The sequence below is a fragment of the Lactuca serriola genome, chromosome 1 (genome assembly GCF_051521515.1).
Source record: "Lactuca serriola cultivar US96UC23 chromosome 1, Lser_US96UC23_V15, whole genome shotgun sequence".
NCBI classification, from domain to species: domain Eukaryota; kingdom Viridiplantae; phylum Streptophyta; class Magnoliopsida; order Asterales; family Asteraceae; genus Lactuca; species Lactuca serriola.
The window spans coordinates 47,804,133-47,876,221 of NC_136408.1; the positions used below are offsets into that span (position 1 = coordinate 47,804,133).

Sequence of the window (72,089 nt, forward strand, 5' to 3'; positions counted from 1 at the left end):
TCCTTTATTTCTTAAGGATTTACCCTAAGAATCAACTATCCTTTGGAAGACATAAAAGTAGAAGAAAGAAAAAAGGGGTGAAGAAAGAAAACCAACAACAAAATCGGCAGCCCTTGCATCTTATTTACAAGGTGCTGATCATCGGGTTACGCTGGGCGTAATCAAAGGTTACGCGGGACCTAATGCCTCTTTCATGCGTACACTAGGCGTACGAAGATCTACGTGGGGCGTAGTTCGGATGGGGCTGCCAGGTGGCGAAGTCTCGGTGGGGCTACATGGCCGTCTCTCGGACCACACCAGACTGGAGTATGTTGGGCGTAATCCTGGTATGCTGGGTGTACCGGGTGGATAGGATCAGAGTCGTCATCTCTTTCGATATTATCCGAATAAATAATAAAAATTTATATTATTTAAAAACTTCCAAAATTCATATCTTTCTCATACGAGCTCCGTTTTCGAAGTTCTTTATATCCACCCGTAGGTGAGACTATGCTCTACAACTTTTGTTTAGTCTTCGTCGGCTAATTTTGAATTTATTTTTATTTTATTATTTTTAGTAGGACGGGACATGAAAACTCCGTTAGAAATTCATAACTTCTTAATCTAACGTTCGTTTTCGTCTGTCTTTTCACCATTGGACTACTATCGATGAGATCTTCGATTCTCGTTTAGATTGTTTCGACAAAATATCACTCGATCTCAATTTCGAGATTTGGGTTGTATACCACTAAGTTGAAACTTAGAAAAATCATAACTTCCTCATACGAAGTCAGATTTGAACCTTCTTTTTATGCATGCTCTTGGTTTAACGTATTCTACGACTTTTATTTAGAAAGCTAAGGCTAAATATCGCTCTAACGTAAATTCACGTTTTACGTCGCGCTGTGTCGTATCGGTTTTGTCGCGAAACTTCGACAGGTCATAACTTCTTCGTTATAACTTAGATTTTGGCATTCTTTATATATATGGAATCCTTTTCACGACCACTACAATTTAGTTAAGATTATTCATGCTAAATAATCTTTTATCAAAAAGTCACTTTGATGCTTATCTTCTCTAAATTGACTAGCTCTGATCTACGGGCGTTACAACTACGAGGGATGGTTTCAGATGCCTTGGGAAAGTTTTTGTATTCTCGGGTTTGTGGCGGTGATGCTCAGGTTTTCTGGTATGACGAGGGTGGTGATGCATGATTTCGAGGACGAAATCTAATTTAAGTGGGGGAGAGTTGTAACGCTCTATTCTGAATTGACTCCTAGTCTGAGGCTGTGACTCGAAGTTTGGTCATTATTAGGATTATGGCTCTTGGGAAGGTAAGGTCTAGGCCTATTTAGGTGTGGGTGATGCATTAGAAGTGATACGGGTGTTCGGTTCGTATTTTGGGAGCCTATTGGTATTTCGGTAAAGTGTCAGTTCGGGCTTTTAGCGAAAATAGATTTTTTTTGGAGGTCTTAAGAAAGGTTTGATTTGTTAGAAGTGTAGGGCTTCTCATCACCTTTCCGTGGATAAAAAGATCATCGGACTCGGGTTTATAACGAAGAAGTTATGGCCTTCGGAAGTTTCATGGTTTTCAGGCTTAGCCGAGTACGCTGGGCGTACACAAAGCGAATGCGGGGCGTACTAATGAAGAAGGTAGTACGTTGGGCGTACCTTGGACTACGTTGGGCGTACTGATCAGGATAGTCACGAAGGTTCCGAGGAGTATGTTGGGCGTACTCCAATTAGATCAGAACCCTATTTTAGGGTCTTGGTACCTATTTAAACTCCTTATCTCATAACCTAACCCTAATATCTTCAGCTTCCATCCATCTAAACCCTAGAAATCGACCCTTAGCCTCCATTTGAGTGATTCTTGAGCTTTTTGGTGATTTAGTGGGTTTTTGGTGCTTATTGTGGAAGAAGGAGTTCCTTGAGGAAGCATTGCTTAACTTGAAGCTTGTAGAACCAAGCCCTAATCATATTGATCTAACTCCAGAAAGTATAAAATTTGGATCTTGGTGGCTTTCCCATGTGGATTAAGTTGGGTTATGACTTGTTATGTTTGCACCTTGAAGAATAAGGAACTTGGTGATCAAGCTATGGTTGGAGTTAAGCTTCTAGATCTAGAACCTTCATCAACTTTGCAAGCTTTCTAGGTATAAAGTCTCAACCTTGACAACTCTTTCATGTAGATCTAGCTAGGTGGTTTTTGGTTATGGTTTTGGTCCCTTTATGGTGGTTCTTGTGAGTAGAAGTTACTCCAGAACCTTTGGAACTCTATATTTGGTCCTTATTGAGGTTATGGAGTCAAAAAGTTTTGATCTTGATGGGTATAAACCTTCCATGCATGATTTGGTGGTCATTTGATGAAGTTAGGGACTTAGGGTTTTGGTTTTGACCCCATTGAGTTACGCTAAGTCATAAAGTTGGAAACTTTATGACTTAAGAGGTCCCTTGAAATCAGATCTGGGAGTTTGGACTGAGGTCTTAAGGTATTAAGAAGTTTTGAGACATTTTGGGAGTGATTTTGACCTTTAGGAATTCATCTTTGGTGTTTGGGATTCATTAAGCCATGCAAAGGCTTAAAGCATTCGACTTTATGGATTAAGATGACGAAGAGGACTTGGATCTGTAATTGTAGCTGCTGGAATGGAGTATTAAGCACTTAATGAAAAGTAGCTTAACAGAGGAGTACGATGGGCGTAGTAGGCCATAGCAGACCATTAGAAGTCAGATGTTTTGGGCCATGAATATGTTTGGGCTCAAGGTAAGCCCAATAGAGGGATTGGGTCCAATATAGAATATTTGGGCAATTAGTGGGCCACCAGTGGGCTTGCAAAGCCTACTTAGTGTTGGGCTTTTGTTTTGGGTTGGGCCTTAGTTTTGGATTATACTAGGCCAGGGGTAGAATGGTCATTTTACCCCATGCATGGATTAAGGATTATGGTATGGGACCCAATTGCTACTTGGGTATATTGATTGGTAGTGACAGCTCGGGAAGCCGGCGGGGCAGCAGCTAAGGAATTCATGCAGGAAGCTTTTGTAGTGTGAGGTGATTCTCCTCACCATACCAATGGGTCTAAGGCACCAAGGCCGGCCCATTTTATGATATGTGGTACATTAGCTGAAGTTGCATTATGTGTCAAGTTAGTTGGTTATGTGCTAGGAAGTATGCTAGTGGTATATGTGGTATGTTTGTATGGAAGACCATGGGAGAGCCCATGGCACCTGGATGTAAGACCATGTGGAGAGCCCATGGCTTTCCTACTGTGTTGTAGTGTTAGTGTAGATTTACTATTGATATGTTTGGTATGCATGTATAGTTGGTATGCTAGCGATTATGTGGTATGCTAGTTGTCTTTATGATACTTGCATGGAAGACCATGGGAGAGCCCATGGCATATGGATGTAAGACCATGTGGAGAGCCCATGGCTTTCCTATAGAAGACCATGGGAGAGCCCATGACATTTAGGTGTAAGACCATGTGGAGAGCCCAAGTCATCCTAGAGTAAGACCCTGGGGACGAACCCACGACATCCGTACATGTTGATATGCATGGATATGTGATTGATATGGTTTGTGTAGCTTCTATAGCTAATATGGATTATGCGATATTGTGGACTATGTGGGGTATGCTCTAGGGAATTCACTAAGCTTCGTGCTTATAGTTTTTTTATTGGCTTCAGGTATCATATATTTGGAAAAGAAGGCTCGGATTGATCGCAATGCGCACACCCATGTTTTCTGCTATAAATGATTTTGGGATAAACTCTAATAAATGTTTTAACTAACGATGTTTTGGAATGTTTGGAATAAAGGATATCTAAGTTTTGGCTATATTAAAAATGAAATTTTTACCCTTGATTTTTGGGTTGTTGTACCCTTGGGTTTGCTTTCTCACTGATTGCCTTAAGGAATGTCGATTTGAAGATTAGAACTGTTTTGTCACCGATGATAGTGATCTCGAGCGCACCATCTTTGAGTTTGATACTGGTAAATGCATGATGAAGATGGTGAAGTGGTAGTGGAGGTTCAGGGATTTTTGTAAGGGGAATGGAGATAGGGTGATTTGCGATAAACTCGATCATGACCCTGATGGATTCATCATAATCCATGGGATTTAGAGAAAACAGTTGAGTGGTATCTCTAAGAAAAAGTTCTTGATCGGCATGAGATGATGAACCCTTGGAACCTTTGGTTGATTTCTTTCTTGCAATGGATTTCTTTGGGGTTGAGGCAGTTTGAGTGGGTTTTTGTGGAGACGCCATTTTTGTAGAAGATGAATGCTCGAAGAACACAAAGAACACAGAGAGAAATCAAGGGTTTGATAGTATTAGGCACGTAAAGAGATCAAAGGGGGTTTTGATTGGTATATATAGGTAAGGAAAGTGGGTCGGGTCGGTAAGGTAATGATGAGGATCCAAAAGAGAAACAGGTCACATTAAATGATAAAGAGGTTTCAAGGGGCTGAGATGACATGGGAGGTGAAAGGTAAGGTTGTTTGTGGCTAAGAATGGAAAACTCAACCGGCGATTCGATGGCTACTTTTCTAGGGGCCTGCAATCATGTCACGAGAATCGAGGAAGATAGGATAAGGATCTTCCTAGAAAGTAACCGTTGAAAGAAAAAAGTTTCACCTTATTATCCTTTGGACTTTTTGGATGAGCTGTTCCGGACAGAGTGTGATCTGGAGGGTAAAGATTTGTGTTCCGGAACATGCTTGTTTTGAAAAGAGGTCCGGAATGAGAAATAATATGTATAGAGTTTTGATTCCAGAGTCAACAAATTTAGTGTGCTTCCGGTAAAGGTTTGTGATTTCGGAACAAAAATTCAGTTTGGTTCGAAAAGGTTGGTGATTCCGGAGTAGAAATTCCGGAATAGTGATTTTCAAGAAATTCCGGATTGAATTTGAAAAAGCTTCCGGAATGTGGTTTAGAAAGCATTCCGGAGTGAGATTTTAGAAAACTTCCGGAGTGAATTTTGAAATTCCGAAGAAAAGAATGCAATACCTTTCCGGAGTGGAATTCCGGGATGCCATTATGAAGTATATTCCGAGATGACAATCGAATACAATGACAATGTGGACTTAGAATAACAATCAATCAGGATGAACTGTACAACTTAAAAACTCAAGTGATGGTCAGAAATAAAGACAAGTAAAATGATCCTATGTATTCCGAGAGAAAGTAGTTCCGAGATGAAAGGATTTTGAGATCGGAACTAGATTTCTTTCAAATACGTCTATCAAAGAGAACAAGTCTCTTGAAAGAACTGAGGATCTGGTATCATCATACTCATCTTCTTCAGAAAACCATTGAATATGGTTTCGTCTAACGCCTTGGTAAAGACATCAGCAATCTCATCGTCAGATGGAACAAAAATGAGTTCAATGTTACCATTAAGTACGTGATATTTTATGAAATGGTACCTTATATTAATGTGCTTAGTCATTGAGTGTTGAATTGGATTGTGGGAAATCACAATGTCACTTTCAGAATCACAATAGATAGGAATACATTGAAAGCAGTAACCATAATCCAAGAGTTGAGATTTCATCCACAGAACCTAAGATGTACAGCTGGCAGCAGCAATGTATTCAACTTCAACTGTAGAGAGTGCAATGCATATCTGTTTCTTGGATGACCAGCTGACCAAATGACCACCTAAGAATTGACAGCCACTTGAAGTGCTTTTTCTATCAATTTGAAGACCACCGTAGTTCGAATCTGAATATGCTTGAAGAAGGAAGCTTTCATTTGTCGGGTACCAGATTCTAAGACTTTTTGTGCCTTTAAGGTGTAGGAAGATTTGTTTCACAGCCAACAAATGAGACATCTTTGGGTTGACTTGAAATCTGGCACATAAACATGCTGAGAACATGATATCCAGACAACTTGTTGTGAGATAGAGTAGGGATCCAATCATTTCGCGATATATCTTTACGTCAACTGAAACACTTGAAGGGTCGGCAAAGATCTTGTGTCCGAAGCCCATTGGTACCTTGGCTGAGGCACAGGTGTCCATTGAGTATTTCTTGAGGAGTTTCAAAATGTACTTCTCTTGGTGAATGAAGATTCCTATGTTAGTCTGTTTGACTTGAAAGCCAAGAAAGAAGGTTAACTCCCGATTCATGCTCATTTGGAATCGATTGATCATCAATTTAGCAAAGTCAACAACCATAGATGAATCCGTAGATGCTTTCCATTTGATCTTCGGGATAGATTGGGATCTAGAATTCCTCTTTGAAAACCGGAGCGTTTGAGAAAATCAATGAGTGTTTCGTACCATGCCCGAGGAGCCTGCTTGAGTCCGTAGATAGCCTTCTGGAATTTGTAACAATAGTTCGGAAATGAGAGATTAACAAAACCGGGGGGCTGTTGAAGATACACTTTAGTGTCAAGTTCACCATTAAGAAAAGCACTCTTAACATCCATTTGGTAAACTTTGAAGCCTTTATGAACATCATAAGCAAGAAAGATTATGATGGCTATAAGACGTGCAGCAGTAGCAAAGGTCTCATCGTAGTCGAGCCCTTCGATCTATGTAAATCATTTTGCCACCAACCTTGCTTTATTTCGAATAATAACTCCTGCATCATCTAACTTGATGTTAAATACCCATCTCGTACCGACAATAGGATGATTCGGAGGAGGAGGCACAAGAGTCCAACCTTCATTTTGGTCAAATTCTGCCAGTTCTTCTTGTATGGCTGTAATCCAGTCAGCATGCTCCAACGCTTCCTTGATGGATTTGGGTTCAACCATGGATATTAATGCTGACATATGACATTCATTTTGGATACTAGTAGCAGAACGAGTCTGTACACCGGCATTGGGGTTACCGATTACTTGGTTCGGAGGATGATCCTTTGTCCAAACATGTAATCATGGGAGTTCTTGTGTAGCCGTCAATCCTATATCAACAGTGGAATTAATTTTCTCCCCCTGAATGATTTGAATGTGAGGATGATGCTCCCCATGAACTTCTGAACCAGAGATATTGACATCATCATCAGATGGGAACTAAAAGAAGTTTTCATTTTCATCATTGTTGAGAGGATTAGAGTCATCGAAATCAGCAGCTGCATCTTGGAAGTCGTCCACATTTGATTCAAGAGAGGGATGAGCATTCTCCCCCTCAACCTGAGAAGTTTGAAATGGTTCGGAATCAAATAGAGGGATGCTTGGGATCGGACTGGTGACATTATGCGAGATGGGTGCTTCCGAAGTAGGGATTGGAATGAGATTTGGTCTTGATCGGGATTCCGAGAGCTGTTTCAGAAGGACCAAAGAGAGTTTCAAAGTCAACTTCAAGAATTGTTTGAGGGTTCGGACATCTTGGTGGAGGAGCATTGGACTCCATAATGTAAGTTGTAATGTGAGTTGGGCCAGAATTCCGAACGAAGCTGTCATCGAAAGTAACGTCAAAGCTTTCTTCCAGAACACGAGTTCTCCGGTTAAGAACTCTGTAAGCTTTCGATTTTGAGGAGTACCCATGGAAGATGGCTTCATCAGCTTTAGGTTGGAACTTGGTAAGCTGATCATGGTTGTTCTTGATGAAGCACCTGCATCCGAAAACATGCAAAAATGAGTTTGTTGGCTTCCTACCATTCATTGCTTCATACGGTGTCATGATGAGGTGTCGATTGATGATACTTCGATTTTGAGTGAAACAGGCAGTAGACACAGCTTTAGCCCAAAGGTAGAGTGGTAGATTTGTGAAGTTCAGCATGGATCAAGCAGCTTCAACGAGAGTTCTATTACGTCTTTCGACAACACCATTTTGTTCTGGGGTATAAGGAGCTGAGAAGTTGTGGTCAATTCCTTTTTCTATGAGAAATTTCTCAATGGTGGAATTAGTGAATTCCGATCCATTATCACTTCGGATTCTCCTAACCGGAGGTTGATAAGAACTTTCATTCCTTTGATAAAATTAATGAGCTCAAAGGTTGTTTCGGATTTCATCCTTAGGAAGAAGACCCAAGTGAACCGAGTAAAATCATCAACAATCAAAAGAATGTACTTCTTATGATGAAGACTTTCTACCTTGGATGGTCCACAAAGATTAATGTGTAGAAGCTCCAATGGTTCCGAAATGGATTTTTCGATGATAACAGGATGACCCTTCTTCGATTGCTTACCACACTCACAAGAAGCACATAAGTGATCATTTTCGAATTTGAGAAGAGGTAAACCTCTCAGCATTTTTCCTGATACGAGATCATTCATGTACCAAAAATTTAGATGAGCGAGCCTTCGGTGCCATAACCAACTGACGTCAGGAACAACTTTGGTAAGAAGGCAGAGTTGCGTTTTGCCAATAATCATGTTGATGTCGAGCGGGTACATGTTCTTGTTGCGAACCCACTTGATTGAACACTCTTTTCGGTCGTCAGTCATAACGTAGCTGTACTTCTTGTAAAATTCCACACGTCAATTTGAATCAATGAGTTGAGCAAAACTTATCAAATTATGTTTCAGATCAGCTACATAAGCCACATTTGAGATAGAGAAGTTTCCATTGGTGAGGATCCCATAACCACGTATTTGAGATTTGGAATTGTTGCCATATGTCACGTAACCAGCATTTGGAGAAAGCTTTAGATCTCATAGAAAATCTTTCTACCCCGTCATGTGCATGGAGCAAGCACTATCAATATACCATATTGTTTCTTGCTCCGAAGCACAAAGTGCCTGCAAAATTAGTGAGTAATGGAGTTTTTAGGCTCCGAATTAGGCTTTGGGACATAGGAACGGGCTTTGGACTTTGATTGTGACTTAGGAACAACTTTGTGTTTCTGGGTGGTATTCTTAGAATTCTTTGGAAACAAACAGAAGGCCAATGTCTTTTCATCTATCAAGTAGTCATATTCAATGACTTGAGGGATCTGAACTGTCTTCTTCGGACCTTTGACTTCCGGAGTGTTGGTAACATTTGTAACCTCCGAAGTTGGTTTTTCATCAATGGGAGTTTTGACTTTCCACACAAAAAAATTCTTTGAAGATTTTGAAAAAGATGTTTTCTCTAGATTTGTGGATTTGCTTGATGACACATTGGTTTTTGAAAGATTTGGTTTAAAAAATGTGCCATCATATTTTGCAATAAAAACAGATGAAACAGTCCGAGGAGAGGTGTTTTGGACTGTTGTGACATTCACATGAGATTTAGACCGAGTAGAATTGTCTACTTTCTTGGGTTCTACACGGATCTCAGTGGGAGAAAAGGAGTTTTGACTATGAGTTGAGGCATGAGAGTTCCGGGATACACTTGGTTTGGAGTTTTCAATGAACCTGGAATTATGTCTAGTATTAAGTTCCTTCTTATGTGCATTTCGAGCTTCTACTTTGGGATCTACAATATCCTTCCTATTCAGCATTGGTTTTCTCTTAGTGCGAGACAAGGATTTTGAGGTTTGTCCTGCGGATGGATTACTAAACTCAAGAGTAATGGGAACCAACTTAGTTTTTGAGACAACTAAGGAATCCGATTCGCAAGAATTAAAGGAGACACATCTTGATTTTTCAACTTTATCATCCAAGGATGCCCATACAAACTCAGAGGTATCAGTTTCAATTGTCAGGGAAGGAATTTCTTCAACTACACAGTTGTTTGTATGATTACTTCTAGGAACATAGTCTATGCAATTTGGAAGACTATAATGAAATTCAGTGGTCCAATTCAGGTCCAGGTTTGTCATAGGCGGAATTTGCGTGGAATCAGGACTCTTGACAACAATTGGTTTGAACTCAGGAATTAGGGACTCAAAATGGTTTGTAGTCTCCGGAAGTGGTGACAAGGGAGAGACAGGGGTATCATAATGTTTAATGTTCGGAACCTCTCCCATGAATGTCATATTTTGCATTTCCTTCAGGGGACTAGCAATTGGTTTCGAAAACTCGCTTACGAGACCAGGTGCTTTAGACCATGGATAATGAAAATTATGAGTCATCCGAATGTCCATTTCAAGCATGTCTACAGAATTATGCAACACATCTATCTTAGCATTAAGACGTTTGTTATCAAAAATCAAAACATTTCATTCGGAATATGTGATTTCACATTTATCTTTCAAAATGATACATTCATCATTTGACATTACAAGTTCATGCTCTAAAGACTCGATTTTCAATTTTTTATCCTCGAAACGTAACCTAAGACGATTTAACTCACACTCCTTCTTCTCACTCGCGTCTATTGCAGATTCATAGGCTTTATAGATGGTGTTCATATCTGTTTGAATTTGGGTCAGATAAGGTTCACAAAGAGACAAATTAAAATTATTATTAGAGATCATGGATTTTACCTGCTGAACGATGCTTCGACCTGGTGGATCGTTGGTAGCCATGTAGCAATAGTGAGGTTCAGCAATATCATCTTCATCTTCTGACCCAGAAGACCAATACCCTTCATCACATCCAACAGTTTGTCTTGCCATCAGACACATATTCCTAACAGTTACCATGTCATCATCATCATCCCCAGATGACCAATATCCTTCAACATCTCTTGAAACCGTTGTAACAAAGGCTTTTTTGCTTTCAGCCATCTCTTGAGCTTTTTGGACGTAGTATGCAGAATCCTTGATTTTTGGTTTCTGTGGAGCATCAGCCAGGCAATCTTTAGCAAAATGGTTTGTATGTCCACACTTATGACAATCAATTTTTGGTTTGTCGGATTTGGAAATCTGAGAAGGTTCCGAAGTAGAGTTTGGCTTAAATAGGTTCGGTTTGTATGCAGGAGGATTTTCTGAAGATGATTTAGGTTCCGGAGCTGAGTATGGTTGAGGATTGTTTTGGTGAGGAGTATGGAATCGGTTTTGGTATGGTTTGTAAGAAGGACTGAAAGGATGTTTGTACTTCATTTAGAGTAGAGAGAACTCCTTTTGGAAACGGAGTTCAGAGTCCATGGCTTCATAATCATCAATAGGATAGACTTGTGTAGCTAAGATGGGTGCGGATGTTTGAACAAATGGAACAATGGGTTTGAAGGGATCCGAGGTAGATGAGTTCGGAATGGTTGATTCGAAAGAACTGACAAGGGAAAGAGGACCTCTGGAGATTTCCCTTATGGTTTGAGCAACATTGGACTCATGTCCTTGAAGTTCATCAAAGAGTTAATAGAGCTTCAACTTTTTCAAGGAACCATTGCTTTGAAGACAAGATTTTACATTTCCCCATCCTTTGCCGAGACTGTTTATGAATTTGAGGTTATAATCTAAAGGAGTTCGTACAATCCCATGAGCAGTCATTTTGTTTACCACTATGCAATAACGGTTGGAGGCTGAGCCCACTGATTCACTAGGAGTGGTAGTGAAGGTGTCAAAGTCGTTGACAACTGAGGTGAGGCGCTGGTCTTTCATATTTTCCGAACCTTCAATCAGATCCTAAAGAGTATCCCAAATCTATTTGGCTGATTTGCACAGCTTGATGTGCTCGAAGAGTGAAGGAGGAACACCAAACACCATTTCTTAGAAAGCAACTTGGTCAGCATGCAGCTTCTCGATATCATCTGCAGTTAGAGGAGCTGGGCGATTTTCATCTTCACGCATGAGTGGGCAGCTGCATCTCTTACAACTTTTCTTACAGGAACATGTGGACCTTCTTTGACGGATCTCCAGATTTCTTCACCTTTATCTTTGGAAAGTAAAAACCTTTCCAGTCTAAATTTCCAATGATCATATTCTTCTATAACTAGTAATAGGGAACGTGTAGGGACACCCACACTATTTGCGATTTGCATTAAAATTATTTGCTGAGGATTAGAAGCAACCATTGAAGTTAAGATATCTTCAAGCTAAAGTGATATATAGAAGAACTTTTATCCTTATCACAGAAATGGTTGAAATACCAAGGTGATTTCAAACCAACTATAATCTGATCTTATGGATTCAAAGGATAACCACTCAAGCTCTGATACCAATTGTGAGAATAAGATTGATGCGCAGGGACAAGGTTTGAAAACTCAAACCTTGAGTGAATGCTTAAGATCAAAGTATGCTTGCTAATAAATGTTCAAGTCAAGCCTGGAAAGACCAGTCAAATCTTAGATAATATATTCAACAAATGATCAAGTCATTAAATGAAGAATGAAAGAAGAATTATCAAGTTAAAGTTAATAAATGAAGAACAAGAAGAATGTTTGAAAGAAGTTTGAGAAAACGTAGCAAAGTGCCAAAAGTTGAATGAAGTATCCGTAGTTGAATTGTATTGAATGCTCCTATAAATAGGAGTGAAGGTTACAACGAATTAACTAGAGTGCTTACATAGGACTGGACAATAGAGATGTTTCTGACATTCTGATTGTCTAAATACAACAAAAGACTAAGTCCTATGAAACGTTACATCAATACAAAGACAAATATAATAAATGCACTGAGACAAAATAGAGTTGCTCCGGATCAGCATCCATTCCGGACATGAGAGTCATTCCGGAATGTCTTCAGTCTTCATATCTTCTTCTTACCTGGTCCGGACAGATTCCGAACCACTCTTCATCATCGACTCCGGAACATCTACTCCGGAATGTAAATACTTCGGAGATTGGACTTAGGATTGCTAGAGGTTCACTTTCAGGTTCCAATAACAATATCATAAATAAACAGTATGCATATAGAGTCTTCAGGATGACTGGACCGCCTCACCGGGCCTTCAGTCTATCTGGCCTACTCTCAGAACCTTCAGCATGTCTGGACCGCCTCACCGAGCCTTTAGCCTATCTGGACCGTTCTCCGAACCTTCGTCCTGGTACGCCTCGATGTGCATTCAGTCTATCCGGGCCGCCCTGGGTTTGTTGGCCTAGAGCACAAAGCAGGAACACCTCAACCCACCGTAATCACACAATAATCACATAGATATCAAACGCTAGCTAGCACATACAATAATCATACATGCCTAACAGATCATCAATCAGAGCATCATCCTATACACTAGGATACGGATCTAACAGATCACTACACATAGCATCATACGATAACTAAGATAACAATCCAAAAGGGTCGGCCTTGGTGCCTTTGAACCTGTAAGTATAGTGAGGAAAACTAACCTCACAAGTAGCATTGACTGACAAGATCCAACTCTCGAATCACAGCCCCGAACTCAACCGCCTACAACCACCATGTGACTAACTCCATCAAAATACCGAATTCCTAAAAATACTCTTAAAGTCAAACTTGGTCGACCATGGTCAAAGTCAAAGTCAACAGTCAAGGTAAACAGTCCATGTAAACCCAACTCGTCGAGTACATCTACTGACTTATCGAGTTCCTTCAGAATTCAGAAAACCGCGAAAACCCGAGTCAACTCGTCGAGTCGTCAAGACAACTCGTCGAGTTCGTATAGTGTCCAGAAGATCGAGGAAACCCCGGGCCAACTCACCGAGTTGGCAGAGCAACTCGTCAAGTTTTCCTTGTCTTAACTCATTCAGCCATCTCCTAAGCGGGTCTAATGCTCCAAACTATAGATCTATTCCCCTGGGACTGAGATACCACATAAAGTTGCTAACTTTACATCCATGCATGGCATCAAAGGGCTAAAACACTCATACATAGCATAATAAGGGGGTTTAGGGCATGGAAGAAGACCAAGACTTGATAAAGATGACAACGTTATGTCAAAAGAGGCCATGAAACATCCAGATCTGAAGTCATGGCTACTTGACATGCTCAAAATGCTTGCCACAAGAGAGTATACACCGGATCTACAACCTCTCCCTTCAGCTAACTTCTTCAAGCTTCTTGTTCCTTCCAAAAGAGCACCAAAAATCACTCTCCAAGATCACACACACACATACAATGAGGGCAAAAGCATGAACTAGGGTTTTCTCTGGACAAGGAGGCGACGAGGGAGGCCAACAATGAGAGTTAAGACCTTTAAATAGGGTGCAAACCCTAAAAATTAGGGTTTTCATGTTCAGCCTTCAACTCGTTGATTTGGGGTCTTCCAACTCGTCGAGTAGACAATGAAAGATAAGCGGGCATTAAATACTCTACATGACGAGTTGGAGCCTTCCAACTCGTCGTTTTGCCCTGAAAATATAAATATAAAGTTTTAAATTCATACCTGAAGATTAGGATGTTACAATTAGCGTAATCAAAAAGGGAAATAATCCCTAGCTAATCAGTGACAAATTTGCAAGGGATTAGCAACATAAAACATCAAGATATCTATTCCAAAAATTTTAGCAATTTACCAAGGGATTAGAGAGGATTAGCGATGTGAACAGCAACAGAAAAAATCCCTCACAAATCTCTTGCTGAATTCGGTCGCTAGTTTCGGTTCCCTCTCATTTGTTTCACTAATTTTCAATTCCCTCTCATTCTTTCACTGATTTTCACTTTCCTCCTATTTTTTTCTTTCCCCCCGATGCCTCCCTCCTAAATCCATATTCTTAACCTAATTTCATTTGGTATCCCCACCCCAATATCGACTCTGGCTTCCCCCAACTCCATTATCGTTGATTCCAACCGCCCCTGCCCCCATTATTGTTGATTCTGGCTGCCTCTATCCCCATCATCGCCGATTCACGACATCAGGTCAACGACGTTAACACTTCAATTTCTCTCGATCTCCACAATTAACGTCTTTGTTGGCAATCGCATCACCCCATCATCAAGACACTCAAGTGTGTGGTATCTATGTCTGATACTTTTACTTGAATGTTGTTAAAAATATTACATTTTTTCAATTATTTTTTTGTTTGTTTTGGCCATACTCGAAAGAGGTGAAATAAGTAGAGTTTGTATGTGTCTTTGAAGTTATCTAGTTTTGGTTTTGACTATGCTCAGTGTTACAGGAATCCAAAGTAAAGGTGTGTCGGTTGGAGTCTATCACCAGTGATGGAGACAGAAGGCGGAAAAGTGTAAAAGATTTATGAACAAGAATGATGAACTATGAGTTGAAACTGTTGGGTTTTATACAAACAATCCTATGTGTACATGCAACCCTAGCATTGGATCTATGTTTTCACTATTAGATACACAACATTATGAACACATAATAAAACCCTAATCATGATTGCTATTTTCGAAATTAACCAAGAAGGTTAGATTACATACCTCTTGTTGTTATATTGTAATAACAACTTAAATCTTCAAACCCAAAGTCTTGAAAGCAAGCACCACAAGTGTAGTGCCTCTAATGGCTCACAAACACCAAGAGCAAATGGAGAAGCAAGAGAGAGAGGAGAGGTATAAGAATTCGTCCCTAAGAAGCCTTGGGAAGGTATGGACGAATTCATGAGCCAAAGGGGTGTTTATATAGGTCTAGAGATAGGGTTTCAGTCCTTATCCTTATCTAGTTGCTTGCCCACCAAGCAACCTATAAGATAAGCCTTGAATCCTTATCATGGACGAATTCTAAGGTCTTATCACCTTAAATTCGTTCAACCTATCCTTAGGATAATCCTTACCCTATTTTGTAACTATCACATAATTACAATTCAGCCCCTCTAGTTTAATTAATTACATTTGATCACAAAATTAATTCTTAATTAATTATTGACCAATACTAATTAAACAAATATGATTTCTCCTTTAATATATTATTCTTATAACATATTAATAAATCATAATAACCTATTTCTCTATTATTTCTCCAGTCAAGTTGCTTTGGTGAAGGCAACCCAAAAGGACCATGCACCATCGGGTCAAGTACATACCAAAATAGTTATGGACTTAGACACTAATCCAACATAAACTTCAGTAATCCATGAGAAGAGAATGAAATAAGTATTTCAAGGTAAGTTCATATATGTTATCGTATACAACAACCCCAAATATTACGTAATTCTTTTGTTACTAATCCCTATCTAGAAAAATATTTACATTTTTATCCTTAAATTTATAACCTAACAGATTGATATACCAAACATTCAGCTATATATTTAAATGAAAAGCTGGAAGCATTTTTTAGGATGTGCGTGAAACTGTAGTTATGTTTCCCCTGCCTACAAGTTTGAAAGACATCAAAGTAGTTTATTAGGTATATACGTAGTGCTGCTATTCATATTTGCTCCGTTTTGGATTATAACTTTTCATCCTTTATAATTTTGTTCCCTAAATTAAGTTGTCATATATTCGCGAAGTAGCTATTGCTTTAATTATGATGTTTAGGGTATATGATTCCAGCAAGAAAGTATGGACAGGGGCGGACGCAGGATTTTACAGTAGGGGTTGCATGGAGGAGTTAGAGGTTTCACGGTAGTAGAAAAAATTAAAATTTCGAAAATTTTTGAAAAATTTTCCATTGCGGCCGGAAAAGTTAGTGGTTGTCGGTGCCACTGTGGACCACCCCTAGGTCCGCCCTTGAGTATGGAAGCCAACAACAAGTCTTGTTGAAGCCTAAGAAGGCCAATATAGTTGCCGAAGAACTCAAGTGGATGTTTAGGGTAGTGCATGCTGCTTTTTTCCCACTATGATAGGTGTAAGTTATCATGAATATTGGTGATCACATTTCAACCCATAAAAAGAAGGTATGAACTTTCATCAATTCTTTTAGTAGTAGCAAATATTATGAACATGGTAATATTGTATTATGTTGTGAATCGAAATATACTCGACTTATGCCGAATGTCATCTATATCACCACTAGATTACAAAAATTAAGATTGATTTTAAATCATGCTTTTTTTGCAGATTATGAAGATCTTGTAACATAAAAGTGTAGGAGGTCCTATGTTATTGCCTTTGAAATGAAAATGTTTGGTTATACAATTGCATATTCATCAAACACTATATCTTTAAAGCTCTTAATGTGAAAAAGAAACATAAATATATCCTTATATAGACCTATTTATTAGGGTTGTGCATGAGTCGGTTTGGGTCGGTTTTGACCTAAAACCGAACCCAACCCGAAAATGATCGGTTTCTAAAAATTTCAACCCAAACCGAAACCAATGGGTTCGGTTTATCGGTTTTAAACTTCAGTTTCATAGTTTGGTTTCGGTTTTATAATGGAAACCAAATCTCAAACTTATTTCTTAATTTCCCTCAACTCATCAACTATATAACGGTGAGGGTAACTGATATTTACATATCACTAGTGATGTGGGACTCACGAGATAGTAGAAAGAAAGTGGATGCCCATTTTACATAGAAGCGAATGTTGACTTAAGTTTTAGTAATGGGCGATGTGGGATAGAGTTAAGTCGCTGGCAAAATAAATTGAGAAAAATGAGGTTAGTAGGTTTCGAACTTGCGCCATCTCCTACAATTGCCTAAGGCGTTAACCACTAGAGCATCCTTCGTTTTGTGTTTATAGCCCCAGGACTACCTATATATACATATATAACTCACATAACACATATAATATATCAACATTCGGTTCGGTTTCTTTCGGTTTTACCAAACCCAAAAACCGAACCCAAACAGAAAATTACGGTTTTTGAAAATTCTAAACCCAAACCGTCGGTTTATGCTTCTGTTTCCGTTTTTCAGTTTCCGTTTTGACGGTTTTTCGGTTTTCGGGTTCGGTTTTGCTCAACCTACTCGTTATGATGTTCATTGCTTTTAGCCTATGATTTTACTATATAAAACATTTACGTTTTTTTGTCCTTTTACAACCACTAGCATATGATCGTCTGGCTTGTCACTTATGTCAAAAGTGGATGGAAAAGCATGTTTATGGTATTGAAATTTCCCAAATGTATTTTTATGTTTTTTGGTATAGAGTTTTTATACTATCTCTAATTTTGGGAATATTTACTAGGTCTTTGCAACTGCAACTTCTGATCACAATAAAACATTTTATTACTCCCTTTTGAAATAATCAAAATGACAGTGCATAATTATTTCTCATATATTACAAGGATAGAAACAAAAACATTTACCAATTGTGTAAATTGTACATTGCTATTAATTATTGATAGTTTCATTATTCAATTTGAAAGTATGTTGCTAGTTTTTTATTCAAGTTGAAAGTATATTGCTATTAATAGAATGATATGGCTTGATGTTTAATTTGGTATAAACATGGTTAGTATTTCTTTGTAAATTTTGAATTTCATTGTGATATTTGGCCATTTGGGTATGGAATTGTGATAGGTTCGACATCTAACACACCATTGCTAATTACATTAGAGACTATTATTAAATATATAGAAAAATTGCTTAATTATTGGTAATAGCGACAAATTAGTGACGATAATTAACGACGGACCCACGACAGAATCTACTTGATCTCAACTTTTTTTGTGACTGCCCAATCCCTCGCTAATTTCGTCGCTACAATTAGCGAGTCAGGTTTTTTCGTCAGTCATTTTCCTTTCCTGATTTGTCGCTGATGACCTTTAGCGATGGATTTCCGACGGAAATGTCCGTCGCTGATACCTATATTTCCAGTAGTGTGTGTGTGTGTGTGTGTGTGTGTATATATATATATATATATATATATATATATATATATAATTGTAAAATAAATCATTTTTTTGTTTTTATACTCATTCAGTATTTATGAATGATTTGTTAAGGTTTTTCTTACGACATACTCATTCAGATGTCCATCGTGATTTCAACTATTTGTTTGCTTAGGTCATGTGTTCTGAACATGATAAATTCTTCATACGATCTCAAATTTTAACGATCTTTATGTCTATGCGTTCATATTTTACTCTGCTACAACTTTCGTTTAGATTACTCCCGTTAAAAAGTAATCTATTTTTACATACGCTTTTTATATCCATACGTTTTTTTATGAATGCATGTATGGATGTTTCTTCTATAGAATCATAAGTAAAACTATATTACATTTTAACGGGAGTAATGTTAATGAAAATTATAGTAGACTCAAAAAAACGAACACGTAGATATAAAGATCGTTAAAATCTGATATCTATGAAAAATTTACGACGTTCAGAACACAAGACCTAAGCCAAACCACAAGACCTACTCAACCAAGTAGTCGAGATCGCGATGGACATAAGCATCAACAAGCTCAAACACATCATCAATGATTGTCTCACGTAATTAAGATGTCGTGAGAAAAACCCAAAGAAATTATTCATAAGTATTGAATGAGTACAAAAAACAATAATGACTTATTTTGAAATAAAAAAAGATTAAGGACTAAATGTGTACAATATGAGAAATATATATATCCATATTATGTCATTTTTTCCGGCTAGCCTAGAGTAACTGATCATAACGACTGAATGTATATAGTTTAACAATTTCAAGGGGTAAATGTGGACGAAAAAAAAAACTCAGTGACCGAATATGTACAAATCAAAAAATATATTACCGTTGTAAGTCATTATCCCTATTAACCCGTTTGGTTTTGATATTGTTTATGATTCGATATATTTTTTTTATAATCTAATCATTTGATTGTTTGAAGTACATTTGGAAACTTATCCTTTGACAATTTTAGAGTGGATATTGAAGATCGTATTGTCTTTCCAGTTATCTTTTACTATGTCAGAGATATAATAAATATAAATTATCAAAGAAATACATAACACTCAACACCAAACGTCAATCGTTTGAATCCTCAATAACATTCTAATTTTACCCACCAATAATTTTATTACAAATAACAAAGAACAAAATGCTAAAAATAAATAAGAAGGAATTGATGGTTAAAGGTTACATATCCAATAAACATGTCTGATTCTATTCTTGAATCTATTATTTATCAATAAGTTTCTAGTTAAAATAACTATATTTTGACGGGTTATCAAGTGATCATCACCTATTGTATGAAACACTTCAAAATAAAGTTGACTTAAGTTTGAATCTCACATGTTTCAATGACCTATCATCAAAAAAACAAAACAGAAAAAATGAATATATTTTCCCGTTTGACGGTATCGACCGTTTAACAAACTCCTTCCTTAGCATATCAAACTTTTTGCTTGATCCACAAAAATCACAAGAAAACTAAGGAAATTGTCATGACCCAGAGTTTAGAGGTGTAATAATTAGCTAAATATCATTTACCATTACCAAAGAGGCCAGACAGGGAAGCCAGTGGATAGCAACCAAGTCCAACCATTGATGAAGCTTCCAACAGTGAAAGGTATAGCCTCAATCTTATTCTTCATCACACCCCAACCTTTCCACTTTACCCTCTTTGACGTATCAGCCCCAGGTCCCGTGTTTTGGTACTCTCGATAATACAAAGTGTCTAGTGCGAAAGTTCCCTTCCAAGGGGACCATCCTGCAGGATCTATCACGTCACTAATTAACGATCCCATGATCACCGTTCTTGAATAGTTCTTCCATGGCCTTCCAAGATAAGTTTTAAAATTGGCTTTAACTTGTTCTAGATCAGAAGTTGCACCGAGTTTGCACTTCTGAATGACGAGCCCAGTGTTTTGATGAGGATCAGTTCGGCCTTGAGCAGTGAGCATGTTTCCTTGGTGGGGATTAGGACGACGGGCAAGGATTTTACAAAACTGGAAGACAGCTGCAGCATTACCAAAAATGAAATCAACAGTGCCAACAATCATGCAGTTGACGAAGAACTGACGACCGGAGGTGACATAAAGGGTATCTTGGTATGCGAGTATACCACATCTATAGAATGCCGATAAATCAGAACTAACTCGTAGTGCCACAGCTTGATGTAACGCAGCTCCGGCTGAATTTTGAAATGTTATATCACGTGCCCAGAATCCTTTACCATTAACCGCTGTCGTCAATATATATGCATGCTACAATTCATTACTCCATCATATAACTGTTATGGTAAAACCATGCATGATTATGCTAAAAATTACAACGGACCTACATGCAACCTTGGTTGGTAAGAGCATCCACAATGCAAGGAGTATAAGATTTGAATTTGGTGATGATTAGAATTGAATAAGAGCTAAATGAAGTGTCAGTGATGACATGAAGTAAAGTTGAATAAAAGAGTTGAACGATCATTGAATGGTTTAATAAAAGGAATAAAGTGATGATTAAGATTGAATAAGAGTTTAATGGGTTGTTGGTATTGTTGTAAAGGTATTTAATGAATGATGTGACAATCCATTGAACTCTATAGAATTCAATGGATTATGGATGCCCTAAAGATATAGTTTGATGTATAAATTTTTGGATTTCTAAAATATTATTGGTACTTAAGAATTAAGATTATATAAATTAAAGTATCTTTTTGCTTATGAAAACATTTACAATATATAGTTTAATGGAAAAATTAAACGAGATTGAATAATATGTTACATTCAATGGATTAAACTCAACAAAAAAAACTAGTTGGACATAATGTTTACGTTGAAGTTTAACCATAAAATAAAAACTTTTATAAATTTAAAATAAATCTTTTATTTTAACTTTTATATGCTTCAATAATTATAGGTGGGAAAAGTAGATTTTGTATCAAAATGCGGTCTATTAAACATCATATAGCTAAATGAATATTAATCTATATATATACATATTATGTTATTTCTAAAAACACAAGGATATTCGACCAAAAACAAGAAAAACACATGCACAAAGATTGCGTACACTAACCTACGGTTGCGGATTTCCAGGTTGTGCTGCCGCCGCCGACGCTCATATTCCCAGTAATAATTGTGTTATTTCTATTGGCCCCAATAAACATTAAGTTGGTTTTGTTTTTTGGAATTTCAACATACTCCCTATACACCCCTGCCAATATCTTTATCACGTACCTGCTTTTGCTACTGAATGGCGCTGCCTTCACGGCTGCGGCCACCGTCGTATAGTTTCCCTTACCATCCTTCGACACAATCACGTTTGGCCTCATTACTTTCCCCCACAATAATCTCCTGTCTTTCCTAGACAACCACTCCGGCTGCCTCATCAACTTTTCCTCCTTTTGCTTTCGTACATTCGACTCAGCCAGCTTGTTGGCCATGATATCTATGTTTGTCATGTCCGTGATCATAGCAAGAACATTGCTACACATCTTTCCCCCGAGATCCTGACCATGAATAATTGATTTTCGCAAATGCTCACAGGCTGCATCGTGGGATAGGCCATCCAAGCAGGTTTCCTTGTTGGTAATGGTGGTGCTCATGAGGGTTTTGAGGTCGTTGGCTTGTTCCTGAAGGGATTTGTTGCTTGGATATGCCTCTAGGTCTCGGATCACCATGTCGAGATCTTCAAGAGTTCCAGCTATCATCTCTAAGCAGTCATGGAGTGCAATTTTGCCGCGTTTGGTGAGATTGACAGTGACCATGAGCTTCTTTATGGTGATGAAGTTTTCTCGGATGATCTCTTTTGTTTTATGGATAGCAAGTTTGATTACATCCTTTCTAGTTGCAAGGTTTCTGGTGGAGGAGAGTGTAGAATAGCATATGTCTGGGTATAAGGTGATGGCACACGAGGATTTGATAATGTTGGAGTGTGAACGATGAGTTCCAAGGACAAGAGAAGTTAGCAGGAGGGTAGCAAAAAGATATAAAAGTGTGTGGTTTTTGTTGTTGGAGTTGGACATAGTGACACCAACTTGTTTGATTTTTTTAATTATTACCATGTACTACTTTACGATTGGAAGTGTGCGTCTGTGTGTATGTCTATATATATTATTGTTTATTTTCAAGAGCATATTTAGTTCTATTCAATTAGTAAACTAGAGCTGTTGGTAAAATATATTGAATAGGAAATAGAAAGCCAAGAGCGTAGAAAGGAGGGTGGATGAAAAACCACAAAGGAAGTTGCATATAACGTCCATAAGATATTTCTTTTAATGTACACACATTTAATCCATATGTCAAAAGGGTAGTTATATGTTGAATATTTTATTTCACTAATTAATTATGGTTGTTTGAATGGTTTATGATGCAAATTGTAAATGTATTATCAATATATCAATTGTTTTGTTAATTTATAGGATCCTCCTTGTTTACTTATACCCACCTAATGCTCTACTCAACAAAGTACCCTAGACTCTTAGACAGATATAAGTTCATTTGTATACATCATTTTAGTATTTTATTGCTCATTTTCACAATATCTTGTGTCTATTATAATTTAATATATTATATTTATGTTAGATTTTATATATTTGCAATTCAGGCATGTTATATTAGTTTTTGCATAATTTCCATTCTTTTTATAATTTCAAATTATATAGCTTGTTGTGGACAATTTTACTCGTTTAAGTTATGTTATGTTGCTTATGCAAACGGGTGATGATATTTTGAGCACCAATGAAGTCACATAGAAAGCCTTACAACTACACTTGAATTCCGGAGCAACATCAGTGATCAAGCACAAAAATGAAATGAAATAAATGAATTTTCGGATTTTTGGCATTATTGTACAGGTTTGATCAAGTGATTGGATTAAAGGGAAAACATGGTTTGATTGAGCTGAAATTTTACGTGTAGACGTCTTCCTAAACTTGTAGACATCTTCCTAACTTATATCCTAACTTATAGATCTTTAATTTGTCAAGGAGATTAGATTTGAATTTTTGGATACGATCTTATGGGCTTCGTGAACAACAAAAATTCTGTCCATTTACCAATAACATCAGCCAATAAAACTGATTTATTTTAGCCTATATAGTCAGCCCATATGTTGGTATTGACAGCCCACTATTTAATTTAAATGATATGTAAATAGGCCCAATATGGTGGGATGCTTAACGCGTTTCACTCAAAATAGGAGGGATTCGGTTCATACTTTTACGCCCGAGTTTTTATGTAAAATAATTAAAAGAAAGGGAAGGAAAATTTTGACAGAAAAAAAGGAAGGTGAACGAAAATATTCATTATTTGTGTTCCCGAGTTCAAAGGAAATGAAAAGAAAGGAAATGAAAATTTTCAGTTTTTGTGTTCTCGAGTTAGAAAGAAAAAGAAAATAAAACTTAAAATTTTCTTTCCCCTCACCTTCTTCCCAAATCCGCCTAATTTGGGAGGAAAATTTGGAATGAAAATATGGCTCTAAAATCCTTCCCCTTCCCTCACTTTCCTTCCATTAATGAAACTCGGGAACACGATTTTTCTTCGACACCCTTCACTTTCCCTCCGTATCCTCTCATTTCTCTTTTTAAATGGAACTCGGGAACAAGGTTAGGGGATATAAACGCATAAAACATTTTTTTATCAAAAAGGGGACACATTACACATACAGATCACGCATACATATTTATAAGAGAAAAAGAAACGAGAAGGGCGACTTGAAGGATTTTTTAGGTTCGTGGCATCAAAACATCCGATTTTATTTCGTTTGCAAGTATTTAATTGTCGTTTCTGTTTAGTATTATGCATTTTCTGCCAAATCACCATATTCTTCATTCGGTTTAAGTTATTGATTATGTTTATTTTTATTTTTTATCTATATGAATTCCGTTAGAAAATCAAGTTTAGTTGTTGTAATTCTTTTTGAACTTAATCACCTCAATTAGGGTTTAGAAGATTGAATTGTTACGTTGATTAATCGACCATTTAATCAAATAAAGTAACAAATAATGTTATTGTCTTCATAATAGATGTTGATTGACGTTGTGACATATATATATATATATATATATATATATATATATATATATATATATATATATATATATATAGGGTTAGGTTCATGTGAGACGGCCTAATTTTGTGAGACTATAAGACGCATTTTTTTATTTTTTTTTGTTAATTCAAGTTCCGAAAATAATATTTAATTTTTTTTTTTGGATTTTTCCATTTATTTTGCATTTTAAAATTATTTTTTAGAATATGTACAGTGTAATATTCTATTAGAATATTTCACGTATTTTTCAAAAAAAATGGAATTTATTTTTATTTTAATTTTTTTAGTTAATTCAAGTTCCGAAAACAATATTTAAAAGATTTTTTTAGATTTTTCCATTTATTCTGCATTTTAAAATTATTTTTTTAGAATATGTCAGTGTAATATTCTATTAGAATATTTCACGTATTTTTCAAAAAAAACGGAATTTTTTTTATTTTTTTTTAGTTAATTCAAGTTTCGAAAATAATATTTAAAAAAAGTATTTTTGTATTTTTCCATTTATTTTGCATTTTAAAATTATTTTTAGATTTGGTCTCACGGCCTCACAAAATTAGAATGGTCTCAAATAAACATGAACATATATATATATATATATATATATATATATATATATATATATATATATATATATATATATATATATATATACAGAGAGAGAGAGAGAGAGAGAGTTAGGTTCAAATGTGGATTGACATCTATTGTGCGGACGTGTGGATAGTGTTATTCTGTGATAATGACAAAGAAAATATGTTGTTTAATAATATAAATACATTCAATCTTACATAAATATTGTCATTCTCACATATTCTTACTAATTAAATCGTCTATAAGGTTATTATAGACTTATTATTATTATTATTCTCATTCTGTCAGAATGTTTATTAAATCGTATTCTGTAAGAATGAAAATGAAGGAAAAACAATGTGTAGGAATAAAAATGAATAAGAATTAATGAGAGTTTTTGAAAATAACGATAATTGTATAAGATTGAACGTAGTCAAATTACTAAACAACTCATTGTCTTAGTAATTCTCATAGAATAGCACTATCCATACGTTCGCATAATAGTTGTCCATCCACATTATAACCTAGCCCTATATATATATATATATATATATATATATATATATATATATATATATATATATATATATATATATATATATATATATATATATATATATAAAGGATCATCCTTAAGAACAGTAAAGTTCCTAAGGTTTTGGTATAATTGGTCCTTTGTTTATGGTTATGTGTTCTCTTCTGACTTTGTTGATGTCGATGTTTGTGTGGGGCATTTTATGTCATTTTCTCAATTCTTTATGGACACGTGTTCCTCACAGCTTTCTTCATTGTTTTTTTCGCCCAATCAGTTTTGGATTGTTGTTATTCTATTCCATGTTTATGTTACCGACATTCCTTTTGTATCTCTGTTTGTATCTATTCCATGTTTATGTTACCGACATTCCCTTTTGTGTTTTGGTTCTTCAGATTGTTTTGTTTGGTTTCTTTTCGTATGTCTGGTCGTGGTAAGCGAGGATATGCTGATGTTGGGTCCTCTTATGTTGGGGCTAATGTTGGTTCCTCTTCGGTTGTCGATGTTCCCTCTATTGTTGTTCGTAGTCGGCGATCTCGACGAATGCGGTTCGCTGGTGTTCTTCCCGAGTACCTCGACTGTGGTGACTATGACAGCGTTTACGAATTTTGTGGCGCCTATTTCTGGTTTGATGAAAGGTCTCTGAAGCTATCCACTACTCATCACCCGAGATATAGTCATTGTTGCAAATCTGGTGTTGTTATCCTTCCTTATCCTTCTAGATTACCAGCTGAATTTATTGCTTTTATAACGTTTGTTTCTTGAGGGACATTAGAGCTTATAACATCATGTTCTCTATGACATCGTTTGGAGAAAATGTAGATGAGGATCTAAATAATAGTCGCGGTCCCTATATGTTTAAGGTTTTAGGTCAGATTAGTCATAAAACTGGGTTGCTTTGCCATGATGTTGTGAAGGGGGCTAGGTTTCTTTAGTTGTATTTGTTTGACACCGAGAATGAGGTCAATAATAGGTGTAGGGCCTTCGACAATCCTAGAAAAATGGATTTGGATGAGGGTATAGTTATGTTTCTAGTTTCCTTTTTAAAGGACAAAAATGAATATGTGCATACATGCAAGACTACAAAACAGCTTGTTGATGAGATGAACGTAGCATCATAGGATGTTTATTTGTTTAACAATGTTCCCGACCATAGATATGACCTACCTTCACCTAGATCCTTAGGTTGGATAGTGACTGGTGATGATACTAATTGTATAAATTATGATATTGTAGTCTACTCCAATTCAGTTCATCCGTAGCGTATTAGTAAGCTTCATCCTGGCTATATGCCGTTGCAATATCCAATTTTATTTCTATATGGTGAAGAGGGTTGGTCTCCGCGTTTGAAGTTGGGTAATTGGACTTCTGTTGATGCAAGGAATCTTACTGTTAATATGTATTATGCATATCAGATTTATGGTCGCCGACACACATGGTCTACTATTTTGAATGCATCTCGACTCTTTCAGCAATATGTGGTATATGCATATACTTGTATTGAGGAGGGACAGCTGGAATAAATCGCCACTCACCAAGACAAACTTCGTTCTGAATACGTAGGCGGTCTATACGATGCGTTTTTCAAAGGGTGATAGGATGCTCGGTCAGTTGGGAAACGCATCTTCTTACCCACATCTTTTTACGGGTGGTCCTTGCTACATGTATAGTCACTATCAGGATATGTTTGCCATATATAGGGTATATGGGAATCCACAGTATTTCATAACATTCACATGTAATGTCAAATGACTAGAAATAACATGTTATATGGATGCGCAAAGTCAAAGAGATCCTCACATCATGACAAATATCATTGCTAGAGTTTTTAAGATAAAGGTTCAAACGTTTATCAAAATTTTAAAGGAAGACAAGACTTTTGGTGACATTGATTCATGTATGTTCTTTTGTCACTACTTTAGGTCTTCTTGTCATTGTTATGATTTTACAATTTCTTTACAGTACAAGTTTGTACAAAAATATTGGTGCTAAACATTTTATGCAATTTGTTTTTACATCATTTTTTAGGTCACTATACATATATGAAATTGTTATGTACCTGTAGTATTGTTTATGTCCCTTGAATATGACCATTTGTTCTTTTTACAAAAGAAGGTGCCTCCATCATTGCAAGATATGCCAACATCATATATAATCAACTTATGGTCATACATATAAAAAAATAACCTATCTTTTTTTCATTTCCAAATGTTATGTGGTTCAATGTTATCTTATCGTCCCTCATTTGTACATGACATTATATTCTGTTTCTTTTATTTATTTGTTGCAGAAAACTAAATTGTGTGGTAATTTCTTATATAATATGTGCATTTCATCATCCATATTTGTATACCATAGAGTTCCAGAAAAGAGGTCTTCTCCACTGTCACACGTTGATTTGGGTTAACAGTGCATATAGGATCAAGAATCCAGACAATGTGGATACATATATTACTACTGAGCTGCCAGATCCTGTGACATCCCCATCTTCAAGGCCAGAAAAGACCGATTTTGTTTATGCTTTGTTTAAATATCAGAGTAACATTTTAAAAAAAAGTGTTGCGGAATTTGTTCCCAAAATAAAATATGATAAAGATTTATCAAAGCATCTCCAAATAAATGTATTTCATTAAAAAAAACCCCGGGATGTCATGTTCGATACAGATCAAAAGCATAAACAGTACAATATAAGCCATACTAAATTTATTCATATCTACAAGCCTATATCCGTAATTTCTCATCCCAAACATCATATCTATGCTCGTATGCCACTACCTGTAATACAAGAAACTGAGTGGGTCAACCAAACAAATCCGATTGCCCGTTCCTGTTCCCGTTGCCCGTAGGGTCTTCAACCCACAATAAATAAGTTTATTATTTTCATCAACCAAACAAACCCGATTGCCCGTTCCCGTTATCCTCACTTTACGTGCCTAAAACATCTAACATAAGGGACCTAGCCTAAGGATTTTCATCGGGGCGACAACACATGCTTTGGGGGTTCCTCAACAATTCATGTCAAATAAGGCAACCATGTGGGGGATGGAGTACTGTCGGTGACCACACAGTTCAAATAAACACCTACAGGTTGCGAGCCTACTAGCATTCCACTGAACTGTCTAGAAGAGTCTGTGGTCGTCATCTATACTCCGCTAGATGACTAGATCATCAATAACATCGAGGCCTCTCATTATTTTATTTAATCACACAGCAACTATTACATTTACCCATGTTTTACCCAAGACATTTTGTAGATATAAAATACATATACAGTTTAAATCATTTAAAACATGTATAACATCGTTCATCCAACATACATAGCAAGTATATAGATAATACGCACACATAGCACGTAATTTATATAAAATACTTCATATCTATGTGTAAGATGAAAGTAACAATGCACTCACTTGTTAAGTTGGTGATTCCGAACTCAGACAATGCTTCGCTTCTATTAATTTATTTTCTCTCGACGAAACCTAGTATCATTATCACTAGATTTTAGTTTAATATTCATTGCGACTAATTATTAGTCTAGATTCATCATTAACTCAGAGTCTACATCATGATCTATCAAGTAAGGAACAACCAGGTAGGATCATGTCGGAGGTAGGGTCCGTTTGGTATACGAAGTATACTGTTTGGAAATTCCACTTTAAACACCTCACTAAATCACAACCTAGACATCATTCCCGTAAGTAGATCAATCAGTATAACGAATTTGAATCATAGATAAATCTTATTTATAGGTTCATAATAACGATATTATATTTAAATATAAGATATATTTAATGTATGGTATGTGTATCTCACTTATAAAGGGTTTTTATTAAAAACCGGGCTTTGCTGGAGCAGAGCTTCTTAGCCGAAAAGCTCTTTTTCTCGGAGTCGTCTGGAGCTCCGGAACTTTCTTCTAGCGCTAGGCGAGTTTCCTAGGGCTTTAGGGGGGTTATGGGAGGTTTAGAGAGAAATTAGAGAGAGAAAGAGAAAGGTGGAGGTGTGAAGAAATGAGGGTGGAAGAGGTTCTATTTATAGGGTGAAATATGGCTCAACTTGGTGCCACATGTCACCATCTGGTGGCAAGACTTGGGGAGAAAGCAATGGTCCAGATTCAACCACATCACCCCCTTCGCAGCAACACCCTGCTGACTTCTAAACTCCGTAATTTTTGCATATGAGCTCCGTTTTCGATGTTATTTATATCCACGCATAGGTGGAGACATAATCTACAACTTTCGTTTAGACTTCGTCAGCTAATTCTCGACTGATTTAAAATTTAACAGTATGAGAAGATTATATTGTTAAATGATTGCATAAAATTCATAACTTCTACATACGGACTCCATTTTTGTCTGTCTTTTTATCGTTGAGCTCCTATTAATGAGATCTTCAATTATCATTTAGGCTGCGTTGGCAAAAAACTGCTCGATCTAAAATTCGAATTCCAGGTTGTGCACTGTTATGCCAAATCTTAGAAAAGTCATAACTTTCTCATACGAATTCAGATTTGGATGTTCTTTTTATGCACATTCTCGGTTTAACGTATACTATGAATTTTTTTAGATCACTAAGGCTAAAAAGTCTTCTATCGTAAATTCACTATTTACGTCACACAGTGTCGTGCCGGGTTTGTCGCGAAACTTCGACAGGCATAACTTCTTCGTTATAACTCGGATTTTAGCGTTCTTTATATGTCCGAAATCTTTGTCACGACCACTACAACTTTCTTCATCGATATTGAGTTTATATAACACTTTAATTTTGAAGCTTATTTTTATCCTTTATTTATTATACATTTATAAATAAGTATAAAGCAGATAAATTCACATAATTCACATAATAATCAAATAATTCATATTTATTACCTCAACATAGGTTACAATGGTTGACTTGACTATTACATCACTACACTAATGTTCAACAAACAGATGTGGATAGCGACTCATCATTTCACTCTCTGTTTCCCAGGTGAGATTTGGCCCATTCGTATGTTTCCAAAGGACAATCACTAAGTCGACCATCTTGCGTCATAACTTCTTAGTCTTACGATCAACGATTGCCTCGGGCTCTTCGATTAGCCTCTTATTCTCATCCATCCTTAACTCTGAGATTGGAATTATGTCGGGAACTTCTCCCATAAACTTCCTCAAATAACACACATGGAAAGTGTTATGAATACCATCTAGTTCTTCAGGTAATTCGAGCTTTTAAGCTTGGTTCCCAATCTTCTGAAGAACGTTGAACGGTTTAATAAACCTTGGACTCAACTTTCCTCGTTTCCCGATTCTTATAAGTCCCTTCCACGGTGAGACTTTAAGCAAAACTGAACCTCCAACTTCAAATTTCATCGGGTGTCTTTTCTTTTCAGCATAGCTCTTTTGACGATCCTGAGCTGCTAACATCCTTTCCCTGATCACCTTTAACTTCTCAGTAGTCTGATGGACTATCTCCGGGCCCATAAACTGCTTTTCTCCAGCCTCAAGCCAACAAGACGACGTACGACATTTATGTCCATAGAAAGCTTGATAGGGTGCCATCTTGATGCTCGAGTGGAAACTGTTATTGTAGGAAAAAGCTACCAGAGGTAAGTGATCATACCAATTACCTTGGAATTCTAAGGTACATGCTCTTAGCATATCTTCAAGTGTTTGAATCGTTCTTTCGCTCTGACCATTAGTCTACAGATGGTAAGTTGTACTTAAACATAACTTTATACCCAATTCCTCTTGTAGACTTCTCCAAAACCTTGACATGAAACGACTATCACGATCCGATACAATCATTAGAGGAACACCGTGAAGTCTCACGACCTCCTTCACGTAAGCGTTTGTGAGCTTATCCATAGACCACCTCTCGTTGGCTGCTATGAAATGTGCACTTTTGGTGAAACGATCCACGACTACCCAAATCATGTCGTGACCATTCTTTGTTCTGGACAGTTTAATCACAAAATCCATGGTGATGTCTTCCCTTTTACCCATGGGTACAGGTAAAGGTTCTAAACTCCCATACGGATTCTGATATTGTGCCTTAACCCTTGCACAAGTTACACACTCGGCCACATACTTTGCAACATCGAGTTTCATTGTCGGTCACCAGTAGTAGGGTTTTAGGTCCCTATACATTTTAGTGCTACATGGATGAATTGAGTACATTGTCTTGTGTGCTTCTTCCATCAGAAGATCTCTTATTCCTCCCGTCTTAGGTACCCAAATCCGATCTCGGAATACCTTCATTCCTTGACTGTTTGTACCGAACACTAACGTTTTGACCAAACGTTCTTCCTTTCGGTCATTCTTCTCTGAAGCTTCTTCTTGATCTTTACTGATACTTTCCACAATCGTCGAGACAACTTCTATTCTCAACGCTCTTGGCCTTTTTCTCTCAAGGTTGACTTTTCGACTGATAGCATCAGCGACAACATTTGCTTTACCGGGGTGGTAAAGTATCTCACAGTCGTAGTCCTTGAGTAACTCTAGCCAGCGTCGTTGCCACATATTCAATTCTTTCTGATTAAAGAGATACTGGAGACTCTTATGATCAGTGAAAAGTTTGCACTTCGTGTCATAGAGGTAATGCCTCCATATCTTTAGGGCAAATACTACCGCTGCCAACTCCAGATCATGAGTGGGGTAGTTCTTTTCATGTTCTTTAAATTGTCGAGATGCATATGTTATCACCTTCTCTCTTTGGGTCAGAACACAACCCAACCCGACTCCAGATGCGTCACTATAGACTGCGAAGTCTTCAATTCCATTGAGTAAAGAAAGAATCGGTGCTTCACATAACTTCTTCTTTAGCTTCTTGAACGCTTCTTCGTGCTTCTCACTCCATGTATAAGTAGCTCCTTTGTGGATCAAAGTTGGCAATGGATCAGCTATCGAAGAAAAGCCTTGGATAAATCTTCGGTAATATCCAGCTAATCCCAAAAAGCTTCGAATTTATGTGGGACTTTTCGGTCGTTCCCATTTCATCACAGCTTCGATCTTTGTTGGGTCAACCATTATCCCTTCTTGTTTAACCACATGACCCAAGAATTGGACTTCTCAGATCCAAAAATCGCATTTGGAGAACTTTGCATAAAGTTTCTCCCTTTTCAACTCTTCCAACACTTCTTATAGATGTTTCCCATGCTCCTCCTGGCTTTTCGAGTAGATGAGAATGTCATCTATGAACACTATCACAGATTTATCGAGGAATGGTTTACAAACCCTGTTCATCAAATCCATGAACTCTACTGGAGCATTGGTTAGTACAAATGACATAACCAAGAACTCATGGTGTCCATATCTAGTTCTGAATGCAGTCTTCTCAATATCCTGCTCTCTCACCTTCAGCTGATGATATCCTGACCTAAGATCGTTCTTTGAGAAATAGTTCGAACCTTGCAGCTGACCGAATAGGTCATCAATCCTTGGCAATGAATACTTGTTCTTCACCGTTGCCTTGTTCAACTCTCGGTAGTCTATCCACATTCTCATGCTTTCGTCCTTCTTTTCCACGAATAACACCGGAGCTCCCCAAGGTGATGAACTAGGTCGAATGAAACCGTTGTCCAACAACTCCTGAATTTGCATCATGAGCTCCTTCATCTCCTTTGGTGCTAATCGGTATGGTGCTTTTTTTATTGGTGTCGTTCCTGGTAACAAGTCTATCCGAAACTCCACTTGTCTATCAGGCGGTAATCCGGGAAGATCTTCGAGAAGGACTTCCGGATAATCACACACGACCGGTATATTATGCACATCCTTCTTTTCCTTCTTAGCATCGATCACAAATGCCAAATATGATGCACATCCTTTGGACAAACATTTTCTGGCTTTCATCAGGGAGATGATTCCAGAACTTACTCTGCGTTTGTCTTCGTACACCATAAATGACTCTTTTCTTGGTGGGTTTACTCTTACTGTCTTCTTTTGGCATAATATATCGGCATCGTTGGCGCTAAGCCAATCAATTCCCAAAACGATGTCGAAACCGTTCAACTCTATGGGTAGCAACTCTTCGTGGAATTCATTTCCGTTTAAGTCGATGACGATGTTCTTAATATGATCACTAATAGGTACGAATTTTCCACTGGCAACTTCCATAATTAGGGCATTATCAAGTTTTTCTACAGGCAATTCTAATTTCCCACCAAATTTATGCGATACAAAGGAGTAGTTTGTTCCCAAATCAAATAGTATATTGGTAGGTAATCCATTTACAAGAAAGGTACATGAAGCGACGTCTGCTACCTCCTTCACAGCCTCGAGCATCATCTAGAAAGCTCATGCCTTTGGGTTTGGTGGAATGTTGGGCCTTGTCACCTCTTTCTTCTTCGGGTAATCCCTTGCAATGTTCCCTTCCTCACGACACTCGTAGCACACCCTTTTGTTGGCGGTGCACTCATTGGCGTAATGCCCCGTCTTCCCACACTTGTAGCAGGTCACTTCCTCGCTACATTTCCCTGAGTGCTTCTTTTTGCAATTCTCACACCACTTCGCTTCATTTCCTCCTCCGAACTTTCTTAAACCAGACTTGATTTTCTTATTGTTGGGCCTTGCAGACCCCTCGAACTTCCTCTTCTCGCCAACCTCAACCTTTCTGGCAGCTCTTCCCTGAATTATATCCTCCACAGACTTGGTAGCCCAGATAGCTGCCTCCAGAGTAGGTGTCTGACGCACTGGCACCGCGCACTCCCATGGAAGTCCCTTTGTGTACTTGTCGATTTTCGTCAGCTCATCCGGAACAAGACGAAAGGCAAACTCCATCTTCTCAGTGAAGTTGTTGGTGTATTCATCAATAGACATGCTTCCTTTCTTCAGGGTTAGGAATTGGTTTTCTAGCTCTAGCAGGTTTTGGGCCGAGCAGTACTTGCGTTTGAACTGCACTAAAAATTCTGCCCACGTCAGTTGCAGGGGCTCATTGGGGCTTAGAGTCTTCCCCAGAGTGTTCCACCAACGAACCGCGCCTCCTCTGAACTAGCACACTGCAAATGTGGTATGTAGTTTTCCTCTGCAACCACACATCATGAAAGCCAACTCCATCTCTGAGATCCAATCTATAACTCCGATCGGATCTTCCTTCCCGGTGAAGGTTTATGGCTTGCAAGTTAGAAAATATTTGCACTTGCATCCGTTCCTCTCGACTCCGTCATCTTGATTGTTCCTCCTAATCACTAGCAGATCAGCTTGACCAACGGTCATGCTGTAGTTCCCTTCCTCAGACTGCCTGTCATTCAGCTCGGGATGTTCAACTGGCATAGTAGGTTCCTCTCGATTTTGTTGGAGCAATCGTCTTGTGTCCTCTATCTGATGATCCAACATCATTTGGATCATTGCTTGTACTCCGTCCATTGTGATTGGCTCTGGAGCATCTGCTACAATCGGCATTTGCTCAATCACTGGGGGCTGATTCCTATTTCCATTCACATTCCCGACTCCACTTCGGTTTCTTGCCATTTTTATCTATACACCGAATAGGGTGAATTTAGATCTTTATTTTCGATAGATGATTAAATCATCATTATCTCTCCGAAACGTTTACATGTTAGTTCTAATATCGTAGTCGTACGTTTAGAATCCTGAACACATAAGGTTTCCAGATCCGGTCAGCAACAGACCATAGATCCGAACAAATAATAGCATATAGCACATAAAAGCATTTTAGGCATCTTTCCTAACATAAACTAGTTCTTGTGTCTAAAATATAGCAGACATTCATCTCACAATAACCGCTTAGAATTTTAAGTTTAAGTCTAGAAATCCTACAAATTCCGAGTTCGCTTAAACTAATGTTCTGATACCAACTGTGACATCCCCATTTTCACGGCCAGAAAAGACCGATTTTGTTTATGCTATGTTTAAAAATCAGAGTAACATTTTAAATAAAAGTATTGCGGAATTTGTTCCCAAAATAAAATATGATAAAGATTTATCAAAGCATTTCTGAAGAAATGTATTTCATTAAAAAAAACCCCAGGATGTCATGTTCGATACAGATCAAAAGCATAAACAGTACAATATAAGCCTTGCTACATTTATTCATATCTACAGGCCTATATCCGTAATCTCTCATCCCAAACATCATATCTATGCTCGTACGCCACCACCTGTAATAAAAGAAACTGAATGGGTCAGGCTTGGGAGCTTGGTGAGCACATAGGGTTTTCAACCCACAATAAATAAGTTTATTATTTTCATCAACCAAACAAACCCGATTGCCCATTCCCGTTATCCTCACTTTACGTCCCTAAAACATCTAACATAAGGGACCTAGCCTAAGGATTTTCATCGGGGCAACAACACATGCTTTGGGGGTTCCTCAACAATTCATGTCAAATAAGGCAACCATGTAGGGGATGGAGTACTGCTGCTGAGCACACAGTTCAAATAAACACCTACAAGTTGTGAGCCTGCTAGCATTCCACTGGACTGTCTAGAATAGTATGTGGTCGTCATCTATACTTCGCTAGATGACTAGATCATCAATAACATCGAGGCCTCTCATTATTTTATTTAATCACACATCAACTATTACATTTACCCATGTTTTACCCAACACATTTTGTAGATATAAAATACATATACAGTTTAAATAATTTAAAACATGTATAACATCTTTCATCCAGCAAACATAGCAAGTATATAGATAATCCGCACACATAGCAGGTAATTTATATAAAATACTTCATATCTATGTGTAAGATGAAAGTAACTATGCACTCACTTGTTAAGTTGGTGATTCCGAACTCAGACAACGCTTCGCTTCTATTAATTTATTTTCTCTCGATGAAACCTAGTATCATTATCACTAGATTTTAGTCTAATATTCATTGCGATTAATTATTAGTCTAGATTTATTATTAAATCAGAGTCTACTTCATGATCTATCAAGTAAGGAACAACCAGGTAGGATCATGTCGGAGGTACGGTCCGTTTGGTATACGAAGTATACTGTTTGCAAATCCCACTTTAAACACCTCACTAAATCACAACCTAGACATCATTCCCGTAAGTAGATCAATCAGTATAACGACTTTGTATCACTGATAAATCTTATTTGTAGGTTCATAATAACGATATTATATTTAAATATAAGCTATATTTAAAGTATGGTAGGTGTATCTCACTTACAACGGGTTTTTATTAGAAACCGAGCTTTGCTGGAGCAGAGCTTCTGAGCCGAATAGCTCTTTTTCTCAGAGCCGTCAGGAGCTTTAGAGCTTTCTTCTAGCACTAGGGGAGTTTCCTAGGGCTTTAGGGGAGTTATGGGAGGTTTAGAGAGAAGTTAGAGAGAGAAAGAGAAAGGTGGAGGTGTGAAGAAATGAGGGTGGAAGAGGTTCTATTTATAGGGTGAAATATGGCTCAACTTGGTGCCACATGTCACCATCTGGTGGCAAGACTTGGGGAGAAAGCAATGGTCCAGATTCAACCACATCACCCCCTTCGCAACAGCACCCTGTTGACTTCTAAACCCCATAACTTTCGCATACGAGCTCCGTTTTCGACGTTATTTATATCCACGCGTAGTTGGAGACATAATCTACAACTTTCGTTTAGACTTCGTCGGCTAAATTCTCGACTGATTTTAAATTTAACAGTATGAGAAGATTATACTGTTAAATGATTGCGTAAAATTCATAACTTTTACATACGAACTCCGTTTTCGTCTGTCTTTTTATCATTGAGATCCTATTAATGAGATCTTTAATTGTCATTTAGTTCGCGTTGGCAAAAAACCGCTCGATCTAAAATTCGAATTCCGGGCTATGCACTGTTATGCCAAATCTTAGAAAAGTCATAACTTCCTCATACGAATTTAAAGTGTTCTTTTTATGCACGCTATCGGTTTGATGTATACTACGACTTTTGTTTAGATCGTTAAGGCTAAAAAGTCCTTTATCGTAAATTCACTATTTACGTCACACAACGTCGTGTCGGTTTTGTCGCGAAACTTCGACATGCATAACTTCTTCGTTATAACTCGGATTTTAGCGTTCTTTATATGCCGGAATCCTTGTTACGACCACTACAATCTTCTTCATCGATATTGGGTTTATCTAACACTTTAATTTTGAAGCTTATTTTTATCCATTATTTATTATACCTTTATAAATAAGTATAAAACAGATAAATTCACATAATTCACATAATACTCAAATAATTCATCTTGATTACTTCAACATAGGTTACAATGGTTGACCTGACTATTACATCACTGCACTAATGCTTAGCCCAGAAACACGGGCGTTACAGATCCAATGATGGTACCTGTAACGCCTGTGTTTCCAGGCTTGCCATTTTTAGCAATGTAATAGTCTAGGTTAATCTTTGTAACCCGTTTTGAAATAATAGAAGTGTATTATTTGAGTATTATGTGTTTTGTGCTTAATTGCTTAATTATGTGGTTTGATTAATTAAGAATAAAAATAAGCGTCAAAATTTAAGTGTAAAATAAACTTGATATCTTTGGTTAATGTTGTAGTAGTTGAAACGAGGTTTCCGAATATATATAGAACGCCCAAATCTGACTTCGTATGAGGAAGTTATGATTTATCGAAGTTTCGGCTTAGCGATGTGCAGCCCGAAATAATCGATTTGAGATCGAGCGGTTTTTAGCCGAAGCAATCTAAACGAGGATCGAAGGTCTCGTTGTTGGTATCGAAGCGATGAAAAGTTAGGCGAGAACGGACGTCAAACGAAGAAGTTATGAATTTATAACGAAGTTTTTAATTTATAACGAAGTTTTTCTGTCCCGGCCTATTAAAAATAAATAATAAAAATAAATTTAAAATTAACCGATGGAGTCTAAACGAAAGTTGTAGAGCGTAGTCTCACCTTCACGTGGATCTAAAGAACGTCGAAAACGGAGTTCGTATGAAGAAGATATGAATTTCCGAAGTTTATTAAATAATTTGTATTTAAAATTAATTGGAAAATCCGGCATTATCCGAAGAGGATTCATCGGACTCATCCGAAGTACGCCCCGCGTACTCGTGTACGCCCCGTGTACACCGAGGAATGTCGACACTCGCACTCGGGCACTTCGGATACGTAAGCAGTGACGATTTCGGAGCAGTACGCCCCGCGTACTCCGAGGCTCCAGCCTCCTATAAATAGGATCCGAAGGCAGCCGACTCAATTGCTATTTTTCTCTCTTCTCTCTCCCGTTTTGCATCGATTTGCGTGCCAGAAATACCCCGAAGCCCCGGTATTATTCTCGAGCCCCGAGGCAAGTCCCGAGATCCCGAAGATCCCGAGAAGTGCGGTTCCCGAGCCGCAGCTCTGCCCGCAAGAAGTTCGATTTTTGTGAAGATCTTCCAGATCTGCTGAGGATTACTACTTCTGCAAGTCGTAGTGTTGTCCGATCATCTTCTGATCAAGTGAGTGTATACTACCTTTCATAAACACGATAATAATACAAGTATGGTTTGAGTGTATTAAGTATATTGTTGTTTATATGTGTGAATGTGTATTCACTTTCTTCTATCTCATAGATATGATTTATTCTCTATGAAATACGTGTTATGTGTGTGTGTGCCTCATCTGTTATGTGGAATATGTATTGATTAAAGCATGCTATACAGGTTTTCTAAACTATGTATAAAAATGTATATTTTATCTACTAATATGTTGGGTAGAACATGGGTAGATAGTTGGTGTGTAATAAACAGATGAAAGGCCTCGTTGTTGTTTGATTTAGTCATCTAGCGGAGTTTAGATGACGACCACAGACTTTTCTAGATAGTCTCGTGGAAACATTAGCAGATTCGCCACCTGTAGGTGTTAATGAACTCGGGTGTTCAGTCGCTGTACTCCATCCCCCTCATGGTTGCCTTATTTGACTTATATTGTTGAGGAACCCCCGAAGCATGTGTTGTCGCCCCGATGAAATATTCTTAGACTAGGTCCCTTATGTTAGTTGTTTTAGGGACATAAAGTGAGAATAACGGGAATGGGTAATTGGGTTATTGTTGGTTGGTGGAAATTAAATATAATTATTTATTGTGGGTTGAAAACCCTATATGCTCACCAGGCTCCCAAACCTGACCCACTCAGTTTTATTTGTATTACAGGAAGTGGCGCAAGGGCATGAGATGGATGAGCCATCAAGTTGTTTTGTTTACAAGTCTGTAAATGTATATATATATATATATATATATATATATATATATATATATATATATATATATATATATATAATGAATGACTTGTAATGTTATCGTTTATGCTTATTGGTCTGTATCGGAACATGACACCCCGAGTTTTGATTATATAATGAAAATACATTTCTTTTATGAAATGCTTTGGTAAACATTGTTTTATCATGTTTTGTTTTTGGGAACAAATTCCGCAACTCTTTCAAATCAAAAGGATTTACTCTGAAATTATTTAAAAGCATAAATGAAAATCGGTCTTTTCTGGCTGAGATTTTGGGGATGTCACAGTACCTCAGTTGTTTGAAACGATAACAACGTCTATGATTCACAGTCTGTGTGGTCTACTAAATGAAAAGGCTTTGTGTATGAAAGATGGAAAATCTATCAAACATTTCCCAAAGTCGTTTCTTGATTCTACACTCTTTGATACTACAGATTACGTGCGCTACAAGTGTGGTTCATCCGCCCGACACACAACACCACATGGGGTCGTCATAGACAATGGATATGTTGTCCCCTACAATAAAAGACTTTGTTCCCAATTTCAAGCTCACTTTAACATCGAATATTGTGGCTGGAACATGATGATCAAGTACTCGTTCAAATATATTTCAAAAGGAGTAGATCATGTCAGATATGCAATTCAGAAAAGCAAACTGAATGATGAGATTGGTCCAAGTGTTGATACAAATAAAGGACCAACTACTACAGACGAAAATGGTCGGTGTATGAACGAGTTTCAAAAAAAATTTAGATGGCAGATATATTTGTCCACATGAGGTAGCATGGCAAATTTTAGACTTTCACATACATTACCGCCACCCACCAGTCTGGATTCTATCAGTTCATGAGGAGAATACACAACAGATTGTCATCAAAGAGTACATCACAATACAAGAAGTGCTTTGTAATCCCTTCGCTTCTAAAACAACCCTTCTTGCATGGTTCGAGGACAATGTAAGAGATCCAACAGGGCGTGAACTGACATATATCGACTATCTAAAGTCCTATAAATGTGATGTCCATTCCAAATCGTGGGATCGAAGGGTCGATGAGTCATCCAAAACGGTTGGCCGACTTGTGTTTGTACTCCCATCATCTCATGAACTATTCTACCTCTGAATGCTACTCTGTCATCAGAAGGGTTGCACGTCGTTCAAAGATCTACACACTGTGTCTGGTTGTCTCCATCCGACTTACAGAAGTGCCTGCAACGCATTAGGAATAATAGGGGACGACATTAAGTAGATGACTGCATTCACTGAAGCTTCTTTTTAGGCAACCTCATCACAGCTTCGATCTTTATTTTATCACTTGTTGCTTTTTGTGAGGTTAGTAATTCGCGCTTGTTGTGGGAAGCAGCACATGAAAAAATGTCGGATGACTACCTGCACAGGTTAAAAATGACAGTGCCGGATAAGAACTTCCGTGTCACAGACGAAATGGTGCACTAACAGTTACTTCACGAATTAGAATTATTTGTTATATATTTGTGTCGTCATATGGAGGAGTATATGAAATAGTGCAAGACTAGAAATAGCTATATAAGATATATGACTTTAAACCAATTATTTTTATATTTACAATAATTGTCTCACTGCTGTTAATTGAAAGTTTCTTTAGTTTTGTAATTTTGATAGTTTTACGAATATACGAACTTTCTGTTATATATTTTTCGTGTAGTATATGGAAGAGTGCAAGACTAGTAATATAGTACTTGACATTGACCTATATATGACTTTAAACCAATTATTGTTATAATTGTCTCATTATTATTGGTTGAAATTTTGATATATATATATATATATATATATATATATATATATATATATATATATATATATATATATATATATATATATATATATATATATACACGGTTTTTTTGTATATTAATTCTATGTGTTCTTTTTACACTCTACAAGTTATTTTGGAACCTAAATAAATGTTGTTATCACATATAAATATGTAACGAAATATGAAATTTTATTGAAAACTAGTGGTGCATTTTGTTTCGTTCGATAGAGTATATAAATATAATTCATGTGGTGGTTAATGACCTAGGAGGGTAATAAGGTTTTAACTTTGTCCACATTAAGTTCTTAAGGTTTTTTTTGTACATATTACACCAATATGGTTGTATATAATCGTTTAAAAAAAAGTAACAAGGTTTTAATTTTGTCCACATTAGGTCCCTAAGGTCATTTTTTGTACATATTACACCAATATAGTTTTTATAACCGTTTAAAGAGGGGCCATAAGGTTTTAATTTTGTCCACATTGGGTCCCTATTTTTAATATTTTTATCATTTCATCTAACTCTTTTACAATTTATATTAGTATCAACTAGCTTATCTGTTAACTCTTTTACAACTTAAAAAGGATTGAAAAATAAATTAGCTTATCAACTAGTTGTGACACACTAAACGTAACTTTAATCACTAAGAAATTGATTATTATTAGTTTTTTTATGACAAAAAATTGTTATGTAACCTTTCAATTGAAACCGTAATTGTGGTGAATGTGCGACTAAATTGAGAAGATGAAATACTGAAGTCATCTAATTAGATACTAATATAAATAAAGAGTTGGATGAAATGATAAAAATATTAAAAATAAGAACCTAATGTGGACAAAATTAAAACTTTATTACTCCTCTTTAAACGGTTATAAAACTCATATTGGTGTAATATGTACAAAAAAAGACCTTAGAGACTTAATGTAGACAAAATTAAAATCTTATTATCTTTTTTAAACGGTTATATACAACCATATTGGTATAAAATGTACAAAAAAAAAACTTAAGAACTTAATATGGACAAAGTTAAAACCTTATTACCCTCCTAGATCATTAATCTTGACCAAAAATATTATTTTGAACAAAAGATTTTGTATATAGTTTTTTTTTTAATTTTGCTTTGACCTCCCGAACATATATCTATGCTCGATTTTATGATTTGTATTCTTTTTAGATTTTTTTTTCAATTTTTTATGGTATCCTAACGAGTCCTCACTTTAAAATGAGTCATCACATAAACCGAACCCTATATATATATATATATATATATATATATATATATATATATATATCTTATACTATATTATAAAGCATATTAGTCATATCTTAATTGTTAAGAGATATAAGTTATAAAGCTTTTTGTACAAATCATTTATGGATAAATAAATCATTAATACTTGCCAAAAGCTTAAAACCTAAGGTCCAAGACGACAATGCCATAACCATGCTTTATCCAAACCATTAGAAGAATCGATATGCAACACATCATTTCCTGAGTTGTCTACAACCATCACAGTTTCATATATTCCATTACAAGGCAATGCTTCAAAATAGAAAGTATCGTTAAAGAAAGCATTAATGGAACCATTTTCATTATTAAACGAAAATCTAAAACCTTGTCTATGCAAACCATGAAAAGAAATAATGTTTCGTGTCATTTCTGACGAATAACAACAATTATTCAAATCTAGACCTAACCCACTACTAAGCACTAAAGAGTAAACTCTAATCTTGGTGACATGCGACGCTTTCATATTCCCTATGATCAAGTTTAACTTCCCATGCTTCACATCCCTACTTCTTCGTAGACCCTGCAAATCAGAACAAATGTGAAAACCACATCCTGTATCGAGGACCCAAGATATAGCATGTGATAAGTTATTAGATTGAATAGTATAAATACCTGCGAAGGATGGCTTTATATTCCCATCCTTGATTTCTTGTAGGTACGTCAGGCAGCGTCATTTCAATTCCCTTTGTCGTGGCAGTGGAAGCACTCTGCATCCTTCGGGTTAGAAGAGGCATCAACAGGACCGAATTTGGTTCCCTTGTGGCTCTTAGAAGGAGCCTTCCTCTTCTTTCCTTTTCCTTCCCCAATAGCCAAAACAGGGGCAGCAGTAGTAAGAGTAGATGCAAGAGATTTGCCTTTTAGACTACTCTCAACAGTCCTTAGCAGGCCTTGAAGCTTGCTTAGAGTGACCTCCTCATTGTTCATGTGGTAGGTCATACGAAACTGGTCATAGCAAGGAGGTAAGGAGTGTAGAATAATATCTATGGCCTGCTCCTCATCAAATTTGATATTTAACTTCAGCAAGCGATCCACATATATCTCATTTTCTGTAAGTAGGTCGTGATGGACTCTCCATCCTTCATTTTGGTAGTGATCATCGCAACGATGATCTCATACCGTTCCTGCCTAGCACTTTGATGGTACATTTCCATCAAATCTTGGTGCATCTCGTAGGGATAGTGGTCCTCGTAGGATAAATGTGTCGGTTAACCACACACATGCTCCATTGATCTATGATAAACATCAAGCCACCCTTTGCCACCATTGCTAGTCCCAAATTAGTGTGCCGGTTATCCACGCACGCTTCACTAACGACTTGACAGGGTGCAAAGTGTAATTTCATGGAACATAATCATTTCACATTTTTCCTAAAGTAACTAAGATTGAGAATTTTATAAAAACATTTAGTTACTTTATTAATCATTATACTTTTAATGAGGAATTATTTTGCCTTATCCTACCCGTTCGGCTAACGACCCTCCACCATTCAAGGAAGTGGTGGGTGAAAGTGGACACCCATTAAACTGTCATTTTATAGGCAACAACCTTATACCCCTTTATAGATCCACTTCGTGAACGAGGCCTACTAATGGTAAGACTAACTTAATCTTATACATACATACATACATACATACATACATACATATATATATATATATATATATATATATATATATATATATAATTATTAATCTTATAATATTATGATAGTATAAGGGTTGAATTTTAAACTTGTAAAATTCTAGGGTTTGGAATTTAAATAATTTAAAATTAAAACTTTTAATTAAAAATTTAAATCCCAAAACTTGAGGGCAAGTTGTGAAACTTTTCGAAACATCTTTTAGATCAAATTTGAAAAATAATTAATTAATCATACTAATAATATTTATCACATAATTTGACCTAATCTATTTACTTGACAAGATAATTCAAATCAAAATACAAATAATTAATATTTATCATATAAAACAAGTAATTATCTTATTTATGACAATTATCTTTGAATTGCATTAGGATAATCCATATCATATTGTAAAAATCGGATTTTAACAGCCAAAAACGTTTTTGGTAATTATCCTAATTTGATTTCAGTCAAAATCCTGAAAAATCAACCACCAGACTGTTCGACTCGCCGAGTCAGAGAATGGACTTGTCGAGTTGCCCTGACTCGTCGAGTTCATCTGGTGACTCGACGAGTTCATCAGGAAGAAGCAAGATTTTTCAAATTTCAGTCATTGAACAATTAAAACAATGCATCAAATACAAAAGAAAAACGATCTAGGCTCTGATACCACTGTTGGGTTATGAGCAATACATCAATCCTATGGTGTACATGAAAACCTTAATGCTTGGATCTAGTTTCTCTAGTTGTACATGCAATATTATCCAAGTCTTGCAAACCCTAATCTAGCATACAAAACCCGAAATCAATAACCAAAACAAGTTTAGATGATTACCTTTCAATTGTAGTAGGAATCTTCAACCTTTGAGAGCTTTAGTATCACAAGTGTAATACCTCTAATCAATCAAAAACACCAAGGCAATTGGAGAATGATGGAGAGTGAGGAATGGAGGCTCAAAATCGGCTGGAACTCTTCTAGGGTTTCAAGTGGTAGCCGTTAATGTGAAGTCAGGGGTTCCTTATATAGGTAAGCTGCTAGGGTTTCAGTCAAAACCCTAATTAGATTGCTTAGGCCTTTGGAAGTCCACAGGATCCTTCCACAAGGCCTCCTAAGGACAACTTCTATGTGGGCTTCCCCCATAGAATTCGTCCATCCCTTCCTTAGGGTTCCTCAACTCATATTGCAATTATCTTATAATTACAATTCCAGTCCCCTTAATTCAATTAATATATTTTTTACCACAAATTAATTCATAATTAATTCTTGATCAATATTAATTAAACAATATGATTTCTCTTTTAATATATTATTCATATAATATATTAATAAACCATAATAACCACTTTCTCCATTATTCATCCAATCAAGTTGCTTTGGTGAAGGCAACCCAAAAGGACCACGCTACAACTGGGTCAAGTACATACTAAATATAGTTATGGGTTTAGACACTAATCCAATATATATATATATATATATATATATATATATATATATATATATATATATATATATATATATATATAGCTAGGTTAATGTGTTTCTTATATTTATTATGTGCTAGAATGAACTAATAGAAATTTAGTAAAATTAAATAATTATTTAATTAAATAAAGATAGATATTAAATTGTAACATCCCGACTCTCAGGTATAATATTTATAATATCTAATTATGAGTTAAGTGAGCAACTCGATGAGTAGGTTCCCCAACTCGTCGAGTAGAGACGAATTGACCACGTGGGTTTTTAAACCAACTCGGCAAGTTGGTGCTGCGAGTGGAAACCCTAATCTTTCGGGTTTGTATCATATTTAAAGGGCCTTAAGCCCTTATTTCCACCTCACCAGCCACCCAACTCGCCTGTGTGAAACCCTAATCGATCAGATTGATTTGGAAGAGAGAGAGAGAGAGAGAGAGAGAGAGAGAGAGAGACTAATTTGAGTGGTTTTGTGCATCCTTGGAAGGAAATTAGGAAACCTTGGCATGTTTGATCAAGGAGGGGATGTGGATCCAGAGTTATTCAGTGATTAGCTTCAGTGCAAAGGTAAAAAAAACTCCTATCTTAACCTTTCCTTTGTGAGATCCTAGTTTAGGGAGGTTTTTAGGGTTTTCTCATATCTATTCTTTAACAATGAGTTATTTGAGCATATCATGAGGTTGAAACCTCAGATCTGGACTATAGGAGGACTTGAGAGCCCAAAGATCCAAGCTTTATTGAGCTAGAGTCTAGCTTTTGTGCATCTAACCCTTGTTGGAGTTTGTATTGCAATTATGAGTCTAATATGCCATGCATGAACGTAAAGCTTGCAGCTTTACGTGACATTCGAGCCTTGGGAGGCTAGATCTAGAGTTTGGGGTTGTGGATCTAACTTAAAACATCTGAATGAGGAAAGAGACTGAATGGACTCGCCGACTCAATGAGCTGACTTGACGAGTCGGCTAGGGTTTTCCCTGATGAGTCTGGACATGGGTAACTCGGCGAGTTAACAAGACAACTCGACGAGTTAAGTTGGATTTCCGCGTTATTTCAGAGGAATCGAGGGGACTCGACGAGTCACATACATGCACTCGGCGAGTCGAGTCAACATAGACTGTTGTCTCGAGTGTTGACTTTTGTTGACTTTAGGGTTTGGTCAACACTGATATTAAGGGGACCATGGAGGGGTAAAATGGTCTTTTACCCATTCCAAGAGTTTGAGAGATAAAATGACTTAGTTTATTTAGAGACGTGATTTAAGTGTTAATTAGAGATAATTATCCTATGTGTTAGGCGGAGGCTAGTTCGAGATTCGTGTACGAGGTTATTTGCTTACTTGCTTACGAGGTGAGCCTTATCATTATACTTACCTAGGGTGGTAACCTTTGTGTGACCAGAGAGTCTTATGTGCTTATATTGAGTATTGTGATATCTTGCATTGTGTCTTTGTGATTTATGTTGTGTATTATTCTGAGCTTACTGAGTTAAGACCAAAGGGTCCACCCGAGTTTGTGACAACCAATTTTACTCCTACAGACCATGTTGCAGTGACATAGGAGAGGTTCACCCTGTTGTTCCGAGACGAGTATGTTCCCCATGTGGAGAGGGAACGATTGGCCCAGGAGTTTCTGTCTCTCAAGCAGAAGACAGAAACTATGACTGAGATTTTGAGGATGTTCCATGAGAGGGTGTTGTTTTTCCTTGAGCACGTGTCTACTGAGCTGGCACATGTGAGTCGTTATCTGAGTATACCAAGGAGGGATATATGGGAGTTCGTGGCAAACTCATCTTACCGAACATTTTCTGAGTTTTAGACCAATGCACAACGGAGGAAGATTGAGCTAGAGTTACATGCCAGGGAGGAGGGGGAGTCTCAGGGGAGGAACCGGAGACCGATACAGTCACAGCCGGCGACGAAGAGAGAAAAGCCCGCTGATGTGAGAGCTGGGGTCAGAAGGGCAACACTTGTGGCAAGTATGGAAAGAGTCACCAGGGATCTTGTCGGGCAGACATATGCTACAAATGTGGCAAAGAGGGGCACATGATGAAGGATTGCCCCAAGGGGTTTGCAGTTTGCCATCGGAAGGCCGAGTGCCCTCAGCTCATTCAGGCATCAGCCTAGGGTTCTACTCATGCTACTTTACGTGCTACTGATAGTCGGTTGGTGAAGGTCGAGGCTCCAAGGGCTCGTGGGAGAGCTTTTCAGCTGACAGCGGAGGAGGTGCGCGTAACACCTGATGTCGTGGCTGGTACGCATTTCCTTATTTATTTTATTTTGAGATTTGTTGTGCTTATTCTGTGCTATATATATATGTACTTTTCTTGTGAGTTTTGTACCTGCTTTGGTGTTATTTGACTCAGGTGCGAGTCGATCCTTCGTGTCTTTAACTTTTAGTCGTCACCTCAGTATCCGACATGAGGCGTTGAGTCGAACTCTGAGGGTTTCTATAGCCGGTGAGCATGCGATTTTTGCTACTGATGTATTCCGAGGATGTGTACTAGAGATTTTTGGTGTTGAGTTCCCGACAGACTTGGTACCTATCGCGATGGGTGATGTCTGTGTCATAGTGGGCATGGACTGGTTGAGTCGGTTTGTAGCTATGATCGACTATGAGCGTCAGATGGTAACCATACGAGACCCTAGTCGGGGAGTGCTTACGGTGTATGGCAAGGGTCTTATGTGCTTATATTAAGTATTGTGATATCCAGCATTATTTATTTGTGATTTATGTTGTGTATTATTCTGAGCTTACTGAGTTAGGACCAGAGGGTCCACCCGAGTTATGGGACCAGAGGGTCCCACTGAGACACATTGACTGGAGGCTCTTATTTGAGAATAGCCATGAGAGGCTAATGAGATATGTGTGGTATTTTGGGGAACTCACTAAGCTTCGTGCTTACTGTGTTATGTGTTATGTGTTTCCGGTACTTCTTAGGATCACGGAAAGAAACATCGGCTTGATTGTACACACACGAGTTGGAGATATGTTTTAGAGGATCATGGATTGTGTTTTAAACAATTTATGAACATGTGTTTTTGATAACTCGATATTTTTTGGGGTTTTTATGATTGTGCTAATGAGATTAAAGTGAATTTTAAATGAAAAAATTTGTTTGAAAATTTACGGTGTTACATAAATGATTTCCATAATTGTATGTAGTAAATGATATCCATAATTATAATTCTCTTTTTATGGAAACTAATTAAATTCGTAATTAATGTCAGCAATAACATTCTTTCCGAACGAATTCATACCTAGGTTTTTATGCATGGGTTCATTGTTTGTTTCAGGAATCACTCACTTAAAATACAATAAAGTTGCATAGAATATGAAGATCGAGAGTGTATTCTACTAGAATACACTCTCATTCTTTTAGATACGAATTCATTCTGAAAGAATATTATTGTTGACATTAATGACGAATTTAATTAGTTTCCATAAAAATGAATTATAAGTATGGATATCATTTGATATACATATAAATTTTACTAAATTCTTATTGGTGCATTCTAGCACATAATAGATGTGAGAAACATTTGAACCTCTCTCTCTCTCTCTCTCTATATATATATATATATATATATATATATATGTGTGTGTGTGTGTGTATATATATATATATATATATATATATATATATATATCACGGCCCTAAAGAATTGATCCGTGAGCTATTTTGAAGTGAGTTGATTTTCAAAGTATAATGCTTTCAAAAGAAAAAACGGAAAGTATTGTTTTAATAGAAAAAGGATAGGAAAGAAAGATGTTATAATAAACAGTAAAATTATGTTCATTTTTATTGTATTTAATAAGAAACCGGTTGAATGAAAAAGTAGCAGCATCCTTTCATTAATTATATATAATAACATTAATTTTGATGAATAAACTCAGAAGAGTTGTGATAAAAAACTATTTCATCCTAATCCCCCTACATCCACCAACATATTAATGAAGGTTTTAACAACAAAAGGATATGAACTTAACCATTTAAGCGTAAGAATTTTATGACAAGGTTGATATCACTGATGAATGTTAAAACTCTTGAAAGGCATGGTCAACATTTTTTAGTTGGAAAATTTTCTACAGTAACTTGAGCAATTTTAATTATTTCATTCCTGAATGATCAGTCAATTTTTTTTAGAATGAAATACCCAAATGTACAACTTAAATTTCTTAAATTGGAAAGGATGTTGTTGGTATTTCAATTTTCGATAATGTGATAAGCACTAAACACCAGAGGGGTACCCAAAAGGTTTTACCTTTGAAAGATTATGTCAAATGGTTTCGTAAAAGATAAAAAAGACAGATTTAACTCCTTGAAGTGTCACCCTATCAAATGATAAAAAAATCATACCCATATCACTACACAAGATCAATTGGAAATGTTTGAAGCAATAAAACCATTCAAAATCATGCCATCTATTCACAGTAGATCAAAATTGCGACAAGCTGGAAATAAAAATTAAAGCTCAGATGTGGAACAAAACCTTCAAAACAAATGAAACTTGCTATAAAATAACCGATCATTCCACCCAATTAAACCTAATTGTTTAAAGCATTAAAATTATTCAAAATCGCATCAAATGGAGGAATAAGATTCAAGGGTTCTAAAATTATTTAAGTTATTTTAGTAATTAGCTTAAGAATAAATTAGTTATACTACAAGACTGATTGACTAAAAATTCCTAGTTATTAAAAACCAATCCCCCCTTCATTAGGTTCATAGATCCAACTCCATAAACGCCTTAAAATTAAATAAAAAAACTAAGAAATAGATCAATAAAATTTCATTACCGTTAGAGACTGCTCTGGAATTCATGAATATGAATCAAGCACAGAAAATATCTATGATCAGCAACCACCTGCAGCCACATGTGATGTTTATTAATTATATGACTCAAATTAAAAGGCTTGGACATCTTCTCTAAAAGGCATACCTTTTTCTAACGAAGCGTTAAGCACAAGATTGAAATCTTTTAGTAAGTCACAACAAAGCTCCTCAATATAACTTTCACCATTACCCATGTTTTCATAAAAAGAAATAAAAAAGTTAGTAGCTAGTGCTTCTGCTGTAACCACTTCTAATTTTAAAACAACTCCACCAACCTCTTCTTTTATTGGAAAATACTACCAAAAAATGCCAAAAGAGGGCAACAGGCTGAGGGAAAACTGCTTAATTCCAACCATGTTGACGTAATTGTAAAAAATAAGTAACTCTTGCTTTCCATCTCACCGACTCCTTTAGTTTGATCTAGACTTTCAGAGAAAGAGAGCAATTCGTAAATACCCCATCAGTTGTGTCTATCTACTCAACATAGAAGATTATTTATACCATAAACTTAAATGGCTTAATCAATTTTATGTGTTTTTGAATCTAATTTTAGCTACGAGAAACCTATTCTGCAAATAATATACCAGTAATTAATAAGTACTCAACCAATGTAATTGGTAATTCTTCCAGACTAATTACCGAAGGCAAGCTACCTACATTTCTGCAACTAAAAAACTACATATTAGATCTTGTAAAACCATTCATTGACATCCAAAAGCAGCCATATCTTCCCTAAAACAGTAACATCTTCTATCAGTAAAATAAACTATTGATAAATAACTATAAAGAAAATAAGCTTAAAAAGGAGAAACGAATGTATGAATATAAATTTGAAACCCTTACTCTCTTTATGTCTTCAATTCTGTGAGAGCTTGCTTGTGACAACCCGAAATTTCCATTCGGTCAAACCCTAAAGGTCAACCACTTCGTATCGTAAGTCAAAGTCATTATTTCTTATTTTTAAGGAATATAAATTTCGTTTGATTTTTATTTATTTTTAAACGAACGGGTGAAAGAAAGTGTCGTCTCGGGTTTTGATTTTTGAAAACCGCAAACACTTCGCGTATTAGAAACACCCAACCAAACTTTTATGTTTTGGGTTTAGAAATCACCAAAACCGTAAACTCATGCCTATGTATGAGTTTACTCCCTAAAAAGTTAGTCATTTGTGTTTACTCCCCAAAAGTCAAAAGAGTAAACTCCAAAATATCCTCTCAAGTATCATCCAAGATTTAATTCCAAATCTTCAAAGTTGTAAGTGTTCTAACCATTTCAAGTTAGTAAAACACTTAATCTAGTGTTTGTGCATATATTCATCCATTCATTTATGTATTTTGTCTAGATTTTTCCAAAACACCAAGAACACACACTAAGTGTTCTTGGCCTTTTAGCACAAATCAAGCCTTCCAATAGTAAGTGCTTCTATCCTTGAGTGAATTTAAGCTAGTACTACATTTAAACATCAAGAAAATATGTCAAGAACACAAGATTGAAGGTGTTCACGGTCCAAGAATGTGCTTGGGCCGTAAACACCATAAAGGGCACCAAAGTGTGCCTAAGTCCTTATCTAAGCCCTAGTTTGATGTTTAAACCATCCTTGACATATTTAAACCCTTCCTTATAGTGTTTAAGCCTTTAAAAAGCACCAAAACCCCCACTTTTATGTGTTTACGATCTAGGGATGTCCCAAAACCGTAAAGACCCCAAAAAGTGTGTAAATGTCCATTAAAAGTCTCATGGTTGTTCCTTATGGAGAAATCTAACCTAGACTAGTACCATGATTGAGCTAAGGACTTGAAAACCCCAAATACCATAAACTTAGGAGTTTAAGGTAGTAAACTCATGAGTTTAAGGTAGTAAACTCATGAGTTTAAGGTAGTAAACTCATGAGAAATGGTCCTTAGACCGTAAACTCCATTTAGGAGTGTTTTGATGCCACACAACACTTCCTCAGGCTAATTCATGAAGTAGGAATGCTTGGAATAGCTTAGTATCCTTCAAAACAATAAATGGTCATAAAGTGTAGAGTTTACGACCGTAAACCCTTGAGTTTACTTCTGTAAACTCCTTGGGTAATGGTCATGAAGACCGTAAACTCCAAAGGAGTTACCCTTGAACCCCAAACACACTAGCCTTTCCCTACAACACTTAGATGCAACCCTTGAGACGTATAACACTTGTATAAAGTGTTTAGCATGTCCTAGAGTGACTTAACTTTGTTTATTAGTTGTTTAAAGACTAATTGTGTATATGCATATATCCTTATATGTTATTAGGATCTTTGTGCGTGTCTAAGTCTTCACTTGACACCAAGCACTTATCCGACACTTCCTTCCGATTCACTTACCACAGGTGAGTTCATACCCCTTAATCAATGTTTTAAACTGTTTTTAAATGTTTTATGGGGGGGATACAAGTAGAATTATGCTAATTATTATATCAATCACATGTGATTAATAAGCAGCATTCAAATGATTGGCTACTCATTAGCCGTTTTACTAAACAGTTTCCTTCAAATGTCTTTCATAAACACTTTATGTGTTTAAAACTCCTTATTTCTCTGTACATTTTACTCTGTATATTACTTTTCAAACTTATTTACAATTATGTTTCAAACAAATGTTTCTTTATACTAAACCGTTTTATCAAACCCATGCCTTCAAACCGTTTATAGATTGACATCAAGTCGATCTTTTCTTAAGATAATAATTATGTTCAAAGGTTTTACAAAACTTATTTATGCTTTTATATTATAAATTGCATGCCTCTATATGTATAGTTATATAAGAAATGTTTAAAAGACTTAGGAAGGCTATCCACCCTATTTCCTTTTCGCGCTTGAGATGTGGTCTGGTGGGATATTGGGTACTCGTCCGAAGGTCGTTTAAATATTAGTTATATAACATATGTACATATATAGTCATAAAGGCCCTTCCAGTTCATCCCATGCCCTTGGGTAGCAAGGGTATACATCCATGTCCATACGTACCAGTTAGATTACTAGCAAACTACCATATGGGTAGTTTAGGGAGATACTAGAACTATTACTAGAACGCGATACCATACAATGAGTCAGTTCATTCATGAGTCAATACTTGCTAGAACATTACAGTATATTACTATACTTGCTAGATAGAGAGCACGTACACTACAGCTAGAACATTACAGTACATTACTATACTTGCTAGATAGAGAGCACGTACACTACAGCTAGAACATTACAGTACATTACTATACTTGCTAGATAGAGGGAGAACACACATTACAGCTAGCACACGTAGAAATTTTCCGTACATTACATATACATTAATACGTTGACATAATTGTGATCCACTGTATCGGAGCATGCCTTAAATGTCATGGCCCGAGTTGTAGCCAGAATTCTCTTGGAGGGAGAGCGTGAGTTTGCGTATAGATCTATACTGGATTGACTATCCTACACCTTGCTGCTAGCTACAGCCGGACCTGCAGGTCTGCGGGTGCCAAACATCATTCCTTTTTACGACCATACTTATGTCGTTGTTACCAGTCAATAGTATGGTGCAATTAATCACATGATGCCTTAATATAAATCTGGTTTAAGGTAGTTAGTACAACAGTAATTCTTATAGCACTACACTACAGTACTACATAAATTTTCCCTTTACACATATTTAGTGATCTTTTCACTTAAGCATTGAATGTAAAAACTATATTTTGTTAATGATAGTCACACCTGGAAGACTACATTCAGAGCAGTTAGGTCTTGGTAGAAGACTACATATAGATGTTGGATAAGGTGTCTAAGTCCATAACTTATTTGGTATATACTTGACCCGACCCGGCATGGTCCATTTGGGTTGCACTTCACCCGAACAATTTATGGATAATTTTATGAGAGTTATACACATATGTTTATTAATATATTATAAGTTATAATATATTAATATGAAGTTATGTTATTTAATTAGTCTTAGTCTTAAATTAATTATGAATTAATTTAGAGATTAAAAGGAAGACTAATTAGATTATGGGCTATTGGTTTTATATGGTGTGGGCTAACACTCATTTGTTAATGGGCTAGGCTTGGATGGAAGTCCATGGATGATCCATGGAGCTTTAACCCATGGGTCCTTGGAAAAGGAAATGTCATGGGTTATTAGGGTTTCACCCTAACCATGTACACTATATAAGCATGCTTATGGTGCATGAAATGGCAACTAGTGAACTAGTGTGTGTGCTTGTGTGTGGCCGAAAATATAAGTGTGTGTACACTATCTCAAAGTTTTCCAAGTGTTTGTGGTGATTTGTGATTCCATTTGAGGCATTCACATTATTGGTGCTTGGCTCTCAAACTCCAAAGAATCAATCTCATCAAAAAGGTATGTAATCTCATCTAACTCTTTTATGTTTAAATGTTCCCCATGCCATGTTAGATAGGTTATGAACCTTGGAAAATTATTATTTTGCATGTATTTAGACAAACATAGATCCAAGGTTTATTAGGGTTGCATGCACACTTAGGAAGTGTTAGATTGCTCAAAACCCAACAGTGGTATCAGAGCTTAGGCTTGCTTGTTTGATACTTGATGCAAAATAGTTGAAAAAGTCGAAAAAATTGCTGTCTGGCTGATGAACTCGCCGAGTCCATGGGGGGACTCGCCGAGTTCATGTGTATCATCAACCTACTCGCCGAGTAGGTTCATGCACTCGACGAGTAGGAGCCACAGAGTGCAAATTTTCGAGTTTTGCTGCTGGAAATGGACTAGAAACATTACCCTAAACTGTTTTGGTGTTTTAAAACTTGTTTTAGTTGGTGTAATGGTTGTTCTAATCCATTTACAATAGCATATATCAAAATTCCATGATTTTTATGTGTTCATATAATTCTTGAAATTTTGATGATCATGTTCATGTTCTTATGAATTTAGAAGATGATAGGAATTATTTGCTGAATTGTTTAGAATTAATTCTTGATCATTTATGTGTTTTAATGGAGTCCATAATTTGTCCTCAAGTTATGGATATCCAAAGGTCACTTTTCTTTAACACACACATTTAAACACATAAGTTACATGAAAATGAAGAGTCTTCATTTTTATGAACCTTTAATTCATAAGTTATGAAATGAAAAGTTTTGGATAGTTACAAAACTTGCCCTCAAGTTTTGGAATTTGTAAAGTTTCACACACTTTAATAAACTTTAATTCCAACCCTTAGAGTTTTAATAGTTAAAATTCAACCCTTATACTATTTATAACATTAATGGTTAATTATTATATATATGTATAAGAATAAGTCGTTCTACCATTAGTAAGCCTCATTCACGAAGCCGGTCTATAAGGTGGGTATAAGGTTGTTGCCTATAAAATGGCAACTTAATGGGTGTCCACTCTCACCCACCGCTTGCTTGACTGGTGGAGGGTCATTAGCCGAACGGGTAGGACAATGACTTTAAATCCTCATTAAAAGTATAATGATTATTATAAAGTAACTAAACCTTTTTAATTCCCAATTTTAGTTATTTTAGGAAAAATGTGAACATGGTGCTAGTCCATGGAATTCACACTTTGTACCTTACCAAGTCGTTGGTGGAGCGTGTGTGGTTAACCGGCACACTAACTTGGACTAGTAAGGATCACGAAGGGTGACTTAATGTTTGTCATAGATCAATGGAGCGTGTGTGGTTAACCGGCACATTGATTAGGTGATAATATTAAGGGTACCAAGTGAATTCGCATGGTTATTCACACCTTGTTTTGTGATCCTCGGCATCCCAGTCACAAAACTTGAAGGGCACAATCGAGATTGAAACATGCCATTGAAAAAGTTCAATGAATCTCAAAAGAATCTAGGAATTTCAAATCCAATTAAAACCTAATAATTCATTTTGTTTTTCATGGTGGAAATTGGTGAATCGTCATTCACCTACCTTTCAAATATATTATTACTTAGATTATGGCATCCCTCTTCTAAGTATAATATATTGTGATTGGGTCCTAGCCTTAATATTACATTTGGGTGTCTTATTAAGGATTATATATATATATATATCTAATCTAAACTTGCCTTCTTCTTTCAGATGTCTTCCAACACTAATGCTTCGGGCTCTAACCCAACTGGTTCTTTCTCTCTCATGAATCTTTGTGGGAGAGTCATCTTTGATGGTTCCAACTTCATGGATTGGATTAGGAACATCAGGATGGTTACTCGTTATGAGGACAAGGAATATGTCCTCGATAAGGAGTTAAAAGAGCTTGATGAGTCTACTGCTACTCCTGAGGAGATCGCTGAATTCAGGACACATGAGAGAGATGCTACTAAGGTGGCATGTATCATGATGGCCACGATGACAGCCGAGCTCCAAAAGTCATATGAAGATTTCTACCCTTTTGAGATGCACCAAGACCTGATGGAAAGGTACCATCAGAGTGCTCGTCAGGAGCGGTATGAAATAATCTCCTCCATAATAACTACCCGCATGAAGGACGGTGATTCCGTCACGGCTCACATGCAAAAGATGCAAAGGTATGTGGACCGTTTGCTGAAGCTGAATATGAACATCCCTGAGGAGTTGGCAATTGACATGATTTTGCACTCCTTACCTTCTTGTTATGACCATTTTCGTATGACATATCATATGAACAAGGAGGAAGTTACCCTCAGCAAGCTTCAAGGACTCTTGAAGACCGCTGAAACCGGTCTTAAGGGCAAGGCGGTTGTTACCTCTACTACTCCTACTCCAACATCTACCCCTGTTTTGGCTATCGGGCAAGGCAAAGGGAAAAAGAGGAAGCACCCTTCGAAGGGTACCAAGGAAAAGTCTCTTGAAGGCTCCTCATCGAAGACCAAGAGTGGTTCTGTCACTCCTTCTGCCATTCCCAAGGATGCTGAATGCTTCTATTGCCATGAAAAGGCACACTGGAAGCGAAACTGCCCTAAGTACTTGCAGGATCTAAAGGATGGGAAAGTGAAACCCACCCATGCAGGTATTTACACTATATTGTCTAATTACTCAACATATTCTAACTCTTGGGTGCTTGATACAGGATGTGGTATTCACATATGTTCTGATTTGCAGGGCCTAAGAAGAAGTGAGGATGTGGAGCACGGGAAGATAAACTTGATCATGGGGAATAGGAAGGCTTCACCTGTTTCCAAGATTGGAGTTTATACTTTGTTGCTTAATAATGGGTTAAAATTAGATTTGAATAAATGTGTGTAATCGTCTGAAATGGCGAGGAATATTATTTCTTTTCATGCTTTGTACAAACAAGGTTTTACCTTTTCGTTTGATAATGAATGTGGTGGTATTAATGCTTTCTTTAAAAATGTGTTTTATTTTAAAGCGTTACCTTGTGATGGTGTGTATGAAACTGTGTCGATTGTAGACAACTTAGGAAATAATGTGTTGTATATTGATTCTTCTACTAGCCTAGATAAAGCATCATTGTGGCATTGTCGTCTTGGACATGTAAACAAGAAACGCATAGGCCAACTCCAAAAGAGTGGAGTCTTGGAGTCATTCGACCTTAAATCGGATGATAGTTGTGAATCTTGTCTACTTGGAAAGATGACAAAATTACCATTCACTGGAACTTGTGAAAGGGGTGAGGGTTTGTTGGACCTAATACATACTGATGTGTGTGGGCCATTCAAAACCGCCACAAGGGATGCTAATCGGTATTATGTGACTTTTATTGATGATTTTAGTAGATATGGGTATGTCTACTTAATCAAACATAAGTCAGAAACCTTTGAAAGGTTTAAGGAATTCAAACAGGAAGTAGAAAATCAATTGGGCAGGAACATTAAGATGCTTCGATCCGATCGAGGTGGTGAGTATCTTAGTACCGAGTTCCTTGACTATCTTAAGGAGTGTGGGATTGTCTCACAATTGACTCCTCCCAGGACTCCACAACTGAATGGTGTAGCTGAGAGGCGTAATCGAACCTTGTTGGACATGGTTCGCTCTATGATGAGTCGAGTTTCGCTACCAATCTCTTTTTGGGGGTATGCCTTAGAGACTGCCGCCCATATCCTTAATCTAGTCCCTACAAAGAAGGTTACCAAAACACCTCATGAGATGTGGACTGGGAAGGTTCCCAATTTGGACCACATCAAGATTTGGGGTTGCGAGGCTTCCGTGAGGCGCTCGAACCCCGAAGTGAAAGGTGTATTTTCATCGGCTACCCACAGAAATCCTTTGGTTACCTCTTCTACAGACCCAGTGAGAATGTGGTCTTTGTAGCAAGAAGAGGGGTCTTTCGTGAGAGAGAATTTATAAGCCAAGGAGACAGTGGGAGGCAAATTGATCTTGAAGAAATTCAAGAAGCAATTGGTGAAGGAACCTCAGACACTAGCAATCAACCTGAGGAGGAAACTCCTGTTGAGCAAGCTGACATGTCTGTACCTCCGAGGTGTTCCACACGGGTTAGGAACACACCTTCATTTTATTATGGCTTTCATATTACTACGGAAGGTGATACGTTTATCAACGATAGTACACTGGTAAATTTGGAAGAACCTAGCAGTATTAAGGAAGCCATGGCAGGCCCAGAGTCTACTAAATGGAAGGAGGCTATGGACAGCGAGATACAGTCCATGTATGACAATCAAGTTTGGAACTTGGTTGACAATGTACCAGGCCGTAAAACAATCGGGTGCAAATGGATCTTCAAGAAGAAGACCGACATGGAAGGAAAAGTGCATACTTATAAGGCTCGACTGGTTGCAAAGGGTTTTACTCAGACTCAGGGTATTGATTATGATGAAACCTTCTCGCCGGTAGCAAAGATTAAGTCTATTAGGGTTATGCTAGCCATTGCAGCATTTCATGATTATGAAATATGGCAAATGGATGTCAAAACCGCTTTCCTTAATGGAAAGTTGGCTGAGGATGTGTACATGAATCAGCCAGAGGGTTTTGTCAGTGCAGAGTACCCTAATAGAGTATGCAAGCTTGAGAAATCCATTTATGGATTAAACAAGCATCTCGTAGCTGGAATCTTTGTTTTGATGAGAAGGTAAAAGAGTTTGGCTTCTCGAGAAGTGAAGATGAGTCTTGCGTGTATGTCAGAGCCAGTGGGAGTATAGTTAGCTTCTTGGTACTGTATGTGGATGACATACTACTTATAGGAAATGACATCCCAACCTTGCAGGAGGTTAAGTCCTGGCTTGGGAAGTGCTTTGCTATGAAGGACCTAGGGGAGGCTGCCTATATCCTAGGGATAAGGATATTAAGAGAAAGGAGTAAAAGACTAATTGGACTTAGTCAGAGTACCTACTTGGATAAGGTGTTGAAAAGGTTCAACATGCAGAATTCTAAGAAAGGAGATTTACCGATCCAAAGCAATGCCAAACTGAGTAAGACTCAGAGTCCGAGTACAGAGGCAGAGATAGCTGAGATGAGCCAATTACCGTATGCTTCCGTTGTTGGCTCGATCATGTATGCTATGACTTGTACCCGCCCTGATGTGGCCTTTGCTTTGAGCATGGTCAGCAGGTATCAGGGGAACCCTGGCAAGGCTCATTGGACCGCGGTAAAGAACATTCTTAAGTACCTGCGGAGGACTAAGGATTGGATCCTGACCCTTGGTGGGAGTGATGACTTGAGAGTATTAGGGTATAGTGATGCTAGTTTTCAGACTGATAGGGATAACTTCTGCTCTCAGTCGGGCTGGGTCTTTACCTTAAATGGAGGGGCAATTTCTTGGAAGAGTTCCAAGCAGGAGACGGTGGCTGATTCAACTTGTGAATCATAGTATATAGCAGCGAGTGAAGCAGCGAAGGAGGTGATATGGCTGAAGAACTTCATCGGAGACCTTGGAGTTGTACCAGCTATTAAAGAACCTATGGAGATTTTCTGTGACAGCAATAGTGCGGTTGCCTTAGCCAAGGAACCAAGAGATCATGGCAGATCCCGACACATTGACAGAAAATATCACTTCATAAGACACAAGATTGGAGAAGGACTCCTCGTGGCAAAGAGGGTATCATCAGATGAGAATCCTGCAGATCCCCTTACGAAGGGACTGACGAGGGTTAAGCATTTTCAGCATGCAAGGCGCATCGGGCTGAGGGACGATATTAGTTTTACAGATTAGATAGTTTTCCTGAAACTTGTAAAATGTAATCGACATTTGATGATGAATAAAATTTGTGATTTATTTATGAGTAAAGTGTTACTATCATTGTCAATTATTTACTATTGTTTCAGTTTTGCATGTTTTGACTTCCAGAATAATTAATTTATTCAAACCTCCACAATCGGTCATACGTCGGAAGTAGGTATGAATCAAGATTGTCATGAATTGGGATTGTAGATGGCTAAAGGTGTTTAGACATGGTAATGGTTGCTGCAACGTTCATGAGTGCTCATAAGTTATGAGTATTGGTATAAACCCACGCTCACTTGTATCACTTCATGTAATTTATCTCGAGTGATCATGAGACGATAATATCATATAAGTCTTCAAACCTAGAGATATGAGTTGTTACCTATGAGTTGGTTGTGCATTGATTGCACGTAAACGCATCAGTAACTTGATGTTATAAAACGTGCCTTTGTGTACAATTTAACAAGTAGTAGAACAAGCATATGAGTCGAAGTTTATCTGTTCCTTCTAGAAATAGAAGCGATATCTGGGCCCCTCGATGATTTTGTGTTGACCCATGTACCGGGCCCGGTCAGAACTAAACTGATGTGTTCAGTAAAGTTCTTTGTCAAACAAATCGGAAATCGAGAAACAACTGCCAGACAATAAGCAAGACATAGTTCCATGTGTTTGTCCGGCTGATATCATGAGAACAGAGGATTATATGATCACTTGTCTTAAAATGGCGCTTCATAGTTCAACAGAGTTTTCGAGAGCTACGATTGCTGGTTGGTTCTTGAAGTTATATAGGCAAATACAGTTATTAGACTTATCCAAGTGGGAGTCTGTTGGATAAGGTGTCTAAGTCCATAACTTATTTGGTATATACTTGACCCGACCCGGCATGGTCCATTTGGGTTGCACTTCACCCGAACAATTTATGGATAATTTTATGAGAGTTATACACATATGTTTATTAATATATTATAAGTTATAATATATTAATATGAAGTTATGTTATTTAATTAGTCTTAGTCTTAAATTAATTATGAATTAATTTAGAGATTAAAAGGAAGACTAATTAGATTATGGGCTATTGGTTTTATATGGTGTGGGCTAACACACATTTGTTAATGGGCTAGGCTTGGATGGAAGTCCATGGATGATCCATGGAGCTTTAACCCATGGGTCCTTGGAAAAGGAAAGGTCATGGGTTATTAGGGTTTCACCCTAACCATGTACACTATATAAGCATGCTTATGGTGCATGAAATGGCAACTAGTGAACTAGTGTGTGTGCTTGTGTGTGGCCGAAAATATAAGTGTGTGTACACTCTCTCAAAGTTTTCCAAGTGTTTGTGGTGATTTGTGATTCCATTTGAGGCATTCACATTATTGGTGCTTGGCTCTCAAACTCCAAAGAATCAATCTCATCAAAAAGGTATGTAATCTCATCTAACTCTTTTATGTTTAAATGTTCCCCATGCCATGTTAGATAGGTTATGAACCTTGGAAAATTATTATTTTGCATGTATTTAGACAAACATAGATCCAAGGTTTATTAGGGTTGCATGCACACTTAGGAAGTGTTAGATTGCTCAAAACCCAACAATAGATCAGTTAAGTCTTGGTAGAAGACTCCCTGTTATAATAGTAGGAATCATAGGGATTCCTAGGATTTTTCAAACGTTTACAGTTGTTTTACATACATTTTCAATACTTACGATTTACATACATTTTCAATACTTACGATTCACATACATTTTCAATACTTACGATTTACATACATTTTCAATACTTACGATTTACATACATTTTCAATACTTACGATTCACATACATTTTCAATACTTACAATTTACATACATTTTCAATACTTACGATTTACATACATTTTCAATACTTACGACTTACATACATTTTCAATACATACAAATTCTTACATACAAATTAAGACACTAAAATACTTATGATCTCACCAGCTTCAAAGCTGATACTCGCTTTCAAAATTACTTGTATCCTCAGGTCATCTATAGACAGGTACCGATGCAAGGTTTAGAGAAGATGGAGCTTGTTCAAGACTCATCTTTCATGTTGATTTATGCTTTAGTGTCTATTAAAATTTGACAGAACACACTTGTATAATAATTATATTATTAATGCAATGGATGATGTTGTTGCTTGTTTACTACTTTTCGTTGTTGTGATACTGTACATGACGTCCTCCGCCCTATAACATTTCCGCCGTTCTTGGTTTTGGGGTGTGACAGATTGGTATCAGAGCATTGTTTATAGTGAATTAAGTATATCAACCCATAAAAGATATACTAACTATAAATACATAAGGGATAAAAAAATACTCTGACCAAGAGTTTATACTTTAAATAATAAAATATTTAAGAAAGTATACGTGCCTGCATTCATACTAAAATCAGTGTCACTAGGACAATACAAAAGAATTACGATTGTTGGGCAACACAAGTGGGCTTAGAGACATATGGTCAAAACTGGGAAGATATAGCCTGATCACCTATATTATCCGAGGGTTGACTAGCAGGTGCCTAAGTGTAGTTGTGTGGTTGCAACAATGCAAAAATCTTACCAACCCTACCACAATGAGAACAGTTGAACATAATATTAAACTTAAAATACTATAGGAGTATTTGGTGTTACTATAAGTACTTTATACTTGAGAACTAAAATGGGATCTTCATTACGAAGTTGATAGTTGCTAAGTGGATACACTAAGGCTATATGTAATTAGGATGTTATAGACTTAGAATCTGTGAAAATTTTACTTCACCCCTATTCTGTGTGAATATGGAGTTAAGATCACTTATTCGAAGGCATATCCTGTTTCGATTACATATAACTGGTATGCACTTCACAAATAGTGATGTAACTAATGAAGATTTTCTAAATAATTATCTAGATAATTCGTTTAATAATTATTTTCTTACCCCAATTCTCGCATAGATAACATGGCTGGACTCCATCCCCATGGCAACCAGTATCTTCCGAACGAATTCACTGCTAGTTGGTTTGGAGAAGAACTAGACAATGATCATCCTATCCCCGTGAATGATCACCATGATGAAAACCTTTCAGACGGGCTAACTCCGAACCAGAGGTTGAGAACCTACCCCAGGCAACTCCCATTCCAATTCCTAACCCTCGTCTGGTTTTTCATGGTCCGACGCCTCCATGGGTGGAATGTTTGGAAACATGGAGCCAAGGACAAGATCAGCCCATACCATATGATGGTGACCGAAACTTTTATGACCTGAGCAATGGGGGCTCAGCAGACAGAGTCTTGCCAATCTTGGTCCGCAGAGTGGCCCGAAATGAGATTCAACGCAGGACAGCCCTACATCAGATCACTGAATTTGTCGCCAATGCGAGAATGCATACCCTCCGCACCATTCGTCTAGAAGATGCTCGTGAGAGATCTGAGAGAAACCATGAAAACCTGCTGCAAGCACTAGCTGAATCACGAGCCGAAGTCATAGAGCTCCGAGTACGCCAGAGGGTGTACGAAAGACACCTACTTGACGTGGAACGTCAATTGGCTGAATTAAGAGTTCACCAGAGGGATGACCGTCGCCAGTAGTAGACGCTTTACTTTATTTTCTTTATTAAAAGGAATTGTTTTTCCGTCTATGCCCGATGTGGCATTTTCTATGAAACTATCTTGTACTGTAAGTACTTTTGGTTAGATCTTTATGCTGTCAAGAACTATCTTCTCTGGATATGATGTAAGACCTTTACAAGGTTATTTTCCCGAATCTTTACGTCATGAATATCAAAGATATTGACAGTCGACTAACTTCCGTGTCCTTCTTTATTCAAGTACTCTTATCATAATTTCATTAAAGTCTATCTGAAACATGCTTTAGTCAAATCATTGGACTATAGTAATTTAACTCCGGAGGCATTTCCAAGTCTCTTTCAGTGGTTGGATCTTATTATTCACCAATCCACGATACCTCGGCTTGAACGGCAAACGTCTTGAGACCCTTCTACAAACTCACTTCCATTCCGTACTAGGACTGCATCATAGGGATGTAGGTCAAACCTCCGTGAACATACTTCCAATCCGTGCTAGGACTGCATCATAGGGATGTAGGTCAAACTTTCGAGAACATAGTCGTACTCTTTACATGAACAATCTAAGTACATCAAGGGTCAACCAGAATCGCTCACAAAATCCTTATATTTCGTGTTACAGAATCATGTCGTCATCCGGAAGCAATCAGTCGAACAGCGAAACCTCCGCTTTTCCTATGGACGTCGCTACCTTCCAAACAACACTTACAGCTGCCGTAACCGCGATCCTTGCGCACTGTAGCGCTATCAGCACAATCAATGATGCTGATGGGAATGAAGTTTCCAATCATGGTATCCATCCAGGAAGTCGCCAAACAGTAACAGTCATAGGCTCGCAAAGTCGAAAAGCAGAGAACAAGAAACGAAAGTGTCAAGCCCAGAAAGAACGCAAGAAATCCCAAAGGCTGGCTATGCAACAACAGCAAGTGGAAACTCCTGCCATTCCCGTACCGAGAAGGCCATACGAGGGAAAACTCCCGAAGTGTGATAAGTGTAGTTTCCATCATCATGGGGCTTGCCATGAGATGCAATGTTGCAATTGCCTAAACATAGGGCACCATGCTCGTAACTGTGGAGCACCGGCACGACCCATCACTCAAGTCCCTTTCATCGGGACTAACCCTACACACGAGAGTAGTTATAACGCCGAACGATTTAGGAAGCAATTTTCAAAGTGGAGTAACAAGGAAGGCACTCGTGTCCACATAACACTGGCTAAACACCACAATCCCGTCACCAAAGCTAGTACTAGCCAGTCATGCCACCAATGCGGGGAGATAGGGCACGTCAAGAAGGATTGCCCTATAGCAAAGAACTCTGGAGCAGATGGGAGGATTCTCATGATCAGTTGCGGGAGAACCTGCTCCGGAACCCACATTAATGTAATTAATGCGTTTCGTTGTAACAAACATATAAACTATCCAGAACTAGTGCAACTAGAATCTTACCTTTTGCGAGATCCTGTCAGTATAAGGATGCTCGTGCTGCATATACTTGCCTTTTGTAGTATACCTAATTCGAAGCAATGGTCTTGTTGTAAGTCTACAGTATTGTAACGTTGTTGATGGTTGCACGGTTGTGTTTTGTCTGTAAAACGTTTTATGTTCAAATCTAATGTCTTTAAGTTTCAGTATGATTTCGACACTATCATACGACTCGATTCAATTTGATCTTCACGAAAACAGCTTCATACGTACATCTCTTTCTTCGAAATCGCCCTTCCAGCAAAGCCGTCATATCAGAACACCGAAGTACTCAGGCATGGAGTACCTTATATTTCTTTCCTTTCCGAAGGAATCCCCGAAGTACCACTCGTGCAGTACGTCAAGTTCAACCCAAAGATTCATACGGTGGATTTATCGCTGAGGAAGGTATACGTAAGGGTAATGTGTAATCAAGGTTCTACAGGTTTAGAATTGATGATTCCACTTTAAATTCTTTTTCCCTACTGGGATATGAGATTAAAGAAGAATCAGTTATTCGACTACCTTTTCAGTTTTAATTATACACGACTCGTATACACGAGATTGTGATTGTGAAAACATGTATGAATTCTAATATGAACTTCAGGATGGAGAACTGCCTAAGTCTACGAGTAATCGCATCGTCATGTGAACAAACTTAGAACCTAGTATGACTCCCGTAAACAGATCGCCCTACAGTCTAAACATCTACGGAGATACAAGAACAGTACAGAAGACTTAACGAACTACGAAGAAATAGAATTAGAAGACTAGGCTTCTCACCCTGGAGAACCCCGGTCTTATTCTTCCAGAGATCGGCGGATTGCATCGTATGTACCTCGGATATCGAGGACACCGTCAAGATTTTTCATTAGAAATCGTTATCTCTGCCTCGCATAGATGAAATGGTTGAGCAAACGCAAGGAAAGAATTACTTTCAGAATTGGGTCTGAGATCCGAATATCACCAGTTCGAGTGTTAGGGAAGGATGTCCGGAAGACTATCTTCCGAACTCGATGCGGACACTTCGAATCTGTAGTGATACCCTTCAGATAGGACCAATACGCCCATAGTATTCATGAGTTAATGAATAGAGTCCGTCTTTCTTACTTGGATCAGTTCGTCATTCTCCATGTAACGACTTACTTATCTACCCTCGTAGTAAGAAGGAACCCATGGAAACATTACCGTCGGAGGAACTTACACAAAGTTCTCTAAACACGAGTTTTGAAAATTAAGGGTTAGATTTCCTACGACACACTATTAGTGATGTGGAAAATTTTGAGTACTCTTTCAATTTGTCAAAACCGTTGAGAATTTGTCGACACCAAAGACACCGACATAAATTCGCCACATTCTAGGTCTTACAGACCTACTGTCATAGTTCATTCAGAACTCCTCGCAAATTACAGGAACCCTTTCGACTTTGACCCAACAAGGAGTGGCCCTTGACTGGGAAGTTTAGCAAGAGAAAGAACCCTTGGAAGCTCCAAGTGAGAGACCAAGTTCTTTAGGAAAAACTCACTCTGGGAATGGCTTAATACGCTTCGTATCCCATGGAAAGCAAAATCCAAGATAGATAGGACCTCCGGGATTCTTACCAGAATCGGTCCTGTACCTCGCACAAACTAGACCTACTCCGCGAACTCAGCAACATACATTTTACTCTTCGCGTCTCGATCGTGAAACCATACCTTTCCGTTAGGACTCTTGTAAGTCCACTCATAGAGATCCTCGCCTTCGTATTTGAACCGCAGTGACCCTCGACCAAGAGGTCAAGCGGACGAAGCAACGCAGTCTCCCGTTAGTGAAGTTTCGTTGGGATACCAACCGAGGACCCGATTTCACTTAGGAGCGATAGAACCAATCAATTAGGACGTTCCCTCCTCTCGACTCGATCATTCATACCTACTTCCTTATCTAAATTCTAATTTCGGGACGAAATTCCCTTTAACAGCGGGATGATGTGACAACCCGAAATTTCCATTCGGTCAAACCTAAAGGTCAACCACTTCGTATCGTAAGTCAAAGTCATTATTTCTTATTTTTAAGGAATATAAAGTTCGTTTGATTTTTTTTTATTTTTAAACGAACGGGTGAAAGAAAGTGTCGTCTCGGGTTTTGATTTTTGAAAACCGCAAACACTTCGTGTATTAGAAACACCCGACCAAACTTTTATGTTTTGGGTTTAGAAATCACCAAAACCGTAAACGCATGCCTATGTATGAGTTTACTCCCCAAAAAGTTAGTCATTTGTGTTTACTCCCCAAAAGTCAAAAGAGTAAACTCCAAAATATCCTCTCAAGTATCATCCAAGATTTAATTCCAAATCTTCAAAGTTGTAAGTGTTCTAACCATTTCAAGTTAGTAAAACACTTAATCTAGTGTTTGTGCATCTATTCATCCATTCATTTATGTATTTTGTCTAGATTTTTCCAAAACACCAAGAACACACACTAAGTGTTCTTGGCCTTTTAGCACAAATCAAGCCTTCCAATAGTAAGTGCTTCTATCCTTGAGTGAATTTAAGCTAGTACTACATTTAAACATCAAGAAAATATGTCAAGAACACAAGATTGAAGGTGTTCACGGTCCAAGAATGTTCTTGGGCTGTAAACACCATAAAGGGCACCAAAGTGTGCCTAAGTCCTTATCTAAGCCCTAGTTTGATGTTTAAACCATCCTTGACATATTTAAACCCTTCCTTATAGTGTTTAAGCCTTTAAAAAGCACCAAAACCCCCACTTTTATGTGTTTACGGTCTAGGGATGTCCCAAAACCGTAAAGACCCCAAAAAGTGTGTAAATGTCTATTAAAAGTCCCATGGTTGTTCCTTATGGCGAAATCTAACCTAGACTAGTACCATGATTGAGCTAAGGACTTGAAAACCCCAAATACCATAAACTTAGGAGTTTAAGGTAGTAAACTCATGAGAAATGGTCCTTAGACCGTAAACTCCATTTAGGAGTGTTTTGATGCCACACAACACTTCCTAAGGCTAATTCATGAAGTAGGAATGCTTGGAATAGCTTAGTAGCCTTCAAAAAAACAAATGGTCATAAAGTGTAGAGTTTACGACTGTAAACCCTTGAGTTTACTGTCGTAAACTCCTTGGGTAATGGTCATGAAGACCGTAAACTCCAAAGGAGTTACCCTTGAACCCCAAACACACTAGCCTTTCCCTACAACACTTAGATGCAACCCTTGAGATGTATAACACTTGTATAAAGTGTTTAGCATGTCCTAGAGTGACTTAACTTTGTTTATTAGTTGTTTAAAGACTAATTGTGTATATGCATATATCCTTATATGTTATTAGGATCTTTGTGCGTGTCTAAGTCTTCACTTGACACCAAGCACTTATCCGACACTTCCTTCCGATCCACTTACCACAGGTGAGTTCATACCCCTTAATCAATGTTTTAAACTGTTTTTAAATGTTTTATGGGGGGGGATACAAGTAGAATTATGCTAATTATTATATCAATCAAATGTGATTAATAAGCAACATTCAAATGATTGGCTACTCATTAGCCGTTTTACTAAACAGTTTCCTTCAAATGTCTTTCATAAACACTTTATGTGTTTAAAACTCCTTATTTCTCTGTACATTTTACTCTGTATATTACTTTTCAAACTTATTTACAATTATGTTTCAAACAAATGTTTCTTTATACTAAACCGTTTTATCAAACCCATGCCTTCAAACCGTTTATAGATTGACATCAAGTCGATCTTTTCTTAAGATAATAATTATGTTCAAAGGTTTTACAAAACTTATTTATGCTTTTATATTATAAATTGCATGCCTCTATATGTATAGTTATATAAGAAATGTTTAAAAGACTTAGGAAGGCTATCCACCCTATTTCCTTTTCGCGCTTGAGATGTGGTCTGGTGGGATATCGGGTACTCGTCCGAAGGTCGTTTAAATATTAGTTATATAACATATGTACATATATAGTCATAAAGGCCCTTCCAGTTCATCCCATGCCCTTGGGTAGCAAGGGTATACATCCATGTCCATACGTACCAGTTAGATTACTAGCAAACTACCATACGGGTAGTTTAGGGAGATACTAGAACTATTACTAGAACGCGATACCATACAATGAGTCAGTTCATTCATGAGTCAATACTTGCTAGAACATTACAGTATATTACTATACTTGCTAGATAGAGAGCACGTACACTACAGCTAGAACATTACAGTACATTACTATACTTGCTAGATAGAGAGCACGTACACTACAGCTAGAACATTACAGTACATTACTATACTTGCTAGATAGAGGGAGAACACACATTACAGCTAGCACACGTAGAACTTTTCCGTACATTACATATACATTAATACGTTGACATAATTGTGATCCACTGTATCGGAGCATGCCTTAAATGTCATGGCCCGAGTTGTAGCCAGAATTCTCTTGGAGGGAGAGCGTGAGTTTGCGTATAGATCTATACTGGATTGACTATCCTACACCTTGCTGCTAGCTACAGCCGGACCTGCAGGTCTGCGGGTGCCAAACATCATTCCTTTTTACGACCATACTTATGTCGTTGTTACCAGTCAATAGTATGGTGCAATTAATCACATGATGCCTTAATATAAATCTGGTTTAAGGTAGTTAGTACAACAGTAATTCTTATAGCACTACACTACAGTACTACATAAATTTTCCCTTTACACATATTTAGTGATCTTTTCACTTAAGCATTGAATGTAAAAACTATATTTTGTTAATGATAGTCACACCTGGAAAATTACACACTTTTACAAGAAACGTACATTCATAGCAGTTAGGTCTTGGTAGAAGACTACATTCAGAGCAGTTAGGTCTTGGTAGAAGACTACATATAGATCAGTTAAGTCTTGGTAGAAGACTCCCTGTTATAATAGTAGGAATCATAGGGATTCCTAGGATTTTTCAAACGTTTACAGTTGTTTTACATACATTTTCAATACTTACGATTTACATACATTTTCAATACTTACGATTCACATACATTTTCAATACTTACGATTTACATACATTTTCAATACTTACGATTTACATACATTTTCAATACTTACGATTTACATACATTTTCAATACTTACGACTTACATACATTTTCAATACATACAAATTCTTACATACAAATTAAGACACTAAAATACTTATGATCTCACTAGCTTCAAAGCTGATACTCGCTTTCAAAATTACTTGTATCCTCAGGTCATCTATAGACAGGTACCGATGCAAGGTTTAGAGAAGATGGAGCTTGTTCAAGACTCATCTTTCATTTTGATTTATGCTTTAGTGTCTATTAAAATTTGACAGAACACACTTGTATAATAATTATATTATTAATGCAATGGATGATGTTGTTGCTTGTTTACTACTTTTCATTGTTGTGATATTGTACATGACATCCTCAGCCTCATAACGTTTCCGCCGTTCTTGGTTTTGGGGTGTGACATTGCTACATCCGACAAACCATTGAAGGTGAATAGCAATCCAAGGTGAAACAAATTAGGGAGAAATTGTTAATGGTACTTCATAGTTTTGAAATGTACATAATTATGGAAAACGAAATCAGCTGGAATGAAACGGAAGTCGGGAAGAGGCGCATTAATCTCAATTTCACTCAAAGTCTTCTTCCTCAAGAACGTCCGGAGTTATCATGATGAAACTCTTTTACTTAAGAGATAACACCCATCCAAACTAAAAAAAAAAGTGAAACACTAATATTGAGGTGAAATACAAAATTGAATTACTCACCATCGGTTATATAATTTAACCTAATTATCTTATATAAAAGAATAGAACCTGTAAATGGCAAGGCTTCCACAATCACCGAACTACAAACATAAACAAATTGTTGACATGTTTTCTTTCTTCAAGCAAAACCATCAACAAAAATAACAGAAAAACATAGGCCCACCTTCACTCTTCACTAAGAGTAATCTGAGGATATTAGGTTCAAGATCACATTTCTCGGGAACAAGGGAGATAGTGGTGTCTGCGTAGAAAATAAGAGCCATATATGTTGAAGTTTGGTTTCAGAAGAGAGAAAAACAAAGAAAAGGAAATGAAGCTAATCGATTTGTCTAGGACGGAGAGACTTCAGCTGTCCCAGATAGAAATATCCAACACACTATATAAACCTAGCCGCAATTGGGAAGACGGAGACGTGGACCGCCTTTTCCCGAGCAAATCAAGGGTTCGTCTTTGAAAAAGAAAGAGTCATATTAACTGGGTTAGAAATTGGAAGCCAAGATGGAGTCCTGA

At 37.2% G+C, this 72,089-nt stretch overlaps 2 protein-coding genes across 2 annotated transcripts; both read right to left on the minus strand.

Moving 5' to 3' along the window:
* Positions 1–5,545: 5,545 nt before the first annotated feature.
* LOC145054616 (secreted RxLR effector protein 161-like) lies at positions 5,546–6,744 on the minus strand. Its single transcript, XM_079002851.1, has 2 exons — positions 6,545–6,744; positions 5,546–5,834 (listed from the first exon to the last, which is right to left on the minus strand). Exons 1-2 carry the CDS (start codon positions 6,742–6,744, stop codon positions 5,546–5,548), a joined length of 489 nt encoding a protein of 162 aa, XP_078858977.1.
* Positions 6,745–19,464: 12,720 nt separating this feature from the next.
* LOC145087183 (pectinesterase-like) lies at positions 19,465–22,465 on the minus strand. The gene is made up of 2 exons (XM_079025099.1): positions 21,435–22,465; positions 19,465–20,604 (listed from the first exon to the last, which is right to left on the minus strand). Exons 1-2 carry the CDS (start codon positions 22,420–22,422, stop codon positions 19,913–19,915), a joined length of 1,680 nt encoding a protein of 559 aa, XP_078881225.1. The 5' UTR covers positions 22,423–22,465; the 3' UTR covers positions 19,465–19,912.
* Positions 22,466–72,089: the final 49,624 nt, after the last annotated feature.

Coding starts and splice junctions, on each gene's coding strand:
- LOC145054616 (XM_079002851.1), bottom strand. CDS start 6,744: ATGGTTGAACCCAAATCCATCAAGGAAGCGTTGGAGCATGCTGACTGG. Junction 5,835..6,544: donor ATTATTCGAAATAAAGCAAG/GTTGGTGGCAAA, acceptor TTTATGTGCCAG/ATTTCAAGTCAACCCAAAGA.
- LOC145087183 (XM_079025099.1), bottom strand. CDS start 22,422: ATGGTAATAATTAAAAAAATCAAACAAGTTGGTGTCACTATGTCCAAC. Junction 20,605..21,434: donor CTGGAAATCCGCAACCGTAG/GTTAGTGTACGC, acceptor TATTGACGACAG/CGGTTAATGGTAAAGGATTC.